Here is a 72,089-nt window from a genome sequence, read left to right on the forward strand (position 1 = left end):
CTGTACCTTTATTTGTAAATAGTTTCTCCTTTGCTGTGATTGTTTCATAAAAATTTATTATTTGTTTTCTGTTTTTTTTCCATTCAAAAAAATATTTAGGCAATAATATTGTAATAACTATGTAAGGTGCCAGGTAGGTACTGAAAATGAGATTAGGTATCTTAGGCTGCCTGCCCAAGGTCACAGTTATACCAACAAGGAAATGGTAGAGCTGAGATTTGAACACAGTTCTATTAGCTGGGGCCATCAAGCTCTGCTTAATCACTGCATTAGTGTGTACTATCTCAAGTTTAAATTCCTGCTTCTCTTCACAGGGTTTCCAGGATATGGCCCACCAATCTTACTTAACTTTCTATTATTACTGAACCTGCATCTTCTCCATATTTCAAATAATTTTCTAGTTATCTCCTGTGCATTGACCTTTTTACTTCAATTAAATTGTAAACTCCCTAAAACTACTCTTGCCTTGAATTTCTGTGAAGGTTTACTACTCTGGAGGGCACAATAAATTCTCATTGAATACAGCAGGCCCTCTGTATTTGCAGGTTCTGCACCCATAGATTCAACTGACCCCGGATGGAAAATATTTTTAAAAAATGTTATATTGTTGCTGACATGTACTATGTAGTTAGGCCTATGACAGTTGTATCTGTACTGAGTACATACCACCTTTTTTTTCTTATTATTCCCTAAATGATACAGTAGAACAACTATTTACATGGCATTTACATTGTATTAGGTATTATAAGTACTCTATAGATGATTTTTAGAATACAGGAGGATGTGTGTAGGTTATATGCAAATACTAAGCCATTTCATATAAGGGCCTTGAGCACTCCTGGATTTGGTATCTGAGGGGCGGGGCTGGGGAAGGGGTGGGGGGGGCAGGCTCCTGGAACCAATCCCTCTCCAGAGGGCTCTCATTGATAAAACCTTTAGCACAGTCCTTGACACATATGCATGTTTAATAAATGGTAACAATGATTATTACTACTGGACTATCTGATGTATCAAGTTGAAGTTCCAATAGGGAACCATAACATTCTGAGCCCTGCCTTAACCCTAAGAACATTTTGCTTGTTTGCTTTATGATCTGGAGTAATGGTTTTCCAAGCTAAGTAGTTTAGTCTCTTCCCACCCTTTTTGCGAAGCAGTGTCAACAACAGGATAGACATCAGTGAAGCAGCAACATTTAGTCCACCATTACTGTTCTCTTTAATTCGAGGCTGCTTTGGAGAAGAAAAAAAAAATAGTAATTTTTTTGAGATGAATCAATGACCAATGTACTTGCTATCAATCAACCAATTTAACCGAATATTAGTGAAGTTTACTAAAAGTGTTCAAGATTTCCTGGCTCGAGTTTCTGAAGTACAGAGACTCGCACGATCACATCTTCGCTTGCAAAACAACTGCCCCAGGCACAGGACTGAGTGCAGCCACCTGACGGTGTGGTTGAGCCGCACACAGGTCCAAAGCTGCAAACGGGGAGCTCAGGGCCGCCCGAGGTCCCGCTCCTAAAGGTCCGGCGGCCGGCCCCGCCCCCGCCGAGCGCGCTCGCGTCCCGTTACGTCACGCGCTCTCCCGGAAGTGCCGCTGAGTACACGCCGGGGGCGTGTCTCCCGGTAACCCCGCGTGTAGTTACCGGAGAAGCGCGGAAAGTGGGGCCCAGGCGCGGTTCTAGCCACTGCGAAGGTGGTTGTAGTTCCAGAGCGAGCCGGCAGCCTGTCCAAGGCGAAGAACCTGAGCCTGCCCGGGCGTCTGCTGAGACGCCATGGAAGTGGTGGAGGCCGCCGCCGCTCAGCTGGAGACTCTGAAATTCTGCGGCACGAGCCTGGGGGCTGGCCAAGGTGAGGCGGGGCCGCCCCCGGACTCCGTTCCCGTCCCGGAGCCGCCGCCGCCACCACAGTCGGACGAGGGGTCCCCAGACACTGAGCAGGACGCGGAGGCTCCGCTGGCCAGGGAGCGGCCGCCCGAAGCCGTGCCGAGCGCAGCCGTCGGCGGGAACCCCGCGCCACAGTTGGGCCCGGAACCTGGAGGGAAATGCGTCACCGGCCCGGGCGCTGCGGAGCGGGTGCCGACCGCGGACTCCTTGGAGACCTCGGACTCGGATTCGGACTCGGAAAGGTCGGGTGCCTGCGGTCCCGAGGCTGCTGGGACGGGGCCTGTGTCACCTGCGGGAGGATCCGGTGCCCGGGGGCCGAGACGGGCCCGCGTGCGCCCGGGAGGGAGGGGCGGTCCCTGAAGCTCCCTGCGCACGTGTTGACAAGTAGCCGGGACCGCCCATTTCTGGGTGTTCCCTGCAGATCCCGCGGTGAATCTGAGCCCGATAATCAGATCTCTCGCCCCTGAATTTGATAGTGTGAAAGGTGCTATGTATAGATCGTGGCATTTTCATTTAAAATATAGAAAACCTGAGGGTTTTGGATGATTTCCATAATACTTAGTTCGACGTGTCCCTTTGTGGAGATAACTTTTGAGTTTTGTGTCAGATCTTTTATTCTTCCACCAACTTTAGCGTGTGGTCGTGTTTTTGAACCACATGAGTTGAGGATTAGTTAAAGGATTTTATGTGTTTACAAATCGGCTCCTGGCAATTTTGTTAATTATTATAATCCTTGTGGGGAGCATGTGTTCGTGAAATTAACAGGACGTTGCTATTTAGTAGTGTCCTGTGCTCTGATTCCGTTTTGTAAGGCCTCCCTCCCCTGCCCCGCCTCCCTGTATCTTTTAAATGTCACACTTCTGTGGTGGGAGGGAACTTAAGTAGGTCGGATGTTCCTTACCCACACTAATCATTGTTTACAAATTTACAAGTATTTGAGTGTTTTGTGGGAAACAGCACACATGAAAAATATGAGTAAACATATCAATAAGTAGAGTTGGTGAAAATTACGGTGAAGGGACAAGCACAGCACCAAGAAAGTCTTAGTAGAGCCCAGGCCTGTAGGACACTGTTGCCATGTCAAGGTTTTAATTCTAAGTGCTAGAGAAGCTGTTGAAGGATTTTAAGCAGAGCAATGGCGTGCACAGGTTAACATTCTAATAAGCTTTGCTTTGTAGAGGAAGAATTGAATTGGGTTCAAGAGTAAAAGCAGAGAAGCCAGAGTGGAAATAGTTGAAAGACTTTGCATGAGTCCATGATGTGACCATGGTTGTGTCTGGATTAACATTTTGAAGTCACACTGATCAGGCTTGCTAATAGATGCGGCAGTGGGCTAGACAAGAGCCATCAACTGGGTGGATTGTGGTGCTATTTACTAAGATAGGGTTGGAGACCAGTGGGGATGTTTAATTTGGCCAGTTACTATAAGATTTCTCTGACAGCCAATTGGAGATGTCAGTCAAGCAGTGGTAGTATACTGAGTTTAGAGTTTGAAGGACAGTTCTGGGCTGGAGATGTACATTTCAGCATCATTAGATTTCAGATAAAACTTTAACTTTTTATTAGGGACATTTTCAAACTTGGAAAAAGTAGAGAGTAATATAATGAATGGACATATACTCATCACTGAACTTGTTTCCAGTATTTTGCTAATCTTGTTTTATCTCACATTTCCAACTTTTTCTTTTAACCTGGTAGTTTTACAGCAAATCTCAGTCAGCACGCCACCTTACCTGTAAATTTTTTATTATGCATCTCTAATTGATAAAATACTTTTTACATAACTACCATGTCATTATCAACCTTAGTATAATTAATTCTAATTCCTCAATATCACCTGATGCTCTATTTGTATTTAGATTTTTCTGGTTGTCTGAAGGTTGTCTTTTAACAGTTGGTTATTTGAGGTAGAATTCAAACAAGGTTCAAACTGTGCATTTGAATGTTATGTCTTGTTAAAGTGAAGGGCATATTTAAAGTCATGAAGACAGAAGACTCTACGTGAGGGTGGAATACCACCGTAGCATAGTGCATGCCAAAAAGTGGGTTTTTGAGGAAATGAGTGGAGAACCATGTCAGATGTTGCTGAGATGTTAAGTAAGATGACAGAAAGATGTTTACTAGACTTGGCAACATGGAGATTATTGGTGACCTTCTAAAGGAATGGTGGTGATGGAAGCCAATTTAGGGGTAAAGACAGAGAAATAAAAGTTTTGAGACAGGATGTGTTAACAACCCTTTTAAGAAATTTTAAAGGGAGAAATGAGCCCATAGTTGGAGGGATTAAACAGAGGTACTACAGATTGTTAGTATGCTGATGAGATTTCTCTGGGATAGAGGGAAAGATTCATACTACAGTAATAGGAAGCAGTTCACTTGCAAATGACATGGGTTCCTGAGCCCAAGGGGTGAAATTGGCCTTTGCCCATCTCCCCCTGTAACAGGAGGAAAGACAATACTTGCCAGAGCTAATGTCTTGGTTTCAAGCCCTTCATAATCCAGCTGGGAAGACATATTTATCAATGAATTATGGTATAGTATGGGACAGGCAGTTTGATAAAAGTGCCCTAAGGGATAGGGAAGGAAGTAAATAATTCTACTTCGGGTGGGTAGGGGGTGGCTTTAGAGGAGGTAATATTTTAGTTGAACCTATAAGGAGAAATAGAACTTCTCTACATTCCAGTCAAAGGAAATAGCACAAACAAAGGGAAAGTTATATGAGCTTCTTTGCTAGATGTGTGTGAGAAGTGATATAAGATGGGATTATGAAGGTTACCAGGAACCTGATTGTAACAGTCTCTGAGATGTCATGCTAAGGAGCATGTCCTTTAACTTGTACACAGTGTAGATTTATGGGGGGAAAAGTTAAGGTTTTTCTGTGTGTTTTAATATTTTCTTAATAAAAAATAAGAAGAATAGTCCAAACCCATAAAGCCATCACCTTGATTTAACAATTATTAACATTTCAGAACTATTAGGTTCACATGTATACATTATTGAGCCATTTTCAAAGTCATTTACACATGATACTTTATTCCTAAATAGTTTAGCTCTCATTCTTTAAGAGGATATTTTCTTACATAATCATAATACTATTATCACATGTAACAAAATTAATAATTTCTCACATCTAATGTCCAGTCATGAATGGTTGTTTATTTTTTTTAAAATGATTGAGGTAACACTGGTTAATAAAATTATATAGGTTTCAGGTGTACATTTCTGTGGTACATGATCAGTATATTGCATTGTGTTCCCACCATCCAAAGTCAAGCCATCTTCTGTGACCATATATTTGACCTGCTTCCCTCCGGTAACCACCATACTGTCATCTCTATCAGTTTTGTTTGTTTGTTTTTCTTGTTTGTTCATTTGTTGCTTTGTTTTATATCACACATATGAGTGAAATCATATGGTTCTTAACTTTTTCTGACATTTCTCTTACCATGAAATTCTCAAGATCCACCCATGTAGTTGCAAATGGCAGTATTTCATCTTTTCTTGCGGCTGAGTAGTAGCCCATTGTATATTTGTACCATATCTTCTTAATCCAATTACCTATTGAAGGACACTCCAGTTGTTTCCATGTCTCGGCCACTATGAATAATGCTGCAGTGAACATAGGGATTGCTTGAATGGCTTTTTTTAAAGCAAAGAGTGTGGACTGATTAAGATGAAAGGTCATGAGAGGGTGAAGGTAATAGCAAGACATCAATAGGGTGAAGGGGTGATTGTTGTGGGGAGAGACTAGTATTTACATCACTTATACAATTATTACAGAAAAGCATGTGAGAAATAAGTATTTGAAATAGGAGTAGCGGTGGAAATGGGATGAAGTGGAATGGGAGTGATGTTTACTAATCTGAAGATAGGATTTTATCGTTGACTGTGAGAATGCAGTAACTCAAAGTGTTTCCAAGGTTTCTACCTATAGTAACTGGATTAAAGACTAAGTAATAAAATAGAAGCTCAAGGAGAGAAGTGATTCAGTAAGGAAAATACAGGGGTTTTTTTCCTTTTAACTTGTTCCTAGTGTGAGGTAAAGCGTAGGTCATTCATACTGAGGTGGCCTGGAGATTAGAGATTAGGGCTGGAATTTAGAGATATCAGTGCTGAAGATTTAGGAGTTATCTGCATGTGGATGGTGACTGAAAACATTGGAGTGCATGAGCTTATCCATGGGAAGAATACAGAGAGAAGAGAATAAGGATGGGACTTTCAGAAACAACTTACAAGGAGGTAGCCAGCAAACAAAACTTAAACTCAGAGGAGGGTTACTGGTAATAAGAATTGCTGTGGAAGTCACAGGCTAAAGGAGTTTTCAGAGAATAGAATGGTCAACAAGTTTGGTAACTTTTGAGTTTTCAAGTTGTCTAAAGACTCAGAAGAAACTATTGGCAATTAAGTGGGCTGGTCATTGGTGACCAATAAGAGATGTGTATCAACCAGAGCTCTCTTCTGTCAGGGATTTGTCACATACTTAATTATATGAAGACAGATGTGTGATGTATAAGGCTACTGTAATAGGTGGGTTGCAGTTATAGCAGGGGTTTTGAAAATGTTATTAGTGGGTTAAGGACTACTCTCCAAATACCACAGTCAACTTCAAATGCTAGCTTTTGAATTATATTAGCAACAGTGAACATGTATTCAAGTAGATATTTCCTAGTCGAATAAATATGTTAATACCATCATATTACTTACTAAGTTTTCAACTTTTTCTTTCCTACAGTGAGACAGATTCAGATAGTTCAAGCTCTTCATCTTCCTCATCATCTTCCTCATCTTCCTCTTCCTCTCAAATATTGCTTCCTCCAGTGCTGTCCGATGGAGAGGACGATTTACAAATTGAGAAGGAAAATAAGAATTTTCCTCTTATTAAAACAAAAGATGAATTACTTCTTAACGTAAGTACTTAGATTTGTTACTAAACCTAATTTGGATGTTCTAAAATATATTGTGGCACTAATAGTGATCTCATTTGCCCTGTATCTGATCCATAAATTTGAAGACTTCTAAATTTTATTGGGCATACTTTTGCCATGCCTTACCTTTCTTAAGTAAAAGGGAGGATTGTTTGGAGGATTCATCTGGATAATTTCTAAGGTTACTTCTAACTGTAATACTTGGTAATTGTTCTTCCTGGGGTATCAAAATTATTGGAAGTGCTGTTGAATTGTGTGAGTATATTATGCTTGGCTCATACTAGAAAATTACATTTTTGGTGGGAATATATGTTAGCTTTTCAAACTTGGAACAGTGGGCTTGTCCTTTCCTTTTTGTACCAGTACTGAGGGGGATCTCAGGGAAGGATGGAAGAGGCAATTTATAGTCTTTATTTTTCAATTTTGTATTCTTTTTCTTTTTTTTATATCAGAACATGCTTTTAAAGACACTTTGCATTGTGCACACATTCATTTAAATGTTCCCAAAGGTGCTCAGCCTCTAGCCCAATCAGAATCTTTGGGGAGAGGCAGACAGTTTGGCAAAAAGACACAGGTTGGGGGTGGGAGGCAGCAAACGGAGAAAGCAGCCTTCGACTTAAAGATCAGTCCTCAGTTTAAACGTCAGCTTCAGGCAGTTGGCCTCAAGTGGAGTCAGGGTCCAGCGGAGGAGCAATTTTGTATTCTTGACTAGCTGTTCACTTTATAGTCATACAATTAAGTAAACTTACTAAAAGTTCTTGGTTCTTTAGACCTCTCTGTTGCCAGAAATAGAGGAATGAGTTCTCTGGTCTGCCCTCATTATTTGACTTAGGGCTCTGAAGAGTGTATCGGGAACCCTCAGGCTCAATGGCAGAGAAAGACAGTCCTTGTCACCCCGGGTGGTTTGGCTGCAAGTAATCAGTCTCTTTAAGACTGTGTTCTCTGTCACTCAGTAGGTATGTTTCTGCATTGGGCTGGCAATTTGGCTACTGATTGTCCTGTATGAAAGTCATGGGGAGGACTTTTACTGGTTTACATGGGGCCTTGTACACAGCCCTGAACAAATTACCAAGGCTAGTGGAATGGGTATTTGTATTGCTTGGGCATGAGTCATATAGTCACTCCTATTTGTGTGGGAGAGTATGTAGGCAAGTGTGTGCTTGAGAGAAAGCACATGGGCTAGTGTGAGGGCGGGAGTGTATAGGAGCAGTTGCCAGAAAGGGAGTATGAGTGTGTGCATGTTTGAGAAGGGTAGGGGTTGAGTGGGTGGTATCAACCCCAGGCAGACCGCAGGAATGGGTTCTCTGTCACAGGAAAGGGAGGCTTATATGCTTTTCAGAGGGGGATGCTGTCAGTCAGTAATAGTAGTTACCCACTATAGAGGGAGAAAGGGGAACACTGGAAGAAGTTACCACATATAACTTAGGTTGCAGTTGTGTGGTTGTGAACAACGCAGATGCAAATTACTTCAAGAGAGTGGGGATTTGCTCTAAACTAGCATAGGAAAGCCATTAAGAATTAGGGCAGCTGTGGACGATGGCCTTGCTGTTTGTTTTATCTGCCTCTTGAACATTCTCATAGTTTTCTGAGTGTCATTTTTTCTTTCTTTACTGGCTGGCTTCCTCTGTTTACTTGTAAATTCATCTTTTTTATTCTAGCTTGTACATGGATTTCTGTGTCCTTGGGTCTAAATCTAGTATCTTCTACTTTCAGCCTCCCCGTGAACTGGCTAATTAGATTTCTATTTCTTTGATCACTTTTGGGATAATCCTATTTCTTAGCTCAGATTTGTTTTTTAAGAAAATGACAATTCACTCCTAGGAAGTGTTCCCTCTTTTGTTATAACTCTAGTTGGTGTTGTATGTATTGTTTTGTTCAGGAGACACCAGCTAGGGTTAGTGGTAACAAAATATGTTTTCTGAAGAAAATTAATGAGGTATACTATCCATGTTGTCTTTGCTTAAAGGTATATACATCAATTAAAATGGGCAAAGCAGTTAAAAAAGTTTGAGAGTTTGTGCTGGATCTTTAGCGATCTCTACAACATAGACATGCCCAATTTAACCAAGGTTTATGTCCTACCTCTTTATAAAGTGTCTCATTCTAGACAGGTGTCTATTGGTCTTCAGGTATGCTGAGCTTAATTTTTACCTCCATTTGGTCTGTTTCTCAAGCAGGAATATTGCCTCCTTGTATCTAGCCTATTCAATCTTTTCTGTTGTTGGAAAGTTAGATCCTGGTGACTTAAGTACTAAACTGTTGCAGATCTCTAAGTGGAAGTATATGGAAGTGTATGGGTGAAGTAACCTTGAGATTGTACATTTAGAATTAAACCTTCGATAATTGGAACAGTCTCTTCACAAAATTTGGTTATAACGTGAATGAAAAGCATAGGTGAGGGGAAGAGGAATAAAAGAGGGATTAATCACTTAAATAGGGATTAGTCAACTATAGAGGCAATGGAAAGGAAGAGTCTAATTGGCTCTTTTCATAATGCCATAATTACATAATATGTGACATTAAATACTACCAAGTGGAGCTATGCTTTTTATTTATTTATTTAAACATAAACCCTTCTTTAATACTGAGAAGGGTTTATATATAATCTGCACAGTGAATGTAAAGCAACATATATGGCCTTGGAACTACATTAAACCACATAGGGTTTATTTTGTGTTTCAGTGAATTGGAAAATTAGATTCTTTTTGAAAAATCTTCTCAGCAATTTATGCCCTGAACTCTTCATTCAGATAAATATCACTAAAAATTTAGAATCATAAAAGCATTTATGGAATTGTGACATTTCAAAGCCTTTTAATTAGAAATGAATTTTATAAATTAGTGCCCATTGTTTCTTTGGTTTTTTTTTCTGAAAAGCCGAAAGGTTTTATATAACATTTAAAAATTTTGATTACAGTGCTTAGGATTACAATACTGCAATAAGGATAATAATGTGTATTTGTATATAAAATACAGCATGACCAAGGAAAAAAATTAATGGTTGTAGGCAATTTTTGGTAAATTTACCTTCATAATTTGGAGACTGCCTATATTATATTTGAAAACAAATGTTCTTTGTAGTTAGATTGAATACACTGTATTCCGTTTCTGATTATGGCAGTGCAGACACATATCCTAAAACATTTTAGCATGAGGATATGGAAATATCTGGCAGATTACAGTGCATTATTTCATATCTTTTTGATCTCTCACTTTCTATGAAATTATATTGCACTTGGTTTACACTTAATAATTGTTTACTGGATATGTTGTTTTCAAGACCTAACTTGGTTTATAAGTTTTGTCCTAAATTCAGGCCTTTTTCAACATCAACTTTTTATGACTCTAGATATATTTGGGTTATTATATTGTATCTTAGAATACTGATGGCACTTAATAACATCCTTTTCAAAATGCCTGATATTTAAGAAATGATTTATATACTTGAAAGAAGGTGATCTTTATTAATATTTGGAGCTCTTTAAAAATGCATTTTTGAAAGATACTAATATTTCGTGTTTCATTGCACAAAATTATTTCAATAAAGCTTATATTAAGCATTAACGATCCCTTAAACTTCAAATAAAAACTGTTTTATTCACTAGAGTATCCATTTATGTCTTGTGTATATACACATATATGACTGTTACACAGAAAACATTGCATTTATTAGATTCCCCCACTCCCCAGTAGATTTTAATAAGTGAGTTCGTATTGCTTTAGAGAATAAAGACTAATGTCTGTTAAAGAGGAATTTAGCTAGAGAGTGAGCATACACACTTATGCCAAAAGCAAAATAACACTGGAGAGATAATGATTGCACGTCAAGTGAATGGTACAGGATAAAAGAAATCATAAGACTGAGTGAAAGGGGTCGAGGAAGGCTCATGGCTTGAACTGAGATTGAAAGATGGATAGATGACAGGTAAAGAGAATATTAATTTTCCCAGTGAAAGGATGAGGTCTGTTGCTTGGCATTTATTTTTTCCCAGTGTTGGTTACATAGTAGGGGCTCAGGGAAGGTTTCTTTGTTTATTCATTCATTATCATGCATACAGTACAGCTAATGTCAGTTCTGAAATGGACACTTTTTTACATTTTAACATTTTTGAAAAGTTGGGACTAATTGATGACATTTTTACAATTATTTGGTGGTGCTTTTGTCTTCATGGTGTATAAAATCAGTCTTAGATTTGATGAAATATGGCCTCTTTTTATCTAACATAAAAGACAATGCTAGAATTAAGTTTTTTCTTAGATGGATTATAATTGTATTTTACTTTTATGTGAGTCAACTTTTTTAAAAAATATATATTGTTATTGATTTCAGAGAGAGGAAGGGAGAGAGATAGAAACATCAGTCATGAGAGAGTCATTGATCGGCTGCCTCCTGCAGGCCCCACACTGAGGATGGAGCCCACAACTGGGATGTGTGCCCTGACCAGGAATTGAACTTCGATCTCCTGGATCATAGGTTGATGCTCAACTGCTGAGTGACGGCTGGCCAGGTGTGAGTCAACTTTTGAAGGAATTCTTATGAACTTTTTTCTGTGACAGTAGTTTTAGAGAAAAACAGGATGAGAACATTGTATTTATAAAAGTAATAATAATAAAAAAATAAAGACTATAAAGAAGTGTTGACTTTTACCTTTTAGGTGAAAATATTTAATGGGCTAGTCTGAATCTGAGTTTAGTGTTATATACAATAGGGTAATTAATGAGGGCAATTACTGCTTACTGATGTAGCTAAAAAATAGCTGAGTTCCACAGAACACTATAAAGGTACTTTTCCTGGAGATGTTGATGAGTTAGACTAAATGTTATATGTGATCATAGTTGACACATTTAGTGTACAGACCAAATCCATTATTTTTTCCAATATGTTTTACCAGCTCTAGGGGATAAAAAAGTTTCTAATAATGGCCCTTAGTACTCTAAGGACTGGTCCTACTTCCCAACCACATCTGAAAAGGGAAAGCTCACCTAATAGCATCAGGTAATTGGCAGCCACCTGCATGTCATCTATTCTTAAATGATATGAGAGGATAATTTCATTACACTTTCCTCAGTTTTAAAAATTCTCCCCAAACTAGGAACAAAAAGGATCAATTGCCATTTGGAATAATTGATTCCTTTCCCACTACCCCCTGCTGCCCTTTTTTATATTTGTGAGTGAAAACCGAAATCAAGGTTCTTTAATTTTGCTCAGAAGGTCATCAGATTACTGATTTTTTTTCTTGCCCAATAATAGCCTTCAAAGAGCTAGGGAAGTTAAGGCCATTGTTAAGTGTGCGTGGCATCTCAGAAAGCCATTTTGACCCATTAGCTCCTTCAATTTTTGTGCTGGAAGACATAGACACCCATTTTTTGATGGGTGTATCTACAATTTAATTTTTAATAGGGTTGAATTTTGATGTTCTGTTCATTTGACTATTTTGCCTAACTGAATGATCTTGTAGGCCATACAGCTGTTTGAGAATCAGAATAAAATAGTATTATAACAGACAAAAATTGCTCTTTTATGATATTTCAGAAGTGTAGTTAGGATCTTGCAATTCTTTAGTACTATAGTTAGGAGTATTATTACAGAATCATAGTCATTTTGTTGAAGTCTCATATATAATTGTTATATTTATGCACTGTCTTTTCTTTTTTAAAAAACAATATATCTTTATTGATTTCAGAGAGAGGAAAGGAGAGGGAGAGAGAGATAGAAACATCAATGATGAGAGAGTCATTGATCAAGCCCGAAACCCAGGCACGTGCTCTGACCGGGAATCGAACCCCGATCTCCTGGATCCTAGGTCAACTCTCAACTGCTGAGTCACGCCCGGCCAGGCTATGCACTGTCTTCTTGATGACATGCTGTTAAACATTTTTAATTGCACTGTTAGCCATTTGTATAAACTCTTCAGAATTTTTGCTTGGTTTCCTCACTATTTATATAGATAAGAAAACTGAGAAAGAGACTTGTCTGAGGTAGTATAAGTGGGGAGGAGCAGATTCAGAACTAGTAACAGGTAGGTTCCAGTCTGTTATATTTTTAGTACTTGAGGAATTTAACATTGGACTTTGATCATTTGGACTTCCTGATTATTTGGTTTCTGAATAATAATGTATATTTTGCATATTTTGTCATGTGAAGGATGATTGTATCATCTAATGTAAGATTCCTGAAATTGTATTTGCTTGGGCCACATTGCCTCTTAATAAAGCCTTTGACTTAGAGCTATAGAGCATCTAGGAAAAAAATGATTGAATTGCTTTAGTATGTTGAATTCCAGTAGCTCATTTGCAAGATTCTGTGATGTGTCTGGGTCTTTTTGTTTCCATGTGGTCTTTTCTTTTGCTGATGATATGAATGAAATATTTTGCTTTTAGTTGCCTACTCTTTGTTATTGCATATAGAAGTATTGAATAAGTATGTCCAGAAAATCTATTTTTACTCTTGATTTTTGAGTCTGTAAACATATTCATTTTATTTAAAATATAGTATAAATATTTATCTCTAGTTGCAGATACTGTACTTTGAAAAAAGATATTTAGTTTCATTTTATTTTTGGGAAATAACAGTTATGAAAGTAGATGTATATCACAAATCTTAGTTTCCCAAGTGGAATAATCAGGTTAGCATTAAGACTTCATAGTCATGGTACATGCTGTTAAAATGTGGTCTTAAAATTATACCTGTATTAGTCACCAAAAATAGACTGGTGCTATTCATTCCTGGTTATGCTTGTAACGGAGGGCTCTTGGATGTATAACAGTGTAAAGCAGTGCTGTCCTATAGGTCTTCCTTCAGTGATGGGAATGTTGTATATCCACTCTGACTTAATACGTTATTAAGCCTTTGAGCTTAAGCTATTGTTTTAAGCTGTTGAGCACTTGAAATGTGGCCAGTGTGATTTAAGTCTGCATTTAAAATTTTACTTAATTTTAATTAAATTAAAAAAAACCAAATATAGTGTCTAGTATTGGATAAGGAGAATAAAATTATTCTTTCCCACCTACTCATCCATCTTTCCATGAAGGTAGTAGATAACCCAGGCTCATATTTTAAACTTCCTCACTTGTAGTAAATAGGCATCTGTTATTTTCAGTATGTTTGATTTTTGCTTATTATATCATGAAGGAGCTTTTTCTATCCCAGGTTTCCTTCATTGCCTCTACCTTTAATTTTTTAGTTCATCAATATGCATTTTATTTCTGATTCTTTATGTTATATTCTCTGTGTACTGTCAAAATGGTAGTGTTCTTGCCGTATTTTTTTCCTTATTGGATGGGGAGTGTATCTGTGTTTTTCTTCTTTTCTGTTCTGTCACACATACACATCCTTTCCTCACTCAGAAAATCAAAGTGATTGATTTATTCTTTAAGGAGATTATGAGACCTATGAGACTAAGGAGATTTATTTATTATCTTACCTGGGGCAGCTGCTGTGTTATCAGGAAGCTAGGTGTTAATCTAATAATTATAATAATGTTTGCTGCTGCAAACCTGAAGTATCTGTTTATCAATAGTGGGCAGTGAAGCTTCCTTTGAAGCCTGCCTTTTTTACCAAGGTTGGGTTGAGTTTCTTTTATTCCTTGAGAGTTCTCTTTTGAATTCTACAAATTGTATTTCAATATCTGATTTTTGTTCTGAATGAAAAAGACCTCTTCTGAGATTTTTGTTTAGCATGGACTGATGGAGAAAAGTCAGTTCATTTAGTAAATATATACTAAGCACCTCTTATGTGCTAGTGATTGTCCTGGGTGCTGTAGCAAGGAGCAGGACTGGCCAGGTTCAAATTTTTGTTGGATTTATTGTCTAGTTAGGAAAATAGACTTTAAGAAGTAAACAAATAGTATGTTAGACAGTAATGTGTTTACAAAAAAGGAAAGCAGCAGGGTAATTCGATAGAGTGACGAGGCTTATTGGTGGTGTAGCACTTTAGATTTAGCCATTAGGGAAGTGAAGGTGATGTTTGACATCCAAACATCAATATACAACCTTTTATTGCCCCATTCGGATGTGGCAATCCAAGGAACTTTCCCTTTCAACCTTCTAAAGGTCTCCCTCTTTGAACATGCCAAAGTCTTACGGAAACCGCGTTGCTTGGGTGAATGCCTGTTAAGTTTGGGATATTGCTCCCCTTTGCCCTTTTCTACATGCTCATTTGAAAGGGACAGATGCGTCCTTTCTCCCTTGGTCAGTCCCAAAATGTCTGCCATTTTCAAAGCAAATATACTACTTGATTTAACTGGACTTTCAAGGGCAAACTGTAACAGGCTCTCAACCTGGAATTGTACAGGTTTGGTTTCACTTATTGATCCCATGTGTGTCTTACATGTTTTATGTACAGTATTTCGTTCTTTATATAGCTTTTGTGTTCTGCAGATATTTTGGATAGAGATTTTATGTACAAAATGTTTATAGGTAGATCTGTTACTATTAAGAGACAACTAATGCCTTAATTGGCTTCTCTTAGGAATGCTCAGGAAATGTTATATACATTACTGTGTTAAGGACTACTGGGATCACTGAACTGGAATTAGAGTATGGCGGTGATCACAGATAGCAATGTCTGTGTCTGTTCTTTCCCCTAAGTTTGGTCCTGCATGACATCAGAAGTATTCCCCATTTGTAGCAAAAGGAATTAAGGGGGGCTGCTGGATTGTTTTTGACCACAAGTATCAGTCCCTGCCTACTACAAATATTCTGGCTTTGTGTATCTTCCCCTGTCTTCCTCGTGCTGGATGTCTCATAAGATACCCTTAGAGCACAGCCTTCATCAGACTGATCTGCTCAACTTAGAGTAAATTATAATGATCTCAAAAGATGATAAAAAAGCATTTGATAAAGTTAAACAGTCCTTTCTGATTTAAAAAAACAAACTTGATGAGGTAGGAATAGATGGATACTTTCTTAATCTTATTAGAAAGAAATTCTAATCAAGATGCATCATTATGCTAAACATTTGAAAAGTTCCTAATAGAGTCAGACATCACAATTGCTTGACACTTGACATTCTGGAAATACCAACCAATGTTGAAAAATGAAAAGTATGATGTACTAATACTGAAAAGAAGGAGTACTTATATTTTTAAAATATGGTAATATGGTGAATACACAAGAAAATCACTAGACACAAATTTCAGCATGATGTTTTCTGGTTTTAAACAGTACTCTATAAAGAATCCATTTATAATAGCAGTAAAAAATATTAAGTAAATAGTAACTTATGATAGCAAATATGGTACAAAATGGCTTTGAATAAGCCTAAGGACTATATAGGACCTGTAAGAAGACAACTGTAATTAAATATAATTTTAATCAATACTGACAACACTAATATAACAAACTGGTTTTAAAGTTTATCCAGCGAAATAAATATGTGCAAATAGCTAGAAGAATCCCAAGGGGACAAATATTGATGTGGGGTGGATAGGGAAACTACCCCTTATTCCCAAATATTAAAACATAATAGGAAATGCACAGTTGTTAAAATAGTTTAGTATTGACTCTGAAATAGATCAAGTAGAACCAAATGGAGACTTTAGCAAAAACCCAAATGTATAAATACATTTAGTTAGGTTAAAATTTGTTTTCAAATCAGTAGGGTAAAAAGATGAATGAATTATTCTTCAACATGTGGGATAATTGGCTAGTAATTTGGTTAAAGATAAATCCAATCTCTGCCTCGCTTTTATACAAGAATAAAATCACAAATAGACCAAATATGCAAGTATTAAAAATGAAACTAGAAAAGCAATGAAAATATCAATGGATTTTAAAAATTAATTTGATCAAGGGAATGTCTTTCTAAATGTGATTTACATAAGTCTCAAAAGCTAAAAAAAGAAAAGATTGATATATTTGACTACATAAAAATTAAAATACCAAGTTCATTAAACAACAAATGCTAAAAAATATGCTGAGAAGTAAGGGAGTATTTGCTACAAGTTTGATAAAGGGCAGACATTCTTAAAAACCTGGAGTTCTCTTATGAATTAATAAAAAGATAAAGACAAATGTGTAAAAGACATAAACAATCCATAAAAACATAAAAATAGCCAGACAACATGCAAGGATGTTCAGTCTTCTTGATTAATGAAGAAATTAAATTAAAGCAAGATACTGTTTTGGACCTATCACACTGGAAAAAATTTGCTTATCGATGATGGCAAGGGTATAGGAAAATCTCCTATATGTCATTTGTGGAACTGTAAATTAATGTAACCTTTTTGGAAGGAAATTAAAAATGCTCATGTCTTTGGATCTAGCAATTACACTTAGAAAAATTTATCACAGGGCTTATTCAAAGATATATGTGAAAAAATATTTGTTGTTTCATTGTATGTAATGGTAAAAATTTGAAAAAGGCAAATGTTTTATCGGGTGACAGGTGCACTTAATTATGGTATATCTGTCTATACAGTGGAATACCATAAGAGAGTTTAAATAAAATTAGGTAGATATTTATGTTTTGGTGTAGAAGGATGTGCAAGATGTGATAGATGAAAAGGATAGCTTATATCACAATGTCTATATTTTATTTAAGTGAAACATTTTAAAATTAGTAATGTGAAGTTTATATCTGCGTAGTAAATATATTTGAAAAACTTTAACAGCAGCAATCTATGGAGAGGAATTGGGAAGTTGAAAGGAATAGGTTAGGGGAATTTTTGCTTTTTACTTTGCATTCTTCTGTACTACTTGAGTGTTTCCTTTTATTAAAAACAAACTTTTATTAATTTTTTGCTTTAAAGTTTCAAAAAACCAAAACAGTATCAGAGTTTAGATTCGTACGAAAACATAATTACATTGCATGGGACTTTACTCCTCCTAATAGAAAATATAAAATGAGGAGCCATTTTGTGGTTGAATAACATTTATTTAGTATTTGAGAATAACATTGATTTTGTGTCTGAAGTGTTAATGGCATGTGGTCTGCACTCATATCCAGTTCAGAGGTTTTATAAAAGCTCTAACAGCACTTCCTCTTTCAGAGACTTCCCTATCCTTCTACCAACATACTCCTGACTTGATTTAACCACTAGGCTCTATCACAGTCCAAAAGTAATGAACGTTTTTTCCTCTAGATCTTACCTTAATTTGGGTCATCAATAGGGCAGATTTCATCACTCTACTTTTGTATTAGAAATACCATTGGCCAGTTGTAAGAGGTGCTGCTCCCTGAACCAGAATCAGTGTGAGACCCGTATCACAATTGCCCTCTAAAATATCGTTGAAGAACATCCTGTCTGCAGTCTCTCAACATCATAGTTTTCCAGTCTTGTATTTAACAGAGTGTGGGGTTTCTTTAGCTAAGAAATTCTTAAACAAGGCTATTCCATACCACGTGTCCTTTACCAGTTCTAATAACTGAACTTCCTTCTCTATTCTGATACACACATGGACCACTTTCAAATCATGGTCTTGCCAAGAAAAGGCTCTCCATATTTAATATGATAAAATGACAAGTAGTTGTCCTCTTCCTAAATGTACAGAAAAATTCTGATACATAAAACACAGTCATTTCTTCGACAACCATACAGATTTAAGTCTTCTGCATTGAGTTGGTTGAGACCCTTAGTGTGGCTCTTTATAAGTAATCCTTGATCAAAAAATAGCATCTCCTAGAAGCAAGTTATAGTTTAACCCTGGTTAAGTGATTTCATTAAAAACTTTCTTTGAGTCCCTATAGAGGAAAATCATTACCTATGATGCATTCATCTGTAGTAACGCTGTATTATTTAGGTTTTCCCATCTTTTTTAACATTTCTCCAGAAGTTATCTTTCTCCTTCCAAACTAACCCCTAACATGCCATAATTGTGATCTTTTGGCAATGGTCAAGAATAGAAAGAAAGCCCTGTTTATTTAATTTAAAGCCTAGGGCCCAGTTTATTCTTAGATTTCTCTTCAACCTCATCTCTGCTTCATTGTTTAGTTTCTATAGCAACTGAGTTAGGTGCTGGGTGGGTCAGAAAGAGAAATCTTTTGATGTTAAAAATTTGGTTTTTAACCTGGAGAGGGAAGATAACAGGAAACACTCTCACAGCTTTTCCTGAGCTGATGCCTGCATTCTTTTTCCAGGAATTCTGTATATTTTCCTGAAGAGGCCAAACATTTGTCTCTTTTTTCACATAGCTCCAGAAAAGACTGCTGCATCTCTGTTCAACAACTTAATCACAGTCAATTTAATGGATTAATCAAATCAAGGCAGTTAAGAGAGAGAACTCTTCTTCTGTGGAGAAACTGTAGTGACCAGTGGAATTACTCTTTTTCAAGTGGAATGTCTCTGGGAATTATGTGAATTGTCTCTTTTCTTAACCTTGGATTCCTTAACAATAACTTTTTCTTGTCTATTTGTCTCTTGTGCAAATGTGATTGGAAAAAGTCTCATGGTACTTCTGTATTCTCAGTCTATCTGGCCTAGGGCGTGGACAACAGACCTATTGCATCACATAGGTAGGGAGATGCTGGAGGTGGGAGAAATGCTGTCAGACACTAAAAAGAGTAACATCAAGGAAATGGTATAAGTACTTACTGTTATACCTTCATGAATGTGTACAGTACTTTAAATGGAACCTCATTCCCTTATTTTAAAGTTGAAGTTAGAGAAAGAGTAATGCTTTTTTATATTATAGGAACTACCTTCAGTTGAAGAACTCACTATTATTTTGCCTGAAGATATTGAATTAAAGCCTCTTGGGATGGTTTCAAGTATTATTGAACAATTAGGTATGTAAATAATTTTATTAATAAAAATTATTATATCTAAGCAATGCATTAATAATCGAATCAGAGACTTTATAACTAATGAATTTTGAACAGATAAATTCAGTTTTACTTATATAAGTAATTCATAAATACATTTTCTTTTTAAAAATTTAAAGTCTGCTTTTACTGACACGTTTCTCCAGAATTTTCTTTGATGTGCAGTATTCTTTTTTCTAGTGCTATTTAATTACTACAAATTTAGTGGCTTTAAACAACACAAGCTTATAATTAGTTCTTTGGGCCAGAAGTCTGATATGGGTCTTACTGAGTTAAAATCAGGGCTAAATTTTTTCGTGGCAGCTCTAGGGGAGAATACATTTTCTTTCCCTGTTCAGCTTCTAGCGGCTACCTGCACTCCTTGGCTCATGACACCTTCCTTCATCCTCAAAACCAGTAATATAGCTTCTCTGTGACTCAGCCTGGAAAAGTTCTCTGCTTTTAAGGATTCCTTAGGTTGGGCTTTCATTCGTAATCTAGGCTAATCACTCCATCTCAAGGTTCTTAACAATCATATTTGCAAGAAAAAAACAACCCTTTTGAGGATATTTTTTCCATTGCTTTTCAGAGAGAGTGGAAGGGGGGGAGAGAGAGAGAGAGATCAATGTGAGAGAGACACATCGATTGGTTGCCTCCTGCATGGGCCCCTACCAGGGCCCGGGATCGAGCCTGCAACCTAGGCCAGAATCAAACCTGGGACCCTTCAGTCTGCGGGCTGGCGCTCTAACCACTGGGCCAAACCGGCTAGGGCAGAACGTTTTTTTAATGTTAGGTAACATATTCACAGGTTTAGGGATTAGGGTGTGGATATCTTTTTTTGTGGGGAGGGCATTATTCTGCTTACTGCCTTTGTTTTTATTTATAAACATGTAAATTAGAAAATATGAAGGTGTTGGATATAAGACAACTAGATATTACAGATTTCCTTCTAGCTCCAAGACGTAGGTGTCAAAAGGCCTTGAAATTAACGTAGCTATCATTAACTTTCATAGTGAGAGACACCTAAGAATAGAACTCAGCATTGACAGCCATAGGATTTTTGAACTGGGAAAAAGACTTAGATTATCCACCAGCTGCCTTAGTTTACTGGACTTAAGGGACATAGAAAAATTTGTCACTTGCTTTTATGATTGGTTGTATAGTGAGTCACTGGTAGAAATGAGACTATCTTTTCACCTTTTTTTAACAGTGTACATATCAGTATTTTTTAAAATTAATATAAATTTTAGATAAATTTGTACTTTTATAATTTGTCAAAATTTTGATTAAAGTGGAACATTTTTTATAAAAATTATAGTTATTAAAACTACATGATTCTCAAGTTATTACATTAGTTTTTGAGTCATCTTATGGTATTTAATTATATGTATAAATAAGTCAGGTAATTTTGATTATATAGTATGAATTGAGCATTTACTATATTTGATATATATAGGAAAAGTGTAAGTCATGTTTATCCTCAATGAACAAAATTTAAATATATAATACACATGAAATAATGCTTTTTAAAGATACTGCTGTTATTAACATCGTAAGTGGCTAACAAAATTCTTAAGCTGGTGGGAATAAAGATTGAATGAGTCAATGAATCAGCACATGCTACTCCATTTTGAAGGCCTAAAATATCTCACGCTATTTGGACCAAATTAAAACAAGACAATAAAGTAAGTGTTGTATACTAGGCAAAAAATGTCTATGAATTCAAATAAGAGCCCAGAGATGAAAAGAGAGGATTTGGTTTTGTACTTTGCAGTTCTTACAGAAGCTATGTTGGTTTGTCTTTTCCCTTCTCCCTCCCCTCCCCCCTCCCCCCTCCCCCCTCCCCCTCCCCCCTCCCCTCCCTTTTTTCTTTTTAATCTGGAAAATACAAGAGGGTACTTAGACATTATCCATCTAAGTAGAAATGGAGAGATTTCATGAAATTAAGGATGTATGTACTAGTACATACTTTCAGAGTATTGATAGCTTTTGAAAATTTTTATCCATGTATGGTATAAATTCTAAGTTTATTTGTACCCAACTACCTGAAACTGTCTGCCACCTAAAATTATAATAACTAGCTGTATTATAGGGAGAGTGTTGGAACTAAGGATCTAAATTCTAGTGATAACTGGGTATGGAATTGGCCACGTGATACTGTTACTCTATTGAGTCCTGTTTTCTCATCTTTCTTTAAAATGAGGGTGTTGGATTAGGTGATTTTTAATTTCCTTTGCGAAGGGGATTAGACAAGAGAGATGACTGAGAATGAATTCTTCTGGTGCTCATTCCTCATCTTTATTCCAGAGCAGATCTAACTCAAAGAATGTTGATTCATGATCTATTACTTATATGTATATTCAGAATTTAGAAGCACTAGCTACTGTCCACCATGCACCCATCCCCGTTTCCATCTTTTCCCTGGTCTGGGGGCTCCCAGATCTAGTCCCTCCCAGATCATCTCACCCCCACCCTTGTGATTAGGGTGGATGTGAGCTTGCAGATGGCAGAGGCTCTGCTCCCACCCCTCCATTCCACCTAGCAGTTGCCCCCTTCCCATCATGGGGGCCCAGGATATCGATACTGTACAAAGGTTTCTAAATCCCTTTTTTTGTTTGCATTTTTTTATTTAAGAAGGTGGGATTCCAGGTGGGAACCCTGCAAAATGAAGTCTGTCAGTGTTTGGAAAAAAAAATTAGTTGGGATATAGTTGAAGTTTTTTGAATGAATTTTAGTAATCTGAACTAATATATTTTTCCTAACTGGAGATGGCATAATCTATGCAATGTGACAAAGTATTCTTGCTTGTTGCGCTAATTTTCTAAGAACCTATCCTCCCCCCCCCCTTTGCTGTAGTAGATTGGTTGTTTAACATTTGTAGCACTTAAAAAGAATTGGAGTATGCTAGACTAGTGAAGTAATGCTTTTGCTTTTTGAGAAGAAAAGTGATAAAAATTACTGTGAGCTCTATCATTCTTCATCTCTTCAGAAAAAGATGCTTTTGTGAAGTTAACTTTTTCATATAGCAGTAAGTAATTGGTGCTTCATAGAAAAGAATTTCTAGAGTAAGAAAGAAAACTAATTTCTTCTAAAGTAGGAGTTTTGTGACTAAATTACACTTTTTGGGGGGTAAAAATTGCTTGAGAAAATGAACAGGGCTTGAATTTGTTGACTTTAATGGGTGAGTCAAATATTCTGTGAGATTTTATGCTTGAATTTTCTTTCTTAGAGTTTTAGCTTTTTGTATTAAGTGAAAATATATAGAATCTATTTCCGAGTGCTATATGGTAATACATTGACTTTATTTATCCACGAAGAGTAGTTACTGAGGTATATTATTTCACCTTAAGTTTCATATTAAATTACGTTGGAATTAAAGCCTAAACTCTCATTTAAATTCTGCATTATCTTCTGATTAAATCTTGAAATAATCTGTTTTGTTTCATTTTTCAGTAATAATTGAGTCTATGACTCAACTACCTCCAGTTAATGAGGAGACTGTAATTTTTAAAAGCGATCGGCAGGCAGCAGGAAAGGTTTGTAAAAAAAATTCAAATCCTACAAATTATTCTGTTTCCTTGTTGATTAGTGTTTTTGACTTTTTATCTGTCCTAAAAAGAGATTAATTTTATTAGATGAACAATCTGGAGCTCTCAGATTGTACATTCTCTTAGTACACCTTGATTTTCATCAGTACTTTGTATATTGGTTTAATACTGCTTATTACTTTTTGCTGCTTAAGTCATTAAATATACATGTATTGAATTTTCTTAATGCTTTGTCAGGTACTTTGCCAGGCAGTGGCTCTACATATTGAATAAGACACAGTTCTCTACTCTCCAGGGACTCAGAGTTAAGTACAGGAGACTATTTCCACTGTGTAGTAGTTGTGAAACTCTTTTGGTTTGTGATTCCCATTGAGTAGTGGCTCTCAAAACTCTTTAGACTTTGGTTTCCTTAAATAGAAAAAGATTTCAGTAATAGCAGTAAAGTTTCACTGTAAGCACATTCTGGGGAATTATGAATATGTGTAAATTTGTACTCATCATAAGGTGGGGTTTCTTTTAACATCTTAATAATGGAACAACCCTGCATTTCCATCCTTGATATGGAAGACCACACCTTTTACCCAGCAATTATGCAATCCTGTGCAGTCAGAGGACAAAAAAACTCAGGTCAAGACTGTACATACCCATCAAGTGTTTCTTCTGGGGCAGAGTTTTATTCCCTCCAGCATTCCTCCACTGTGTGAAATACGGCTCTTCATAAGTTACATGTTTTAAGTAAATGTATTGAGTTGAAATCAAACAAATAAGAAACCAGCTGCTAGTTTTTGGAGAAGCAGCTCTCTCGGTTTGGTTTTTCCCAAATAAGCAACACATGGCTTCTTTTTTTTCTGGGAGATACAACTAATTTACATTTAATCAGGAAAAAAAGCATATTTTGAACTATATTATTGGGTTATTCATATAACATTTCCTTTTCTCTGTCTTTTTCTTTCATTCCATTCTAGCACATAGGTTGACAGGCTGCTATACCAAAGAGAAATAAAACACTTAGGAATGCAAAGCAATCAGTGGCAGAATTAATTGAAATCTTAAGCTAATATATTTTGGCAATTCTTGAGAAAGTTTGTGAGGGGAACAAAGACTTTTTAATGTCTGAAGGATGATGCTGTACTCTTTTCCCTTTCAAATAACTAGGCTTCACACTTTTGCTTTGAGTATGGGTACTGCTGGTATCTTGTAAGGAGTTAAAGATACCTGAGGGGCCTAACCTCAGAGAAGGGTGAGAGAAAAGGAATGGGAAATGAGTAGATGACTGTGCTATGAGTAGCTCTCCATGCCAGTCGCATAGTACATTCTGCCCTGGTCCAAAAACAAAACATTTCTTTCTGTCCTCAAGAAAATAGTAGAAGAAGGAAGGGGACAAGAGGCAAGGGAAAACTTACTGATTTTTCTGATGGAACTGAAGCAGATTATTTCCATGATTCCTTTTATTTATGATTGTCATGACAGCTGCCTTTTTTTTCCTAAGTAGCTAACTTAGACAATTTTAATTTCAATATACCCAACACTTCACTAATTAAAAACCTCTAAATTTACATTTCTTATATCCTCCAGTACATTTTAATTCTCGTTCCTATATGGTGACTAATAATGTTAATATTTAGCTCTTTGTCATTGACTTTGAAAGGAGTCAGATACAAATATAATATTTACACCTCTAACTTTAGCTATGTGACATAGTCTAGAGGAAAAAGTTAAATCTATGTCTAAATTTTACATAAAAAGCTTTTTAAATTCAAGGAAGTTACAAGTCTTTTAAGAATATTTGATTATAGATCTAAGTACCTTGAAATGATTCTCCCAAGTAATGGTGGAGTGGGGGAGAGAGTTGATGAAAGTATTACTAGTTAAACCAGTGACCAGAAAATTAAATTTAATCTGTCTTAGATCTTTAGAATATCTTATCGAGACACTAAATTAGTTTACTTTCAATGTCAAACCTTTGCATATTTTTTCTTTTCTGTGTGTTCTTCAATAATGACAGTAATAATGAGCCACAGTGATAAATATTTTGTGTATTTTTTTTAAATTCACTGAAATTTGTAAGGAGGTGGAATTATCTCCATTAACTCAAAAGTCAAAAAGTTAAAAAGGAACAATTTATTTTTCAACCCAGTTGGTCTTTCTGATTCATTTCTCTTCTATCTCCCTTCCCATTCCTACTGCCTTAAGGAAAGCAATTTCAGATTTGTATTTATACCTTTTGCCTTTTAATGATGATTTAATAATAATAATGATTTAATAATGATTAATTTCTCTTGATAAATGATGACATTTCATTTTTAATGTTTAGTTCTTTAATATCAGGGGATTTTTGAAAAAATGGCCAACCTGTGCCACCCATTATCCCTATATAACATGAATTTGCTGGTGGTTTTGCATTTTGTTTTCAGTATTTGTTAGAGTAGGTTTTGTTTTTGTTATTGTTTTACTTTTTAATAGACCAAAACTGTGAAATCTATATCCCTGTCAAATATGGGATAAGAATTTTTACTGATCTTTTTTGAAAGAATATTTATATTACCAGCTTGATTGGTAGTATGTGATGATTTTCTGAAAGTCCCCATATTATACTGATACAGTGTTCTTTTCCTCCTCAGTAACTTGTGTAACTACTTGTGCAATATACACAGTGATTGAAATAAGTATTTGACTTAGTCAATGAATTAGAATATTCTTTCCTGCTCGGCCGGGCATGGCTCAGCAGTTGATCGTCGACCTAGGATCCAGGCGATCGGGGTTCAATTCCCGGTCAGGGCACATGCCCGGGTTGCAGGCTTGATCAATGACTCTCTCATCATTGATGTTTCTATCTCTCTCTCTCCCTCTCCTTTCCTCTCTCTGAAATCAATAAAGATATATTTAAAAAAAAAGAATATTCTTTCCTTATTTTTATTTTTTTTTATTTTTATACTTTCTTCATTTTTATTAATGAGAAGTCATAGTATACAGTGATTGATCAGAGACAAATCTGGTTGGCTGTGGGGGTTCATTCCTCCTTGCCCCTCTTGTTAGTTTAGTGAAAAGCTGGATCAACTGGAAAGACAGTAAGGCTTTTGGCTAATGGCATTTTTTGAAGGCTGTTCTCAGTGGCAACATTCAGATATTGGCCCTCTACATGCACAGCCCTCCATCATTGTTTCTAGGCCTGGCGACTCCTTGGTATGTTTCTTGTTACCCCAAGAAACTGGGAGTTAACTAGTACCTCTTAGGCTAACTCTTAAGTATCTAGCATGGTGTGTGTGGAGAGGGGAGGAGAGTGCGGCTCATTCTCCCTTGGAGAGCTCTCTGTGCATGTCCAGCCAGCTGACTCAGGCAGGCCCCCAACTGCAGGAACTTTTTTCATCTTTCATACAGTACATCTAAGCCCAGCCTATGCTGTGGAATGAGAATTTTAGGAACTGAACATACTTTTACTTCTCTGCTTGTCAGTTTTTCCCTCCACCAACCTCATGGTATGTCTCTACTCTGTGGTGGCGGTGTGTGTGTTTGTGACCCCTTTAGGGGACAGGAATCCTTTGAGGTCTTTTAGCAGAAAGGTACCACTTTTGAATACAAGATGGTAAGTATTAAAAGTTAGAGCCATGTGGAGGAAACTTAGAACACCACTTCTCAAATGACAGGACAAATATAAAACATTAGTTGGCTTACATTTTTATATGAGTATTTCTATAGATATATACTGTTATTTAAGGTATAAACAAAGCTAATTACTTACCTTAAAGTAAATATCTTATAATTGCTATCCTTAATTCTGTTTCTCAGACTATCCTTGCAGCCTATTTCTTCCTTTTATCTCTGGTCAGGTGGTGTGGAAGTTACAGAATAGCCAAAGTAAGGTGGAAAGACTGAGCAGGGAGTCAAGGTATAATGGATCTTTGAGATAAAGTAGGTTGGCCTGAGCCTTGCTTTGTCTAAAGTTGCTTTTCACAGTTGACCTTTTAGGTATTAGCCAGCTTTGAAGCTGATAGTTTTAAAAAATAATGTTAAATCCTTCTTTTCTATACTCTAAATTAGCTAAATTGCTTATGTGCACTCAGTCAAGTTTTCCCGTGACTATTTGGGATAGAATCATAAATATCCCTTGCAGTATTATGAGTGATTTTTAATTGAAACCTGAACAGATTATTGGTTGCCAGGAGTTGAGGAGGAGGTGGGAGGGAGGAAAGTGTGAGTGACTATAAAAAGGCAATGTGAAAGATCTTTTCCTGTCATGGAAATGTTCTGTATCTTGATTGTATCATTGTCAATATCCTGGTTGTGATATTTTAATGTATAGTTTTATTTTATTCCTCTGATATTGACAAAATTACCTTTCATAGTAGGTATCAATGCTTTCCATTTTAAATGTTACTAACTTTTTGAGTCCCTATGTACATGTAAAGGAGGCCTTCATGTTTTTTCTATTTTACAGATATTTGAGATATTTGGACCCGTTGCACATCCATTTTATGTGTTACGGTTTAATTCTTCAGAGCATATTGAGAGTAAAGGTATTAAAATAAAGGACACTATGTATTTTGCTCCATCAATGAAAGACTTCACCCAATATGTATTCACAGGAAGACAGTAAGTACTTTTCCCCTCCACTACCAGTAAGTACATTTTAGTTGTTTGCTTATCCAATATTTATATTTAGGAATAATTGTCAACAATGGTAGTTTTAAATGTTTTTTTAATTGAGTTCAGCGAGAGGAAGGGAGAGAGAGAGAGAGATAGAAACATCAGTGATGAGAGAGTCATTGATCGGCTGCCTCTTCATGCCCCCTACAGGGGATCAAGCCCAAAACCCAAGCATGTGCTCTGACCTAGAATTTAATCGTGACCTGGTTCATAGGTTGCTGCTCAACCACTGAGCCATGCTGGCTGGGCTCAGCAATGGTAGTTTTAAATGGTATCTTTCTTTCAAAGAGTTAATTTATCTTCCTAATAGCACCCCTGAAAGCTACAATTTGTTATCAGATTTTACAGCTAGAGAGATGTATTTATGTATTTTGCCTAAAATGATTTGATCAACTAGTAGGAATACATTTGGGCCATATAAACTTTCTGAATTCTAATTCATTGCGTTTTTCCATTATATACATTCTTATATATACATACTACTTCAGTATTAGTAATACCATTTAAAAAATTATTTTCCATTTTAAATAAAATTTTAATTGGATTAAATTCTAGGCTTTACTGTTTTGTAAAACTTGTAATTTTTAAAGAAAAAAAAAAAGAAAAGAAGGGGATTTCAGGTACTTGTAAGTTACAAACTTAGAGAAGAGACAACTAAAATGTGTCCCCAAAAATTTGTGTATCCAGCGGTGATAAACGGTTGGTATCACTACCAGGTCATTGCTCTCCATTTTATCTGTAACTATGCTAAATGATGCCTATAGCATGTGGGTAGTAATATTTTTGCATATTTATGCTCCCACTGGTTAATTGTGTATTTTCCTTGTGTTAATTGTGTTGCCAAGTGTTAGCTGTAAAGCTGTTTATATCAGTCAAACTTATTACAATTATGTAATTTACTTTTTATGTAAAGCAGTGGCATATAGTTCAAGTAGAATAGTTTTTTCTATAAAATTAATTGAATGCTTCGTAAAGATGTAATGAATATGAGCCACTAAAAATATTGTCAAATTAGGAGTGGAAGGAAAGGCCACAAAATATTGGGAGAGGGAAGGGGATCTTAAATCCAAAAAGACTGCACTCAGTTTGACACACAAATCTCTTTCAGGTATAACTCATAGGTGAAACATTAGGGATGTGGCTTTTTTTGGTAGGAAATACAAAGGGAACTTGGAGCAGTGAGTAGTATTAGTGCTATGTCAAAAGTACTAGGCATAAGAAGGTCTCTATACCACTTACCTATTAAACCAAGTGTCCGAATTTCATTTATTATTTCAGATATGAATATTTTGTTCCTGATAATTGATTCAGCTCATATTTAAGAATCCACATAATTATCTGAAGGAGCATTTTACCTAAGTTATTTTTCAGACTCTATAAGGTTAATTTTTCTAAATGACTGCTGACAAGAAATATGAATTAAATAGTAAAGTCATAAAGTGTTTTAATATCATGCCTCAAATAATTAGCATTTCATTCTGCTTTGAATATTAGGATGTTGCTGTGGATATGTCTTATATTTTGCTTTTGCCAAATAAAATGTTTTAACTTAAAACAGATAAACCTAAAATTTTTCTGAAATGTTTATTAAATAGATTTTAAATAATAGGAGCAATCTTTGTTTTTGATTTCTAAGAGCAAGAATTTTGTCCTGCCCCTATCCGGTTTGGCTCAGTGGTTAGAGCGTCGGATCTGAAGGGTCCCTGGTTTGATTCAGGCCAAGGGCATGCACCTGTTTCAAGCTTGATCCCCAGCCCAGTCAGGGCGTGTGTGGGAGGCAGCCAATCCATGTGTCTCTCTCACATGGATGTTTCTCTCTTTCTCTCTCCCACTCTCTCCCTCACCCCCCTGAAAAGCAAAGGAAAAAAATATCCTCAGGAATAAAAAAGAAAAGAAGAAAGAATTTTGTCCTGGAAAGAAATAGCAATAAACTAAAGAATTGGGAAATTAGGCCCACTTACAGAGGCCCCACCTGCCAAAGCCTTTTCTGTTCAAGACTGCATTTTGGTGTCTGTCATGGGAACTCTGTGGAATACTTTGCCTTTGAGGTAGAGAAGTTCAGCTCCTCTCCAGCTTACCACCTCTAGTAAGGCTATTTCAGTCTTAGCTACCCATGAAATAACTTTGTGAAAAGTGGTTTTTAAAATGTTGCTTGATCTTTTCTTTAGATTTTGATTTTCAGAACTAAATGCACTATTTGGGGCACTTTTCCTATTTATGTCTTTACACTCCTGGCTAAGGGCACCACAGGCCATGAGATGGTATAAATGGAAAAAAAGAATACTGAGACTATGTTAAATGTATAGTTGTAAGGTGATAACTAACAAGTAAAAGGTTTTTTGTTTTTTTTAAAGAGGTGGAAAAATTGTTGCTAATGCCTCATATATGGTGTCAAAGTTCCGAATCAAAATTTCAGAGCAAACAATGTTTTCCATATTGTGCCAGCCTCTGACATCTATAAATTGATTTTAATAGATTAACGATTTTAATGAATTCCTGAGAATCCCATTTATTTTTGAGATCTAGTTTAAAGCAGTGAGGGCTAATACTTTGTAATATTTAAATATAATCAAATAAACTATGTCAAACTACGAAATCAAGAAGATTAATAAGATTTAAAATGAGCTTTCATAAATTATACTCAAAATAGATATATACACTTTTGTTGGTCATAGAGTGTAAAACTTTCCACTCAAAGTAATTAATGCTTGTGATTATACTTGTGTCCTTCAGAATCTTCAAAACTCCTCCTCTTCCTCAAACTAGATAACCCCTTACCCTGTCTGTTTTGAGAGTTACTGTTGGAATAAGCCTTGGTTACTCATGGAATATTGCTGATATTCCTCAGGTAAACTGAGGGAAAAGAATTTCATGTTTTTATTTCTACCATTAAACCTGTAAAATCTTAGACAAGGAAATGCCTCATCTTCGTTTTTGTGTCCTTAGTACCAGGAACACTGTCTGACCTATAGTTTGTATGGAATAAGCATTTATTGAAGTGAGTTTTATGAACTGAGCTCAGGTATCGTTAAAGTATCAGTCAAAGTCATAGCATCTGGATATGCTTATGGACTGCAAAACCACTTCCCTCTGCACAACACAGCCTTGGCTGCTTATTCTGATTCCCCAATCCTAAAATGTCCAAATGTGTTTTTCTTATGAGCTTCCCACATCTTCTGAAACAAAATGAAGGACATAAAAAAAATGGTCCATTATTTTTTGTTCTTATTTTCATGTATGTTGCAAAATTAAGAGTTGAGCTCATGTCTTCTAGCAAGTACTTCTTTGACTTTCTGCTTTCTCTGCCTAGGGAGAAGGGATCGGATGCATCATGGGAGAATGATCAGGAACCACCGCCAGATGTAAGGAGAAGTCTTTTTACACAATATTTTAGAAAGTAAGGCAGGACTGAATGTTATAAAGTCATCAGTGTTGACCTTGTGGAGGTCCTTAATGCTTCCCATTCTGCCTTCTGTGAGCCAGTGCACTCTCCCTTCTCCCACATGACTGCTATGTACCTTTCAGTAAGAATTTTTGATTGATCATTTAAAAAATATTTTGGTCACATTTTACTTATTAGCTTATTCTACTTACAGTTTCCTATTTTTAAATCAAATTTTTGACACCTGGTAAAGGTAGAATTGTCATTATTTTAAAAAAATTTATTCTTCAATTTAGTGATTTTACCATGTGAGACATGAAGATAGTAATTAATGGTGATGCTTTTAATAAGCTGCCTTTCTTTTGGAGGCACAAAATTATTACCATCTACCTACCTCTCCATTTTTACAATATAACCACCTTCTTAAAAAGAGAGTTTTGATTTTCTTTTTTCAATCTGTTCCAGCAAGACTAGTTTTATGTCCTAAAGTACCTTGATATACAGTCTTTTTAGAGATGTAAAAGAGAGTCAGTGATAATCTGTAGAATTACTTGATTTAAATTTCCATGGAAGTGTTTAAGCATATTTTAAGTTGTTAAAATACAGAAATTGCAGCAATGATTGTATAAATTTCTTGAAAATAGTATGAATTTAGTTTTAACAGAAAAATATAATTATTGTGAGAGTTTTTATATGTGCTCAGTAGTTCTGATGAAGTTTCTCAGTATTATAACTTCTAGGTATTTGTAGGTTTAACTTTGTTCATTTTAGATGTTCTCAAGCAATGCTGAAGATTCATGCTCTATGTTAATTTCTAATTTTCCTGAGGTCATGAATCAGGCAGTGCTCACTTAGAGGGTCACTTAACCAATGAATAATCTTAGTTTAGTGTCCATATTACTATGGGATTTTATTTTCTAGTTTATGTTGTGTATACATGTGATTTCCATTAAGGCCCCGAAGATTTACTTAATGTTCTTATGTATAAGGCATTTTATTATTGAAATTACATATTTTTGAAATATTTGAGACTTCACAAAAGTCTTGAAAGATGTTTCTTGTGAAATGCAGACATTCTTATACATACTTGTTGTTTCAGACCTAAGCATCAAAGTGTGGTAATGCTAACTGTTCATAAAATTGGTTTGATTAGGTTAATTATAAAATTAAATTTGAGCATACTTCATGGAGTCTTTTTTCCCCCTAAGAAGTTGATTATCTGTTATTTTCATATGGAAAACTCTGAAATTCTAAAGTTTATTTTATTATGATGACATTTTATAGTTTAGAATTATGGCCTGGTGTTAAATATAGATTAGAATTTGGAATATGTGGGGTGTAAACTTTGATTAAAAAAAACATGTGGTGCAAATAGGCAATATTGGGCTTGCATAAAGGAGCTAAAACTTGCTTATAGGGAATGCATCTTACTCATCTTCACATTCATTTCTAACATGAATACTTAATTTGTAGTTGAATAAATGTGCTTAATGAATGCAAATTTAAGTTAATTTGTGTACAAGGAAAATGTGAAATTTTACCTGATTTTAGGAGACAATAGCAAAATATTGCCAAAATTGTCCCTCTAAAATAGCCTATTGCCAATTAAAGTCCTTTAATACCACCCTCCTGCTCTTTGGACAATGCCCAGTTATTTAAAATGGCACGAGAAGGTTTTTTATTCTCTGATTTCATTGTCTCTGGTTTTTCTCTTTAAGAAGCTTTCACTTTGTCTTATAGAACCATTGTTACTTCTCGAATATACTGAGCCTCTATGCATATTCTCACTCTTTGGAAATTTCCTTTCCCTTATTTTCACTGTTAACTCCTCATTAGAGAGAGATCTTGGGTTACCCATACCAAGAAATCTTCCTTGCCCTTTTTCTTCTTCTTCAGCCTCGTGCTGTCATAGCACTAAAGCAGACAAGTGCATGTATCTTTCTCATCTGACTGTATAGTTTCAGAGAAGTAAATGTTTTCTATCTGATCGCAATATTTTCTACTGCCTGGCAGTTACCAGATTTCACATGAGCTTAAAAATCTTAGCACATTAAGATCAGTAATAAAAATCGTGAAGGTACTAAAGGTATTTGAAGGTACCAAAATTAGTTGATGCTTCTGAATTTGATTATGGATTCTGAGGTTATGGACTCTTGGTTCATGGAAGATTTGATCTAGAATATATTTTAGCAAGACTGAACTGAAAATCTTACACATTATATTCCTTTTAAATGTGCACACATGCAGGCATAGTGAGCATGCTTTCATATATTTTTTTGAAACATAATGTCTGTTTTCTGAAATTAATAGAATGATAAAATGCCTGAATTCTAAGACAACGTAGAGGTAATAATATATAAAGCTTTTAAGTCTTGTGTTTTTGGTGGGCTATAGCAGTGAATCTCAATTCTTAGCTACATTTGACTCGCCCTCTTGTAGTTTAAAATGATTTCTCTTGGGAGTTGAGCCATGCATGTATCTGCTTATCAAAGCCTTTCCTGCAGTCTTATCTAAATAGCACCCCTAGTGACTTTCTCCTCCCTTACTTTGCCTTATTATTTATAACCCTTACTATCCCTGACATTATACTAATAAAAAAATTAATACCTTGATGTTTAGAACAGTGCCTGGCTTATGGGCCTGTGAAAATTTTTGAATGAGAGGTATAATATTCTTCTATTTTTATATTAGATCTGATACTTTGTTATTTGCTTATTCCTAACTAATCCTTTCTTTAGCATTTTTGGCAGCTGGCACTATGATGAATCTTGACTCTAAGCTGGAATTCAAACTTCTAACTAGGAAGTAGCCATATCTCACGGCTGTTAAAGATCAGCATTTTAAAATTACGTATCTGAAACTTCCTAGGAATTAAAAAACCAAAACACCCTGAGGACTCATCTCATTACTAGCTTGTGTCAATTAAGAGTCTTTAGGTGCTTATAAAAAAAAACACAACTTTCTTTTTCTATTATATCTAATTAATTCAAACATTACTGAAAACTACTAAGTATCAAAAGAGTATATTTCAGTGTCAGTGTTAAATAATAGTTATTCTCATCTCCAAGTAGGTACCATTCATAGAATTGGTCATTTCATGTGACATAAATTTATATATTTGTTTCTGTTAGGCCTTAGATTTCAGTGATGATGAAAAGGAAAAAGAAGCCAAACACAGGAAAAAGCATCGCATTCAGGGCCGGAAAAAATTCAGATCTCAATTTAATGAATCAGGTGAGTAAATGCAACGTATAGTAATTTTTTAAATCTTTACTTACATTTATGTAAGTTCATCACTAATAAAACTGAAGGAACATCTGCGTTTTCTTTTTATCTCCTGCCATGCAGCTAGCATTGGAGGCATTTTACAGCATGGGATGTGTTCGGAGAGAGTCGCAGAGAATATTCATTGGTAGTTTTTCAAGTTTAAGGATGTAAAAATGGCTTCTAGGGGGAGAAGGCAAATTAAGCCTGTTAGCCCTTTTTCTTAAGAAACCTCCTGGCTTCCATATTTAGAATTAAATGATAATGTACTTAATATCTAACTCAAGGTACTTTATTTTTTAACATTTATTTATTTTATTATACCTTTTCTGTTTTTTTCTTTTTTAAAACTAAACCTTTTATAGATTGACATGCAGTTGTAAGAAATAATACAGAGAGATCTTATATGCCCATTACCCAGTTTCCTGCAATAGTTAACACCTTGCAAAACTATACAATTAAATACCATAACCAGAATATTGATACTGATACAATCAAGATAAAGAACATTTCCATCACAGGAAAATATTCCTCATGGTGCCTTTTTATAGTCACTTACACATTCCTCCCTCCTACCTCCTCCTCAACTCCTGGCAACCAGTAATCTGTTCTCCATTTCTATAATACAATTTGTCATGTCAAGAATGCTTATTTAAATGGAGTCATACAGTATGTTGCCATTCAGAATTGGATTTTGACACTGAGCATAATATTCTGGAATTCATCTAGATTGTTGTATGTGGCAAATTTGTTTCTTTTCATTCCAGAGCTCTATGTGACTATACCATAGGTTGTTTAACCATTCATGCATTGAAGGACATCTGGGTTGTTAACAGCTTTTGGTTACAGGAATAAAGTTGCTTTATACATTTGTGTACAGGTTTTTGTGTGAACACAAGTTTTTATGTCTCTGGGATAAATGTCTTCAGAGTGCAGTTGTTGGATTTTATGATGGTTATATGTTTAGTTTCTTAAGAACCTGTCATACTGTTTTTCAGTGTGGCTGTACCACTTTACATCCCCATCACCAATGTGTGAGTGACTGTTTCTCTGCATTCTCACCAGCATTTGGTGTTGTCACTGTTTTTGATTTTAGCCGTTTTTATAGGTGTGTAGTAATATCTGTGATTTTAACTTGAATTTTCTTAACGGCTAATGATATTGAACATCTTTCCATGTACTCATTTGCTATCTGTATGTCCTCTGCAATGATATGTTTGTTCATGTCTTTTCCCATTATCTGATTGTATTTCTGTTTTTTAACTCTTGAATTAGGGGTTTATACATAATGATTTCAGTCTTTTAGCCTATGTTTTTGTCCTCTTGAAAGGAAAAAAGTTCTTAATTTTGTTGAACCCCAATTTATCAGCTTTTCTTTTATGGAGTCTGAGAATTTCTTGCCTAAACCTACATCCTAAAAATTTTCTCCTATTCTTTTTTCTAAAAGTTAGCTAATTCCTTTCTTAGGTTGCGGCATCTCATTACAGCCTGTCAAGGGGAGGAAGTCTAGGCTCCCCACTCAGCCTTTGAGAGTGTGGGTGATGATGGTGTCCAGTTTGCTCTATGCTGTTTGGCTGGAGTCAAGTGGTCATTGTCTAAAAGTTTTCTGTGTTGCTTGGCTTTTCCTCTCCCGATTGTCTGGCCTTTTGGATTCTTTAAAATTGATCATTTTAAGCCTTATGCATTTTTAACTACAATAAGATACACTGGAAATGAAAGAAAAGGCTTTATTGAAATTTTAAACAGTATTTTTTGTTGTATTAAAATCCATTTTAATTTTGTTTCTATACTTTTTTTACCCTGCTCACAGGTGAAGATTTTGCAGAAGTACATCAGAATTGGAATGCTCATAGCTCTGCTTCAGAGCATTCAAAAGGATATCGCAACAGAGAATTCACACGGGGATTTTCCCGGGGTAGATATCCTCGACCTTGCCATGGCAAGCCCCCTCCTCCACAGTTTTATAACTCGGAGCATATGGTATCTCAGGAGACTTCAGCATTTCCACCTCAGAGACAAGATAACCTTATGCCACAGTACCCCTTTCCTCCGCCAGTGTTTGACATGCATAATTTTTCACTCCCTCCTCCACTACCACCCCCACCCCCACCCCCACCACCTGCATTTGTAAACATGGGCTGGGCTGCACCTAACATGCCATCTCATCCATTACTTCCCATACCATACTCCATACCCCCACCTCCTCCCCCTCCCCCGCCACCCCTGCCTCCCTCCTCCTCTTCTGGAGATAGTAATTCTTCTCATTTTGGATCTTACTATTAGGTGAATACATGCATTTCCAGAGAAATGTAGACTTTTTATTTTATATGGGAAGGATTTTTTTTTTTTTTTTTTAAAAGAAAGTGATTATGGATCTAGATTTTTAAAACATTGTAAAATACTAAATGCTTCCTTTAGTTGTAAGTTGATATATATTTATAACCTTTGTGAAATTGTATCCATATGAAAATTTCATTTTAGATTTGTAGAGGGAAATTCCTATTATGTAATATTTAATTAAAACTTTGAACCAGTGCTTTCCCCATCTCTACCCAATCAAACAGTATATACACGTTTAACCATAGATCTGGAGCAACTTTCATCGTGAATTAAAATATACTGAACATACTGATCATCTTGTTGTTATATCTGAAAATATGATGTTGAAGTCCTATTGAGAATCTTGAAAATAAACTATTTTTAAGCTTATACTTTGGAAATTGATTTTGATTATAAGTGCAAATTACCAGTAAATTTAAATGTTCTAACTTTAAAAAAACCAAAAACCAAAACAAGTGAAGGGTGCAGAGAAGGAAAGCCTTATATATTGGTAGAAGCTATGATTATAATTAAAGCTTTCATTATCTGTGCAGATTTCCATTATTTGGGCACTATTTAGTATACTTTTACTATTTAACCATTTAAAGGAACACGAAGATTATTAATAAAGGATGTTATTTATTCACAATAAAATGTATTTGACCCCATACTAGGAGACTATCTTTCATATCTGTTTCCCAGATTCTCACATGCCTGGCACAGATTAGGTTCTTAATAAATATTTAATGAGCGACTGAATTTAGAGTTTTTAATCAAATGACCAGTGAGTATTATTTTACATTTAGAAAGGTGAGTGTAAGGGAAATTATGGAATTTTAGAAATAGCAGAGATCTTAGAAATCTGAACTAGTCCTCATTTAATAAATAAGAGAGAGCCAACCATGGGTTCTGGAGGGTTAAGTAACAACTCAGGGATGTGGCAGGGAGTTGAATCTGGTTTTCTTGATTCTCAGGTCAGCACTTTCCATGAAATTGGTGCTTCACAATCTCTTTGGCATTCTTAGAAAATAATATTTGTGTGCACATTGGAGTGATCTGGAGACCATTACAAGCCCATAGACGCTGGTTGCACCGGGGCCCCTTTCACCTCCCGGGGGCTCGGGGCTCTGCCGGGTTCCTTGGCACAGTTGAGAAGCTCTCACTTTGGTAACTCTGACCTTATCGTGTGTCATAGTTGATTATTCTTTCTGGAAATGCTTTTGTAGCTTCTCTTTAGGAGTTACCTTCACAGGTTATGTGTTGCACAGTCTGTTTTGGTTGATAGGATATTGTCAGAGTTAAATGAGATTACATCTGATAGCACTAAAAAACCCCAGACTTTTCTACAAGAATGGGAAGATTAAGATGTGACCAGCCAGTGATGGTAAATCAAGTTGTTTTAATCACCGTGGTATTTAAAAAATCTCTGAACCTCTGTACCTCAAGTACTGCATCTTACATATTTAATATCTGAAGAAACAGCTGAATGATAGCATTTGGTATCTGCTTTCAGTGAAGTTCCCACCTTAAGCACTTAGATTCAGTTTGCCTTCTTCCTTATTTTTAATTCAGGGTTTCAGAAACACCAGGGTGCCTGGAAATGACCTGTAATTATCACCCAAGTTTTGGGTAGCTTATTAAAAATGCACATTCTTGGATTTTATCCCAGATTCAAATCCAATAGATCTGAGACGAGACTTAGGAAACTATTTTTAACAGGTACCCCCCTGTTAACTTCAGGATTTATTCTTAGTCTGTATAGATTTCAGCGTAGTAAATATACTACTCCAGCTTCTTGGCATTCACTTTGGAACTTCAGGGAGTAGTGGCGAGGATGACAGAGCTGATAGGGACGAAGGGAGAAATAAAATCATAGCTACTTACATTTTATCTGTAGCGTCTCACTTTGTTCTCGGAGCTATATATTTTTTTAAATATGTTTTTATTGATTTCAGAGAGGAAGGGAGAGGGAGAGAGAGAGAAACATCAATGATGAGAGTCATTGATCGGCTGCCTCCTGCACGCCCCCTGCTGGAGATCGAGCCCACGTCGGGCTATGTGCCCTGACCGGGAACTAACCTTGATCTCCTGGATCATAATTTGATGCTCAACAGCTGAGCCACGCTGGCCGGGCTCTGAGCTATATTTTGTCAACTACACCTGTCTTTGGTGCTTAGGAGGAGTGACTGTTGTCTTTTATTGGAAAGAGAAATACTGTTTTCATCACCTCCGCCTTAATTTTACAGTGCTGCTTTCAAAAGTGTGTGGCCCCGATCTTTAACATGCTAGCTGGTGTAAAGGTAAACACTTACAACTTTCTACTCACAATTTCTCATCTCAAATAGCGAAGTATTTATATTAGCCCTTTCCTCTGATAAAGTAGATTAACATTCACATGGTTGAATGTGGACAATGCTTTGCAGATCTGCAGTTGTAAATGTGTGAAATTAAAATTATTGCCCACACTAATATATTTGTTTTAGAGAGATGAAGAACACTGTCTTCTCCCTTTCTTTCACAGAAAAGATAGTGAGGTCCATGGTAGTCAGATGACTTTTCCATTTATTAGGAATAGATATTGAAAGAACTGGATTGAGACTGTCTAGTGGAAACCTAGAAGAAAGAGAATGTGCAGTTTCAGAACTTATCAAAGAACATTTCTTGAAAGTCATGCACCTAAGTCATAACGGGAGATACCAAAATGTAACCATCTTCTCTGTGTGGTAGGCTCTAATTGTCAGTACTCACTGGACTCGGGAGAGGGCAGGGGACCTGTGAGCAGAGGTGTCCCTTGCGTGGGGGGTATAGAAGTTTTCTCTTTTTCCAGCCACATTCTGATTTGTTTTCCCTGCCCTCGACCCCTAATAGTACTCGTTTGCTACCTTTTTTGTTGCTTGCTTGGGGTTGGTGAGCACTATGTACATTAAAAAAATTCAGGACATTTGATGAATATGAAATGAGTAGAATCTGAGTTCTGGTCTACTATAATGTTAAACTAATAAATAAGCGATATTTTAAGTCCCTAAGTGCTAAGGACAAGGTTTCTTAAGATAACAGTCATAATGATTTGGGGAGAGAGAGAACCTCAGGCATAATGTGTTGTTTTTACATATTCTATTTCAACAGTAATGTTGCCATTTGCTTTCAATTTTATCAATTTGTGTAATTTTAAGATAATATGACTAACTGGTTTCATTGCTTTCTACTAGCTCTTTTACACAGTGTCCCATCCTTGACTTATTTCCTGTTGCAGAAAAGGCAGCCCACCTCTTTGGATGACATAGTTCAGGGAATTTAAACAGAGGAAGAGAAGCTATTCCTTATGTGTCTACTTGTCACCCTTTCCCAGTTGGTTTGGCTAAGGCTTGAGAAAACTTTTTTTACTTAGGATCTTTTCACATGCTCAGGGTATTTAGTATTTTTTCAAAATAGTTATGTATTTCTATAATAAGTGCTAGGGAAAACCCATTAGTATGTTGTTGAAACTAGATCCTTTTAAAACGAGATTTAACATTTCACAGAGTGAATTTGTGTGCTCACAAAATACGGGTTCATAAAATCTGTGTCCTGACATTTGCATATTTGATACCAACGATAATAAGCTTTGAGATGTAACTATAAAGAAGGATACTTTAATAGAATGCAAGCTGGAAAATAATAAACGAATTATTTATGAGAATTCATTTTCGGGTAATGTTGCCGCTACAGTATTTATGATTTAGAACATTTAGGGTTAAAAAGAACCCCACACATCTGTGTCCCTTTTCTGCAGATAAATTGCCAATATCTTAAAAGCTTTTCTCTACTTCTCATTGTGTGACCTAGCCTGATCCTAAATTTATGTATCAATTATGTTCCAGAAAACCCAGGAAACAATTATTATAGTATGCCTGAAATTAAAGTTGAGAAATATCTTAATACTGTCTATCAAACCAAAGTACTTGTTTTGAGCTACTAGCAGCAATGAAATTACATCTCATTTTGGCTCAGTTGTGCACGCTGTACCGAAATTGTGATCATTGGTGGATTAGACATGTACAATTAGTGTCTTGGAAATGAGGTGCAAATTTGTGTTTCAAATGGTAAAGTAATGAAAATAACCAATGAAGAAAAATATCAAAATTTCCTTCTGCACATTCAGTAAAAACGTATATATATTTTTATATATTATATATACTTACATATGTATATATACATACAGATATTTGAAGGCTAGTACAAAAAACCTGATATGTATATTTTAGTTGGTTAGTACCTTTAACGTCTACTCATACTGTTGGTGAAATGGGAATAAATATTACATTGGCTTATTTTGTAGTTGGTCATATTACACCATCTTCCAAGCAGAACAAACTGACCTTATGTGGTAAAAGCTTTTTATTTATGGAGGCTAGATGGGCTAAACATCGTTCCTATCAAGAGAGATGACCAAAATAATAGTAAGAATAATAATGACCACATACAACAAAAACAACAGAATAAACCTATCCGCACAGAATCCCTATTGAAAGGTGATAAACGGATGATGGCCTGTGATGTTTGGACGGTGAGGAGGAACTTCTAAACTGCTCTCAGTCTCAATAGCCGCTGCATCGTGCCAAGCCTATTACTACAGCTCTTAAAACCTTTATTGCGCGGCCCGTGGCTCTCGGGAGCGCTGGGAACACATTCATCTTCCTCACCCCCTGCTCTTGCGAATAAACCCCTGGCTGACTACACGCCATGCAGCGTTGCATCTTGGGTAGGGTTTGGGACTGCCGGGCTTGGTTATGCAAGCTGTCTTAGTAGCTGGCTGGTTTATTCAAAGCAAATGATTAATTCTCTTTAACATCAGTTTTTCTCCCCCAGTTTTATTATTTTTCAGTTACAGTTTACATTCAATATTAGTTTGTGTCTAGTTTCAGGTGTACAGCATAGTGGGTAGACAGTCATGTAGTTTACAAAGCGTTCCCCTGACATTTCAGTTACCCACCTGGCATCAGGCAGTTATTACAATATTCCTGGCTATATTCCCTGTGCTGTACTTCACATCCTCACGATTATTTTGTAACTACCAATTTGTACTTTGTAATCCTTCACCTTTTTCACCCAGCTCCCCACCCACCCCACCCCAGCCCCAATCTGGAAACTGTCAGTCTGTTCTTTCTGTTTGTGAGGCTGCTTCTATTTTGTTTGTCCTTCTATTCTCAGTTTGATTTTTGACCAAGTATAATTATTAGTATATTTATTGGCAAAAACATAAGCTAATGAATTCTGTTTAGCAAGATTATGGCAGAAAAATGTTTAAGGATAGAAGAAAACTGGAGGCTTTAACTTTTTTGATACATTCAAATATTGTTAGCTTGAACCATATGAAATTTTCTAGAAATGGCATTTTCATATGATTCAGTATAATATATGAACTACAGAATATATTCCTGTATTTATTTTTCTTCCTAGAACATCTCCCATGTACCATTACTCTCTAGAACACATTTTGGGAAATGCTGGCATAGATGATAGCCGGCAGGAATTCATGGTAGTACGCATTTCTAAGAGGTACCTCATCTTGCTAAGACAGTCTATTAGAAGATCATGGGGCCTGGAAATAATATTAAAATCTTTTGTATTAAGTTAGGAACAGTGTTTTCCTAACCTAGGCTCTCTGGTTCTTAACCTGGGTGGGTTTTTTTTATTTTTATTCCCCAATGTTGTAGAAGCCATAAAAAAATCTGTAAGGAGAGGGGTTCCATGGCTTTTATCCTTTTAAAAATGTAATACCTGGAGAGAGAGAGAGAGAAAAAGAGAGAGAGAGAGAGAGGAGAGAGAGGAAGCTGAAAAGAGTGTTAAGGTTTGGTTCTTTGGGATCAGGTATAAATATAAATGTTTCTGAAATTTGATAATGCACAAATCCTTTACAAAATTTTTATTATGGACACTGGGGCACATATCCACAGACCACCATTTGGGAGACGCTGAGTTAAGAAACAAAGTTTCGTTCTGTGACAATGTCCTTTCCATTTCTTACACAATTTTTATGCCTGTAAGAATATATTGTCCTATAGAAATACTGTCCTAAAGAATTTGGGTTTTAAATGGCTACATAGGAAAAACTTCTGAATGATTTAAGCCAGTAATAGAGGAAATATTTAATAGAGGCAATATTAAATATCTAGACATCTAGAAAATATCTAGTATGTATGTTTCTGCCCAATGGGGAATGTCTTTGTCATTTAGATTATAAACGGGAATTTATTTGTACACTAAAAGAGGCACTAGCTTCAGCTTAACAAATTCAGTTGTCTGTCTCCACTTTGCAGAGCTTATTCCAGGCATATTAGTAAGTTCACAAAGTCTAAGGACATCCTACAAATGCTAAAAATGCCAATACTCAAGGCCTTCAGGAAAGGGAGGACCCAATGGAACACAGAATGATCCAGAAGAGTTGGATCTGGAAGGAGAAATGGAGACTAGGCCAGAATGGGACCCTCCTTTTAGCATAACCAGTTTAAGCATCTCTTCATGTCCTCGGGGTGGGAGACTTGGAAGATTGTATATAACTCTCTCTTGTAATTGCTTAATTAATTTTTGTTATAGAAAGGCAAAATAAATGGATTGTTCTTAAAGTGGATTCAATCATGCTAGTTAATAGTTTTTTAGTTTCCATAAATTTTTAATCAAAGAATAATCTAGCTACTTTTACAGATAGCCATTGGAACTGGATGGACACCTAAAGATTGTTCCCAGTGGGGACAAGCAGCCTTACTCATCTAAAAAGTTTTATTTCTGTGACTGCACCATGAAATGTAAGATTTCAGTTCTCATAAAGTGCTGTATTTACATTGTCATAACACTCATGACATTTTATTGTAATGGATTGTATTGATCTTCCCTGTAGACATACACAATAATGCAGGTTGTATCATTTCCTTGAGGACTAGCACTGTTAGACCACGTGTTTCCTTACTGCTAGCACACAAAAGATATTTCAGAGAGAGTAATTGAAAACTCATTTCCTTGTGTTTTTTGCTGATTTATAACCTGTGGGATTCTCTTTTGTATTTCTATAATTTAGTGCCTTTATTTGCTGATTTCAGATTAATACCACAGACATTGGAGATAATTCTTTTACTTAGTAAGTTGCCAGCATTTCTCAGAGTATCAAATATTTATTGTGGCACAGATTTTCAGGTCAGTTGTGCCTCAAAAACGGGTCAGAGATCAATAGAAAATAGATTCACTTTTTTTGGGAACTGGTTTTACAACTACCCTATGAATGCTAATGGGGAAATTATAGCATTATAGAATAGCAAAATTAATAATCTTTCTCAAGATGATAATTGCTTAAAAACGCAGACTTTAGATATCAAAATAGGGTTATCAAGTTATTTAGAATGACAAAACTGCTGGGTTTTTGGGGTTGATCTCTATATTGGTCAACCAATAAGCTAGTATCCATCCTGCTGTCTCCATAAACATACCTTTTAGAGAGCTTACTTTATAGATAGCAAAGAATAATTGACAATATATGTATATATATAATAAGGTTTCCAAGGAATTAAAGAACGAGAAGAGAAGATGAGTATTCCAGGAGATACTTGCTTTTTTCTTCAGGTTTTCTTTGCTTTGTAAAATAGCGTCAGGGTAAGAAAGTGACTTGAGGCTATGCAGTAGATTTACCTGTAAGCCAGGGAAAAAATAATAAAAGCGTAAATCTGTAAATCTTTTGTAGCAACTGACAAGGAATTGCATATAATTTTCTGTTCTATTTCTTTTGATTAACCACCGTAGTGAAATTGAGGTTAGAGAGCCATGGAACTTTCATCTCGTTTATTCAATAATAAACATTTGTTTGTGCTTTTTATTGGACATGCATTTGATGCTGAGGATACAACCCTTAGAGTGCATTAGCAGGAAATACACAGAAACGAGGGCACCAAGTGCCAGCACACAATACATGTTTGTACAGAGTATAGTGGGAACACAGAGGTGAAAGAGGTCAGCTCTGCCTTAGCCGGGCGCGGGGAAAGGGAGGAGACGGAATAATTCACAGAGGGCGTGTCCTGGAGCTGGTTCTTCAAAAATAAGGGGTAAGAGAAAAAATGTGGAACTAAATAGCTATGCTATTTTTAGAAGCCAGCAGGCAGGTAGATTTGATGGGCGTAGAGAGGAGGAAACCAATGCTAGAGGCTAGAAACTGAAGGCCAGATGACAGCTTTGGGGGCCTAAATGGGGCGCCCTCACCCCGTGGTTTCACACTGGGTTAGTGACATCGTTAGGTTCCTATTTTGGAAATAATCACTCTCTGGAAGAATGAGTGGGAGGGAAAAATGGAAGGAGGCAAATTAGGAAATTATTGATGGAAGCAATGCAGGAGGAGTGATGAAGACTTACTAGTGGTTGAGAGGGGAGGTCACGATGATAGAAGTTTCAGGAATGGGGATTGGCAGGAGGTGGAGTGTTCAGGGGTTGGGTGGAGAAGGGAAGGCATCTGGAATGACTCAGGTTTAGGGTGTGAGTGACCAGGCAAGGTGTCAGTCCCTGGGTTTGTCTTTTAATTGCCACAACAATTTTGTGAAGTAGGAAATACTATTATTATGATTTTATAAAGAAGGAAACCGAGGCCTTGCGGCGGTGAAGGACTGGATCCAGTTTCTTACAGCTGGTAATAATGAAGTCAGGGTGCGTGTAGTCGTCTGATTCTAGGATCTGAGCTTGGAACCACTATTCTAGGCCACCTCACGAGCCCACGAGAGACCGCAGTATTTTCTGAAGTTGGAATTAGAGGAATAGAAAAAGAACCGTTAAAACAAGAACTATAAAAATAAACTTACATTTAAGGAGGCATTAGTGCTGAGAAATTCTGCTAGAAAATGATCAGTAATATTTAGTACCCACACATGCCCTGATATAAGGGTAGAGATATAAACACTTGAGCAAAAATAGTTCAAGGTTAATTCAATGATACAATTTTCTATTCATCTACTTATAATTTTTATTTTTATCAAGATTTCATAATAAGAATACCTGTTACAGCAGTTACATAATTAAGCTACAATATTTCCAACAGTTTTTCATTTATGTACACTCCATGGGTTAATACTTCATCACATTACTGTACCTATTAAAGTAATTACTTGGAAACGTGGATGGCTTTTTAAATTAGTTGTAAATCAGTTATTTTAAAAATTGATGTGAAGTAATGAGTAAGAAATTGTACATTATTTTTAAAATCAGTATACACTTTTCAGGTTATAAATATTCACTTAATAGCAATAAAAAACTGATGATGTTTTATCTGTTGCTGTATTATATCAATTTTAAGAATTTATTTTGGAAATTTTTAGCAACAAAGACTTCTAAGATCTGTTGAATGCATCTGTTGCATATTAATTTTATTAGTTTGTTTATTATAGAAACAATTTTGTTTCAAGAGCCAATTTGGTATTATAATGATAATATTAGCTTATAAGATAATTTGGAAAACATTTATATGCAGTCTTCTTTTACCTTGAAAATTATGCATAGAAATAGATCTCCACAAATAAAGTTGACAGAGAAGAGTTATGTAAAATAGCTAGCTGCAAAATTTTGTTGCACACATACACATAAAAAAGTACAACTTGTAGTATTTTAAATAAGAAACAATACCATCCTATTAGTACACTCTTTGGGCAGTAGCCATATTAAAAGAGTTTGACTATTTTTCCTGTTTGTAGATTTTGCCTGTTTAGTCTTAAATCAAAATGTAACTCATAGGATGTGAGCAATCAATTCACAAAGAAATATATAACAAATAAAAATTTGGAAAAAGAATGTTCAGCCTTCAAATAAATTTAAATAAATGCAAATAAAATTAAGTAGGAGAATACTATTTTTAGTATATCAAATTGACAAAAAAATAGATAAAATGGAACATGATTATTATAATAAGAATGTCCGAGGCTATAAAAATATGCATTTTTCTTTACTACTAGTAATATCAAACTTTATAAAGGTTAATTTAGTAAAATGTACAAAGAGCCTGTCACTAGCCTTTGGTCCTAGTGATTCTACTTTTTGAAATTTATTATGATGACATTATGAAGAAATCTGCTTGAACATTATATTCAGAATATTCAGACAGTTAAAATAATCATAATGCTAATACTGTATTAGGGAAACAAAAGAATATTATGAACAACTTTATGCCAATAAATTTAAAAATGTAGATGTAGAAATAGACAATTTCTAGAAAAATAAACATAAAAGTAGACAGGGAAAAAAAAATATTAGAATTGCTCTTTAGCTATTAAATAGGATCCATATTTAAAAAAATGAATCTAGATTTCTACAGCAAATACTCCAGGTCCAGGTAATTTTACTGATTAATTCCACAAAATAGTTTGTAAATATATATCTTATATCTATATCTATATCTATATCTATATCTATATCTATCTATCTATATATGTGTGTGTGTGTGTGTATGTAATTTTATATAAATTTTATCAGGAAATAGAAAAATAAGCATTGCAATGTCATTTTATGAGGCCAACATAAACTTAATGCCAAAATATGACAGATTACAAAAAATGGATAATTACAGGCAGATCTCATTTATAAATATACATACAAAATGCTATTCACAAAGTATTTTAGCAACATGAATTCAGCAAATATTTAAAAAAAATAAATAAAATATAACACTACCAAGTAGGGTTTCCAGGAATGCAAGGGTGATTAATACATGAAAAACAATCAATATTGTTCATAACAAACAGAATATGCAGAGCTGGTTAGCTTGGCACTACCATTTATATCTAAGCCTGGGGAATATATTTTCCAGGATCATTTCTGTTCTGTATGGTTCTAGATTAGAGCTGATCCAGGGGGGCACTCATGCAAGATTGCACAAGTCATTGTGAAGGAGAGGTAAGTGCTCTTGGAAGCTCCTGGTCTCAGACATACTGACAGACACAAGAGTAGGCCCCAGCTTCCAGCTCCTCCAGCTCCTGGCTGCTTTATTGCCATTTCCACAGAGGTAGCAGCTTCCACAGGCCTCTCCACAAATGCGCTTTTTGTGTTCCCATTTTTGTGGCCGGACGTATACGACTTGGATTTTCCTGCATGCTCCTACCTACCCACTCACTGTCATGTTAACGACTTGTTATTTCTCAACTCTTCTCCTCCTGTCTTCCCTTTTCCAGCTCTTCCTACATTTGTGTATGTTCTAATGCTTATAGTAAACTTTTTATTCACATAATACTTTTAATGTTTCTATTTTCCTGACTGAAACTTGACTGTGTCAGAGTAAAATCAATAGACTTTTAAAAACATGAGTCTGTAGTTGTTTTTCTACCTGATTAGATTAAAAGGTATCATTGACTCTATTGTCATGGGAAATAAAACACAAGTAGTCCATGGCCCACAGTAACTAAACAGCTAGTGTCTACAGAAGACAAAGTAAGCGATCAAGTAGTTGCTGCCATAAAACATTATTGTGGGAATGGAGAATAAGAACTTGACATTGGGTCAATGGCTTTAAATGTGCTGGAGAGTTTGGAGAGAGGAGAAGATGAGCCCAGGGCTTTAAATTCCAATCTCACAACCTGGGTCAGGACTCAGAAATCTTCTATATTATTCTGACATAAACACAAACAAAAACAACTCCCTCCACAAAACTATCTTCTATAGTTACAGGGTTGCAATTTTTGAAAACCAAACCCAGGTCTGATCCTGTGGTTGGCTGAACTTAGAAATGCAACAATATGAATGAATCTCAAAAACATCATGTAGAACAAAAGTGCCAGACATAAAAAGTGTATATTGTTTGATTGCATTTATGAAAAGATTTTTAAAAAGTAAAATCCTAATCTTTAGTTTTTAGGGATGCAAGCTTTGAGGGCATAAGTTTTGTTTGGTTTTGTTTTAAGAAGAAAGGAATTATGATAAATGTCAGCAACATAAATACCATTAATAGTGAGGAAGACAGTAACAATTGAGAGAGGGTCAGAAGGGAGCTTTCCCAAGTGCTGGCCATGCTCTATTCCTTGACCTGGGTAGAGTTATATGGGTGATCACTTTGTGAAAATTTATTGAGCTGCATGTTCATTTTCTTTGCAATTTCCTATATGTGTATTATTTTTCAAAATAAAAAGAGTTAAAGTAACCTGAAATGGCTTCCCATCTCATTCAGAGTAAAAAGACAAGGTCCTTAAAAATGTCCTGCAAGTCCCTCAATGATCTGGTGCCCTTTTAACTGTTTGATACCTCGGTTCTCCCTCTTCCTCTCTCTCTCTGTTCCTGAAACTAGACATATACAGGCGAATGTGACTGGAGAAAACCAAACCTCCACACTGTCTGATGTCACTTGGAATTTATAACTAATAAACCTAAAACAGACCCATAAAGCTGCACAGAGAGTGTATTTGTCTAGCGCACTCACTGATCACTTGCCTAGGTGGCCATCCCATACCTCTCCTCTATCTTCAAGCCCTCCGCGTCACCGCCCCCAATTCCACGGTCCTTCCTCACTCCCAAGTACTGACTGTGTTTGCCTCTTTGTACAGAGAAAGTGGACACAATTCTATTTGGTGGACACACACCCGCCTTCAAGGAAAGGGCCACTACCCCAGCTGCTGGGAGAGCGAGCTGGCCCGAGGTGTCTTCCTGTGACCTGCTCCTTTAAAGTCCACCCCCTGAACAAGAGCCCAAGAGGCCACCCTTCCAGAGGAAGCCCAAATCCAGTGTCTGTTTAGGAGGGACTTGGGTGGTGGTGGCATAAGGCACCGGAGCCCTCTTTGGGGTTGGGTTAGGCTTTGTCATGCACTCATCTCAGTTTGAATTTTTCTTCTTCTGAATCCTGTTTCTTCCCTCCCTTTCCCATAGGTATCAATCCCTAATAAATGTTCAATATTTCAAGCTCCATCTCAGTTTTGCTTCAAGAGACCCCAACCTGTGACACCTCAGAAAGCATTCAGTCTCCCCTCACGGTGTCCATCTGCCAACCTGCTGCTGTTCCAGTGTCCGGTGACTGTCTTCTTTAGATAGCACTTTTATTTAAAACCTGTCACATCATTTGCTCACTCAGAGACATCACTCTAGTGATTTTCCCCTCTCCCCATTTACATCACCAGCCTTCCCTTACTGGAAGAGTTGCTATTGTTTCTCCCATCCTATAATTAAAAAAAAAATCATTCTTTTGGTCCACTTTACCAGCTACTGCCCTATTTCTCTGCTCTTTTTTGCACAAACAAAAAAAACAAAAAATAAATTAAAAACCTACTTTACAGTGGATCTATAACCCCAGTCTCCATTCCTGTTCTCCCATTTCTCTTGAGCTTATTCTATTAGTCTTTTGCCCCCTACTGGCCAGTGAAAACGGCTCCTGTCAAAGTCGTCAGCGACCCTACGATGCCCACTGCGACAGTCCAGTCTCAGCCTTCCTCGTATTTCTTTCCGTGGTTGATCATTTTCTATCCCGGGCACTTTTTCCGCTTGGCTTCTAGGATATCAGACACTCTTGCATATTCTACCTCACGTCTCACATTCTCAGGTGGGCCGCAAATTGCACGATTCCAAGAGATGCCATTTACTCAAGACAAACATACGAACGGTGTCTCCCAGGATTGTGCGGGGAGGTGGCTCTGCTCCTCAGTCTCTTTTTCCAGTTTGTTCTCTGACTCTGACCCAACGTAGTGGCTGTGCGCTTGCTGCATTTCTGTTTTCTAAGGTCACTCATCTCTTTTCCAGACTTTGCTCAGACTCAGAAATCCACAGACTACCTGTCGTTTACTCAGATGACTGAAGTCTTCCCATGTTCAGACCTGAGCTTTACACTTTGACGCCAAGCTTGCCCCACAGGAGTTCCTGCCTTCCCAGTTGATGACAACGCCATGCTTCCAGTTGCTCAAGCCTCAGACGCCCGATTCACAGCAGAACAAAATAGAAAAACAGGGATTGCCTGTTACTTTTATTTTATGCTCACAGAGGAGAAGGGAACAGTGGTGGTTAAAGTAAAGACTCAACTGACTTTTCAGTTTTCTAGGGCTATCTTTCAGAATTTGAATATTTTAAATGCGTTGGCAGCTACCAGAGACATTTACCAAAGCTTCCTCCCTCTCCACTGATAGTCTTTCCTTCTTCCCTTGACTCTGATATTCATCAGTTTAGCATCAAATCAACCTTTCAGCTTTATATCTAGAAGAATATATTCAATACTTGTCACTTTGAAAAAACAGCCAAGGGTGGGTATGCATTAGCCAGAATTATACAAGAAAAAGGGAGATGTTTTTTGCAAGATACATTTAGATGAGCAATTTCCTGAGGAACCTTTGAAAAGTAATTTCCGTGGTTTAACTTATAATATGTGAAAAGAAACACAATTTCTAGTTGTTGTAGAAGGAAGAAACAAACTGGCAGCTCTATCAATTATAAGCCTTTTATCCATTTTCTGAATACAAACAAATTCCTAGAAATTGTGGTTTCTGATTCCTGGGACCACAAATATAAATATCTGTATTATAAAGTGGCTAGAGCCCATCAACAGTGGTTTCAAATAATACATACTAGAGCTAAGTCGATGGAAACAAAAGTAGAAAAACCAAAAGCAGAACTAAAAGTCACTTTAAAATCTGTAGAAATTCACTAAAACACATACGCATGACTCCTGCTTGACCTTCAATTTCCAGAGCAGTGAGAGGAGAGTAACTTGCCCATTTACCATGCAAGTTACTTTAAAGTTAGTTGGTTGGATTTGCAAACGTCACCATGGCTGGCGATGGCCACAGCAATCGGCCAGCCTCGCGGGCACTCTTTCATATAGGACAGTTTCCATGGAAACCCTGTGTACGCCCCACAGATCTGCTGCGCTGTTCGTTCCGGCTAAATACATAATGAAAAGCTGTCTTCTTTCTTCTTCGCTGACCTCCTGATTTGCATACTCAATAGATAGGATGCCACCTCACATATTTGCAATGAAGAAAGACAAAATGAGAGACTTGAAAAAGTAAAGATTCCATCTCTGGGTTTAAAAGCACAGTCCAGCCCTGGCCAGTTTGCTCAGTGGTTAGAGCGTCAGCCCGCAGACTGAAGGGCCTCGGGTTCGATTCCAGTCAAGGGCATGTACTTCGGGGGGGGGGGGGGGGGGGACTCGATCCCCGCCTGGTCGGGAGGCATGTGTCAGGCAACCAATCGATGTGTCCCTGTCACGTGGATGTTTCTCTCTCTTTTTCTCTCTCTCTGTCTTCTGTCTCTCTGAGAAGTAAGGGGAAAAAATCCTCCAGTGAGGATTAAGAAAAAAATAGAAGCACAGTCTGTGTTAAGAAATTATTTCACTTCGGATCAGAAGATCAGACATGTATCTGGGGCCTTTCCTTCCTCACCTGCACCCGACGTATAGGCCATTCTCACACTCACTGAGGGCGGCAGTAGCCTCTAAACATGCGCAAGAGTGTGATGCGATGCTGAGAAACACTTTTCTATGAAGCTGGTGTCAGGTTTTAGCTCCCCAGGGAGAAGCTCTCCTTCCTAGTAGCAGGTCCCACAGGGCAAGTTGGCATGTTTTTCTGGCTCTGAGAGGAAGGGGCATGTCATCATGACCTTCTTATCACTTGTGTTCTTTCTGCGTGTCCCTGTATGTTACTTTCTTTATTCGCTAACTCACAGGAAAATACTAACAAATATTAGCCTCACAGTAAGAGGATTTTTTTCTTCCTAGACAAATTGAAGGAGAAAATAAAGGAGTTTTAATGAGTGCAGGGTGAATACTTATAACTTTACCCTTCTTCCCCAAAATGAATAGCAGTTGTAGGGCAGCGTTTCAATATAGTCTAGCCAGGTAGTGTCAGCTTTTTAACCATGCAATTATTTGAAGTGCTTCTTTTAGAGGTAGCTTATGTAAAAATTATGATTTTTATATTGTGATAGGAAATTAAAAGGCAGGAGGTGATGGAGGGAAGAGGGAGAAGTAGTCTTGAATTGTATAGGAAAGGAGCAATTTCCTCTAGTTGTATTCTCTCAGCACTTGCAAGTTGAAGTTTTTACTTGGACAAAAAGAAGGTGGAAAGGAAAGCATCAGAACCTTGTATGGTTGGAGTAGTTTTAATGAAAAGCTTGTTTCTGCCCCCAAAAGAAATGTTCTGGAATGTGATTGGTACAGATGGAAAGTTCTAAGTAATTTATTGTGAACTTATAGAAAGATTTAAGGAGAGAAAGGAGGCAAAGCAGACCGACGTCTTCGTGAGCCTAATTTCATTAAGAAACTATAAACAAAGGAAAAGACAATAATCCCTTTTCTTGTGAGAATCTAAGCTGGAAAAGGAGGGACTGCATTGTTGAGCAAGAATGATCTCTCAGCACCAGTTTCTATAGGATAAATGTGCTTTCCTCTGGCACATAGTCTCCAAATTAAATATTTGTTGAGTGAATGAATGAACCATTGAATGGTAGAATAAATCAGAGTATAGTTTTGCTTATTACTTTAATTGAATACATCTTAAGAACAATATCTTGTTACACTTTAAAATCCCCATATTTCTTTTTTATTGCCATGTGAAGAGAAATGAAGGAAAAGCCTTATTTTTTGTTTTTGTTTTTTAAAAAAATCCTTACCTGAGGACATGCTTAGGGAGAGGAAGGGGGGTGGAGAGAGAGAGAGAAAGAGAAAGAGAGAGAAACATCCATGTGAGAAACATCGATCGGTTACCTTCTGTACATGCCCAGCTGGGGGTCAAGCCAGCAATCTTTCGGTACACAGGATGGTGCTCACCTGACTGAACCTCTCTTGCCAGACCCTTATTTATTGTCTTAATTATAAAGATTTGTTGATTTTTCAAATGATATTGAGGCAGGTTAATAAGAAGCTAGGAGAATTTCCTGGCAAGTGGGATGAAGAAAACTGAGGCAAATGGTTAGACAAATGGCCAAGCAGGTTATAGCCAGTTAGTAAATCCCATGATCTTCCCTTCCCTTACCAAGGACACTTAGGAGCAAATGTTTTACACATTCCAGACCATGCCCAGACCCACCTTGGTCCCTTAGCAATGACATTCTTTGAAGGTGAAACTGACCAGAGAATACCCTGATCCCTCTATACACTCATTCTGATGCATCAGCATATATAAAAAAACAAAAAAACCCTGTAAAACTGATGAATATTCTGATTGAGATCTCCCCTAAAATTCCTACATTTAGAAAACATAAAAACCCTCAAGACAAAGAATGATAGATGTGCACTCCCTTGAATACACTTGTACCTCCCCTTTTTTCCTTAGGTATGCAAATTTGCTCTTTCTCCTGAGCTCTAAAGGCTCCCAGGAGACTTGAAACCAGGGGAGCAGTGGGCAGCAGCAGCTTGTTCCAGGCTAACCCCTTGAACCTGTCACCAAGGGCTCGTTTTTGGTTTTTTTTTGCCTCTGTAACTTATTTCCTGAGTCCGTGCAGCCCAGTGTGGCTCACTTCTTCTGCCTCTTTGACTTTCCTTCTAAAGGGCCAAAGCAGTCTCATGTAGGCTCAATATTTTTCTTCATGTTTCCAAAGGGCCAAGGCTCACTCTTGTTGCTGTGATCTTGTCTTTTCTGTTCTAAGCTGTTCCTTTGTTTCACTACCCCAGCTTTAATAAACATACTCTCAAAATCACCTGGATTCATGTTGTGAAATCTTTCTTGCATGAAGTGAAGAACCCACACATTCCAGACCATGCTGAGGCAGACCCACCTCAGCCTGCTTCCTTTCTAGTGACAATATGAATGGGATATTTTGACTGAATGGAATATAGGTTGGTATAAATCTTTAGCTATTATTTCCTTAAAGTATGACAAACTTTCTCATATTGAGCTCAGTGCTCAACATTTGAACATTATTTTCTTAGGAATTGGTGGGGCATTTTAATAATTCAAGGTGAGGAATAAAAGTTGCTCTTCAAGTGCTAATCTATTATGTTAAGAGGTTTCAGAAAAAGAGTCATGGGTAAGCTCTTGGACAATGGGTTTGAGTTAATAGCTATTAGAAAATTTTAAAATGTGCTCCAAGTGATTATCTAGGTGTCTTCATCCATTTTCTCCCCTCCTCCCACGTCTTTGTCTCTTATTCTTTCACAATCCTCCCCTGCGTATAAACAGTGACATTGAAAATGATGGGGTAGAATGACATAAGATATCAAGGATCAAGGTCCTGTGACTTCAGATACTGTGACTTCTTAGAAAGCCCAAAGAAAGTATTTCTTTACTAAACTACTAATGTATGCAAATTATGATGTATGCAGGAGGAAAAGAAAATTCTTAATCTCCACACTCATGGAAGCTATAATCTTTGAAATATATATGGCAGTGCACTGTAGCATAGGTAAAGGATCTTGAAAATAGTATCTATTTCTGATATTTCAATTCCTGATTATCAGGCATTATCAAAGGTTGCAATATTGCCTCCAAAGGGGTAAACCTTGATTTTTGGAAAGTGAAAATTTCTTACTCTTTTTCTGCACAAAGCACGGGCACACATATAGTAATTAGATGTACAGTATATCTGACGTATTAAAATTTCATGATGAGGGGATTAGGAAAAATATTTTAAAAATATTCTTAGGGGGACAGTAGTAGAAAAAAAAACTGGTTAAGAAACACTATTGTATATTGTACTTTAAGTTTACTAAAGGCTTTTATCTCCTCCCAATTTCTGGCTAATGGAACAAATGGTGGAGACCTAATAGCCCTATGGGAACCAATTTTTGAAATAGTTGAACCAGTGCAGGACTTTCAGATAAAAGCTTATTTGTGGTATGTTCCTAGATCAAAGTGAGATCACTTTTCTCTGAATTGAAGTCAGTTCACTCTTGCAAGATAGTCTAAACTTGAAGGAGAAAGAGAAAAAGCCTTGTTCTGGAGAGAAAATGGCACAGGGAGAGCACGGTGTACCTGGGCTCACAGCCCAGAGGCAGGCAAAGGAACCCATTGTACTCGAGCACAGACTGGCCGTTAGAAGTGGGAGCAGAGTGTTCTGCTTTGGGGGCTCAGTGGTCTCTACTCCTAGCAAAATGGCCCAGAAGTATCAGGATTTGCCACTTTTCTTAAGAAAGATAAGTGTGAAAAAAATATCCTGAGGTGTAACTTTCTTTGAAAATATGGGAGCTCTGCCAGTGTGGCTCAGTTGGTTGAGCACAGTCCCATGCACCAGGAGGTTGCCGTGTTCAGTTCCCAACCAGGGCACATGCCAGGGGTTGCGGGTTCCATCCCCGTAGGGGGTGTGCAGGAGGCAGCCAATCGATGTTTCTCATTGTTTTTATCTCTCGCTCCCTTTCTCTCTGAAATCAATAAAAACATTTTAAAAAAAGAAAGAAAATATGGGAAAAGGGTGGAGAATTCTCTTAAACATGTAGTACTGAAAATGAATTTTGTCTTCTAATTTTGCCTAATTTACAGATGAATAGATTTTTAGTTTGGAGTTACACTTATAAATATTCATCTAACATGGAGTATTGAAAATATCATTTTTTATATCATTCTCTAAATTTCCTAGGAAGTGTGAGATTTACTTTGTTTTTCTAAATTAATTTTTAATTAAAATAAATTATTTTATCTCATTTTGACACTGAAATCATATTGGTTGATACTAAGACAAGGAACAAATAGAAGAAAGGAAAAAAACAAAGGAATGAGCAGGAGGGTAAAATGAGTATTTACTCTTTTTTTCAATAATTCTTTTTAGCTTTAGTTTTTATTACTACAGAAAATGGAAACTCTAGACCAGTGCTGCCCACTTAAACTTCCTGTTGCTATGGAAATGATTTGTCTTGGCATTTTCTAATATGTAGCCACTAGCTACATGGGGATATTGAGCACTTTAAGTGTGGCCAATGGGACTGAGGAATTGCATTTAAATTTTATTTAATTTCAATTTATTTAGCTGTTTGGAGCTAGTGCCTACCATACTGACCAAGGTAGCAGCTAGAGTATGAAGATGTTTGTATATTTAACTCGAATTAATACAATCAAACTACTTAGTCTGAAATACTGTAAGAACACTGGCAACTCATTGTGAGTTTTCCTCATTCTGTAGATTGAGGAGCCCAGGCTAATACCACGTCTTCTGCTAGGATAGCTGTCAATAGCAGCTCCTGGTTCACAGTCCAGAGAGGCTTCCTGCAGGGGTAGTTAATGAAAATGCACTGATCAATTGTGCATTTCTTAAGTAAAAACTGAAATCCTATAAATGGTTAAGTTTAATATTAGAGAATATTATTATTGATATATTTCAATGAAACATGCTATTTAGAACAAAACATTAACAAATAAGCATGTCAAGGTATAATTGACAAGTGGTTTATTATAACTTTTCTTATTCACAATCATTACATAAGCTTAATCCTCAACAGGAACTGAATCAAAGTTTGCATTCAGTGACAAAACCTATCAGCAGACCAATAACACTGAAAAAATATACATGTTTTCCACATCTACTTAAGGATTTAAGATAAATACAAACCAGATATGTGCATGTATTTTTCAATAAAATGAAATATCTTTGTTTGGTCAAAGACGTACATTTTCAGTTTTTATTTTAAATTTTTTTTTAAGATTTTCATCAATAGATAAATTGGTAAAAAATGTTGAAAGAGTTGAGTAGGTATTTTATTTTGTAAGGATGAAATTTAGCTTATAATAAGATAAAAATGCTGTCCAGCATGTGTATTGCCTTAAGAAATTGTCATTTCCAACAAAAAATTACAGACAATAGTTGGTCACGTTAATTGGTCAAATATTAAATAGCTAACGTTTTTTAAGAATTATAATCAGGCCCAGCTGGGCGTGGTTCAGCGATTGAGCATCAACCTAAGATCCAGGCGATCAGGGTTTGATTTCTGATCAGGGCGCATGCTGGGGTTGTGGGCTCGATCCCCAGTCGGGGGTGTGCAGGAGGCAGCCAATCAATGACTCTCCCATCATTGATGGTTCTATCTCTCTCTCTCCCTCTCCTTTCCTTTCTCTGAAATCAATAAAGATAAATAAATAAATAAAAAGAATTATAATCAGTTCAAAAGTATAAGTTTTAGCTTGTGATTATTTCCCTTGTTTTCCTTCAATTTTCACCTTATGATCTAGTTATAGGTAACATTTATTAAGCACTTAAAATTATATTCCAGGCACCATGTTAAGTCCTAATTTTATAGATGTTATTTCACTTAATGCTTATAACAGTACTATGGTATAAGACCTATCATTTTCTGAATTATGGAGTAAACCCACAGTGATTAATTACTAAGATAGCAAAATGCAGAGCTGAGATTTGCATCAGGCCCTCCCTCAGTCCAGAGCCTCTTAAGAATTTTAAGAATATAATAGCACAAGCAGGAACTATAGGGACTCCACAAACTATCGATTATAAAGGAGAGATTTGTTGGTGACTTGGTGTAACACATGAAAGTATGACTTCTGAAAAAATCAAGGATGAAGCAAGATTTGTACTGAGCTTAATAATTAAAATCTCAAGTGCCTGTTTTTGTTGTTGTTTATTTTTTTTTGAGACTTAAAACTTCCTAATGTATGAAAAGACACTGAAGCAATTATTGAGTTGTGTCTACAATTAAGTTGGATTTATCTAATGCACAAATAATAGCTTTCCTATTCACTTATACTAAATCTTCAGGAATTTCACAAGACTTAAGTGATCACTACTAGGTTGGAAAGACCACTCTACCACATCTCATGCACCCACTTATTCAGAAAGTGAAGCTTGTCATTTCCATTGCACTGTTAATTATTTCCTGGCGATCACTCATTATGACTCCGGTTAATAAATTAATGAGCTTAGAGAGTGGGATGGGTGGGTCTTCTCAGACAGAATGATCACCCATTTTTGCCATTTTAATACAGATAAGTAATTTCAAAACTAAAAATGTCACCATCTTTGTGTGCCCGTGTTTTGTTATATTTAGTAAAACCAGGAACAAAAAGAAGTTACATGTGTGAAATACAACAAAAAATAGTCCAATATTAACTACATTTTATGGGCATTTCTATAATAGTGTCTTTTTTCCACTAAGTAGATATATTCAATTTTATTAAAAAGTCCCTTATGACATGATAAGTATCTTAAATACGGCCTTAATAGAAACTACCGCCTTAACCACATGTTCATTTACACAGGTGTCTAGAGGCCACAGAAATCACCCAGTGTATACCCCTTACCGTTGTATACGCCGAGGGGTTTGACCCAAGCGAAGATGTATTCCCTATGCAGCAAGCTTACAATTTTGTTGTAAATAAATGTCTAAGAAACAATCAAAGAAAATTTTCAAGTCAATGCATTACCAACTCACGCTTTGACAATCACAACTTGTGTAGCTCAATCTATTAGAACCAAGCAGCACTGCTGTTATTGTTTTAATAATAGAAAATTCAACTAAGACTTAGGCGAACTGGAATATTGCATAAAAGAAAAAACCACTAAACTGCCTTAGAGCCTGTGGGTCATTGTAAATTGTGGGAGATTCGGTTTAGAGCCTTTGAACTCTCAGCGCTGACGCAGAACCGGGAGCTGGCTTTCTCCCTCCCCTTCATCTCTTCTCCCTCCCTGTGGGAGTCAGAACGAGGGGAGAAACAGTCAGAAAGGAGAAGGGCTATTTTCTTTCTTCCTCTGGTAGTTTGTCCTCTGAGAGATGAAAAGCGAAGAAACTGAGTGTGAAGTCCCAGCCTGCAGCAGGAAACAAGGCCCGGAGGAGCTGACTCCTAAGGAAGCCTCCGAGGACCAGTCTTGTTTTCTAAAGCCTTGATCTCCAGCTGAAGCCTGTGAAATGCAGTTCAGAGTGTGTCCCTGGGCTACGAAGGGAAGAAGTGGGAAACCAGGAGAGCCGCCAACAAAAGGGCCCTGAGAAGGGCACCCATTTTTCTTTAGGCTTTTAGTTAACTTAAAGGCTTTTCCTAGACAATGTTACATTTGACCGTCCAGTGTTAAGCCAGCTTGATGTAGTGAAGGGTTAGTTTGGAGCAATGGAGGAGCCCAGCCATCACAGCAACATGAACAGGCTTCCCCCTTCTCCGGGTGGGACCAATGGCTGCTGTCAGCTAATGGGCAGAGCAGCTCATTGTTCCAGAAGCTGCCGAAATTAGAAATTCTCTTCAAGCAAAATATTTTGAAAGTTAGTCCTAACTGGCTCAAGAAACTAAACTTCAGGCCCTCTGCATTCATCGGCTCAGGTTGCCATAACCAAATACCAGACGGGGTGGCTTAAACAAAAACATTAATTTTTTTCCTGGGGACTGGAAGTCCAAGATCAGAGTGCCGGCAAATTCGGCTTCTAGTGAGATCTCTCTTCCTGGCTTGTACACAGCTGCCTTCCCGCAGGGTCTTCAATACATGAATTTTGGGGGGGTGGGGGGCCGCAGGGAACGGTTCCGTTCAGAACATCCTCTATCTACCCAGTGGCCCGGTGCTGCCAGCCCTGGAGCACAGCAGCTTGTGGAGATGCCCTCCCCAGCGCCTTCCTTCTCATTGGTCTTATTTCGTAGAAAGTCTCTCTCTCTCTGAGTCTAGAGAACCTAAAATCTGACACACATAGAACTTCCTCCACATCATTTCTTCTGACTTCCTCTCTTCCTCCTCTTTCTGAGTCTAGCTAAACTTTAATGCTAGATAGCAGCTAATCCTCTACGCTATAAAAATGTCTATGAGCTAAGTTCTTTGAAATTGGCTGTTGATATTGCAGCGGGAAGAAAACAATTAACTTTTAATGTTTTCTCTCAAGTCTGTGAGTGTGGCTATTGCCTTGCTGCATAATCCTAATTTGGAATAATAAATTTAAGATTTCTTTGATAATATATTCAAGTGATTCATTTTGTATGTGTGGCTAAAAACAAGATTAACAATCAGGAGACAAAAATAAAACATTTTATGTGTGTACAAGGTAAAGTAGAACTTGCAATGATGAGAGTCACTCTATTTTACTATAACAAGAAGAGAAATGCTTTTCATTGAGGTTCTTGACTCTCTTGCGTTGGGAAGTGAGGGTGCTTGTCCGCACTCACCGCTTAACTGCAGGGAATAGTTAAACCAAAGAGAGCAAGCTGATTGGGCTGCAGACACAGTCTTCTGCAGAAATGCTGCTTTTCTTCTTGTATGAGCATCTTTGACGGCCGGGAAGGCTTAGAGCTGATTAAAAGGAAAAGGTAGCAAGGACTGTTAATCACTTCTATGCCTTGCTAGCAAATGATTGAAACTCATTAAAAGCACTGGACCTAGTGCTCAGGTGAATCCAGAAGATGGAAACCATTTCTTTCCTCCTAAGTCCTCACTAGGTGTCCAGAAGTCACTGATATTCCTGAAACTTTTATTTGGGCATTGGTTTTCACAATTTGTGAGCTCTCTGTGCTATTCTTCCTCCAGGTGACCCTTTAACAGAGAACCAATGTTTCCTTATTGTTTCTCATTCCAATTAATGAGCCGGAAATGTAAGAAGACTTACATTTTCCTTTATTTATTCAGTAAGTATTTATTGAGAACCCATGTTCCAGACATTGCACTTTAAGTTCTGGAAACGCACAATGACAACCACAAACTATACTTTTGAGCCTAGAGGGGGAGGTGACAGAGAAAAGAGTAATTTCCATTCAGTGAGAGGAGAGCCTCAGTGGAAGTGATTACAGGGCTGAGTGGGATAAGAAAGGAGTGAGCAGGAAAAAGACACCACAGAGGAGATGGCACTTGTGTGCTGGGTCTTGAAGGATGAATAGGAGTCTTCCAGGATGAAAAAGAGGAAATAGCGTGCAAAATAAACTGCAGCATGTGCTGATGCAGAGAGTAGTGAAGAAGCATGAGTCTAAGATGCCATCTTTATTTTAGCTATATTCTGCTTGACTCTAGGCAAAATCACAATCATTGTATCTTCCATAAATCTTGCCAATTATTCTTTAGAAAATTGAAACTGGTAGCATGTTTATACATTTCTGAACATTGGCCTTTAAGGGTGAAATTCATCCTTCAAATCAATGAAGTTCAGTTTCATCCAAATATTTTAAAATATATTTTCTTCTTCTGTAAAAAACCGAAGATAAACTGCAGCTAAATGACAGGCAGGAAAGGTTTGTGTAGGCAGGGATGCCTTTATTATGGCACTCACTTTAATCTGCCCAGAAAGAGGCCGTTTCAGGGACATGTATTCTAGGCTGATGTAGTGTGGCTGTGTTTCTAGGTCACAGTTTGACAGCTGTGGCAGGACATTTCTGCTCTGTTCTCCCCACTTGCCTTCCAGCACCCATCTGAGGCAGAGGAGCTGCTGCTCTGATCTGTAAATCCGAGACATCCCACTTCCTTCACCAGGGGTGAGATAGCTGCAAGTTAAAAATACATGTTAGTTCAGAAATAGCCTCCTCTCTCCTTCCTATATTTTATGTGACTGGATTCTAGAATTCTCTGACAAACTCAGCTGCTCTCTTCCCAAGTATTTTACCTGACAGCCTTATGTGACGCTTAGTTCCTCTCAAGATATAAATGTGAATGGAGCCTCGGGCAGTGTGGGAAAAGGTCAAGCTTGGCCAAAACCACAAAACCTTTGGCAAAAATCTGCCTTTGAGGTCAACAGTCACTGACTCCATGGTGACTAAAGTGGGGCTTTATTTTCCATTGAGCTTACGCTTCCTTTTATAGAGCTACCTTGGGAGACTCGTGAACAGAAAGAGGAGGGAGGAATGATTGATAGGTTTGGGGCATTTTTATTTTTGGATATAATACCACCAAATACTGTCAAAGTATGCTCTCCACTCCTAACTTTTGGGCGCATTCTCAGCAGGCTGGAAAGTGAACTAATGCAGTAAGTATTTGGGAACCAAAATTGCAGATAGAGAGGTCAGAGCAGAGTTGGGTCAGCTGGTGATGGGCCGTGTTTTAGGTAACTAAGAGAAGAAGTCCCTTTTGAGGTTAGGAAAAACGTATCTGGTATTTGCTGAGGTTTGGGGAAATATAAACTTATATCTTGTTGTGGGTATATTATTTCATGTTAATCTTTAAGTGAGTAATTATTAAAAACTGGATATACAAAATTATTAACCTAGGAATTTCAGTCTGAGAAACTTATCTCCTAAATTTATCTTTTTACTGTACTTGCATAAGCAGTTAAATATTCATGTATGAAGATCTTGCAGTCCTGTTTGTACAATTGAAAACAACCCAGATGACTCTAACACAGAAATGGTTAAAAATGGCACAAGAGTGTATGGTACGTTGTATGGTAAGGCATCAAACATACAATGAAAAGAATGATATTTATGTAGTCATATTTATTATGCAGAAATTTTATTCTAAAATGAAAATGCCAGGTACAAAACACTATGTACAATATAATGTTAATTTATGTAAAAACAAAAGTATGTGTATTGCATGTTCATAAAATTCCAGGAAAAATATTTCTTTCAAACACAGAATCCTACTAACAATAGTTACACTTGAGGAACTGATGGAGTGCGTGTGTATGTATCTTTAAAAATTATGTGCGTACATCATTTTTATAATAAAATAAATTTAGGAGCTAGATTAAGTAGGACACAAAAAAATAGTAAAAGCATAAGATATAACATGATACAGATTCGGTTAACGCCTCTTTTCTTGAAATACTTTATCTTCAGTGACATCACTCCCAAGTGATGCGCTTTTCTCCTAAGTCCTGGCCATTCTTGACTTTTCTCTGTTATTGCCTTGTCTTCCACTATCTCTAGAGATTTTTATTGGAACTATTCATTCTCCTCTCACTCACTGGAGATTTTCTCCAGATAAACTTATCTGCCCCATGCCTTCTGGTTTCACTTATCACCTCTGTGCTGATGATTCACAGATGGATTTCTCAGCACAGACTCTGAATCCCAGATCAGTAAATCTAATTATCCTCAGAAATTTGTACCTCACACTTCACATAACATGCACCAAAAAAAAAACCTACCTTATTATCTTCAAATAATCCTATCTTTTTTCAGTATTTCTCTTCTCAGTAAATGTCACCAGTTGAAAGTCACCGGGAGACAGCTGTAGTCAAACAAAGTTGGGTTTATCATTTGCTGCAGCAAAGGCGGCTGGCTGCTCACATGGGGCATCTCAGTGAGAGAGGGCCAGGAGGGGTGGATGTAGAAGATGGGCTTGTGTGAGGTGATTTTGAGGAGAGTTCACGGAATCGATTCTGGATTGGGTGTATTTATTAGGGACAATCCCGTAATTGGGTATCTTAATACTTTTTTTGTACTGGAATGGAATGAAGCAAGGTGAGTGCTGTGGTTGGTGGAGAAGCAGCAGCAGTGACTTCTGTTGGCTGGAAGAACATAATGTTTGGTCATTTTAGTGGTTTGCATTGTCAAATGACAAAACAGTTTAGTAATGAGTTTGACACCCTTCATTCATGGGAAAGCAGCCCACGGATTGGGGGAGCACAGTACAGTGCATTGCAGGCAGTGGAGCATCTTTCTGAGGGATTCTGGGCAAGACCGAGGGAGTTTTCTGGAGTGTTAGAAGAGGCAAGGCAGAAATATGGTGTGACTGGCTAGGAGGCTGGGGGTTTCCTTACAAGGCTAGCAGGTTCTATTTGTAGGATAAGGTAAGTGAGCTAAAGCTGAGTTGGGGGATTGTGATGGGTGTACGTTAGGTTTCCTCCACAAGAGTTTCCTAATAGTGCAGGCGGACAGGTTTAAATTTGTGACATGGGCTGGGCCACTGGGGCTGCCCACATTTTGTGGGTCCTGATATATGAATTAACTTTATCAGCATGGTGTCCTTATTTTATTTATGCTCCATCATAATTACAGGGTCTTGTTTCTCTCTTGCACCATCATGATCACAGAATGAACTGTCTGATGTGGAAATTGCTTATATTCAGCAGAACACCCTGGCCTGCTCCTTGGCCCCAGCAACAGGGCTGCTATAACTTTTCTCACAACCACAGATCTACTTGCCCAAGCCAGAAACTTGGTGTCATCCTTGAACACTTTATCCAACATCTTCAGGCAATTAGTAAGCTCTCTTGATTGTCCTAAATAACTCTAAAATTCATCATCATCTTTTCCCCACTGCCACCTCAATCATCTTTCACATTTTCTACTGTATTAAAATTCTAGCTGGTCTCAGTGCCTCTATTTTGTTCCTACCTTGTTGACTTTGTTGATTTGTTTCATAATGTCATTCTCCTCCCCTGCTTTTTTTTTTACAATGCAGAAAACACATAGTTTATTTTCTTTAATAAAATACTATATTCTTGTCTATACAAATAATTATTACAACCATTAAAATGTTACATTTACCAATAAAAATTTCAAAACTTGGAACAAGAACATGGTTCAGAATCTTCACACCCTAATACAATGCATTTGTAAAAAGATGTTGAAATAATCAGGACCTATTCTTATTTACAATTGTAGGACAATCCTGATTATATTACATATATCTGCTCTGGTTTCCATTCCATTCCATTAGAATTATAAACCAGGTGATTTATAGTAATAAGACACAGTGCATGGCAGACATTGCTTTTAAACATATTATTCCTTTAAACAGCACTTCTCAACCTTGGCTGCCAATTAGGATCACCATAGGAGGCTTTATCAAGATACTGACACCGCTCCCTGTCCTAAGAGGGAAAACCGTACTAATGTTAATCACATGCATTTTGTGTAGACATATCTTCTAAGTAAGCAGAAGCCTTATCACCTGCCTGGACTCTGAAGGGAATGGTGATGAGCCGGGAAGGGGCCAGTGTAATGGCAGAGGGATGCCTGTGAGAAGAGACGTGAGCAGGGAAGAAGGAGAGAAATCCTGCAAGCAGCTTGTGGGGAGCACAAGACCATGATTGCATCTTCCATGCAGTATCTGTATTACAACAGAAATAACGTAAATGTTTTTATGGAAGAGCACAGGAACATCTTTTCCACGGCTTCACTGCGTTCCTGTTTCTATTATTATGATAGAAGAAGGAAGGGTAGGAGAATTGTGACAGGAACCAGTGCCAAGTAAATTAATTGTCTCAAAACAGTGCTTTAAATTTCATTTTCAGGACGACAGCCACAGTCTTCCATTCTAGATTGATTTCTACCCCTAGCTCTGCTTTAAATGGAAAGAAAGAAATATGTGCTTTTCTGGTGGAATATGGCATTATCACTTATTATCAACCACGTGGAAAGGGAGACCAAAAAATTAAGACGAGATGAATCTTCATTGTGTTAGACATGAGGAAAACAGACTTCAAATGAGAACGAATGGAGTCTTGGCTCTCAAGTGTGAAGAATATCCAGTCATTTGGTTATTTATTTAACAAGAACTATGAAGAATTATTATGTGCTCAAAACTGCCTTGAGAGTTTAGCTCTGATGACGACTGGACAAGGTAGTTTCTTCTTGTAATTGTAGGGGAGGAAAAATTTGTTCTCAACCCTTCTAGGTCCTTTTGGTTGGCTTATTAATTAAATCAACATAAGACAGAATAACAGGAAAGCCAAATTTAATTTTGTAGTATGGGAGGCTCACGTAGACGTGAGAAGTTCAAAGACTCGGGCAAGTGAGGCTTAGATGCCATCTTGAGCTAAGGAGAAGGGCATAGGAGTGTGGGGCTCCAAGGCAAGGAAGACAGTTTGCAGGGAGGTGGAAGAACAGGTGTTTGGTGAATAGATGTTTGCCTTGCCATGTGCAGGCAGTGGGACACAAGGGGGACTTTGAACCAACAGACCCTGTCGAGCTCTCCGCAGTCCATGACACCTGGCCCATACTCTTTGTAGTTATTTCTGATGATACTTTTCTTCCTAATAATTTTAGGCAGTTAAGGGAGAGGTATAAAGGTATAAAGATCTTCCTGAGTCTTTGGGGCCTTAATTGTCTTCAGCTCAATAATTCACATGCCAAAGTGGCACATTCTGGGAGTACTTGTTCTGAGCCCCTTCATAATATGCCTTCTTAGAATTCATTGGTCTGTTTTTTTGCTTTATAACTTGTACAAGCCATCAAAGACAAATGAAAGTGCTTGATGTATGTTTGAAATATCAAAATAATTTCCTAAATGGATCCTATTATTTCTCTTTCCTGCTGGCAATGTCTTCTTTATGGCATAAACTAGTTTAAAAAGTGGGAACTACATTTTGTTTTTTTGATAGAAAGAGACAGTTAAAAATGATTTCAGGTAGAAATGTTACTTAAGGGCTTATGACTCTTCTCATTGGGAAATTAGCTACAAAGAGGTGTTCCCTTTCCCCCCTCCAAGAGTATGCAGAAAGAATAGTATACACACTTTAACAGCTGAGAGCTCAAATTTGAAAATGAAATGTATTCTAATAAACATTGCCTTTATAATTATTCAAAGTGTGTGTACACGTTTTTGGGGACACCCTATATTTGCATCACCAGGCAATTTAATAACAAAACTGTTGGGATATTATGTGTGTGCTTGTGTATTTGTGAAGTTGTCACATGACATCTCTCAGTCTCTCCCCAGCTGGCTGTCTTTATGTATTGATGTTTTTATGTGTTTATTTATTAATGAGTTCATTCACTTCTCCAGTGATTCTGTGATGATTTCTGAGAACAAATTTTTGGGAAATTCTTGCTGAGAGAGCTCAAGATTTTAAAATGGTTTTAAAAGATATCCATAGCTTACAAAATTTCAGATTATATGTAATTAACTGTTATCTCACTAAAAAGTTGATGGGAAAACACTTTTATTAAATAAAATGATAGAACCCCCAGTCTGGGATTTTAAATTTACTGGATTCTTCAGGATAAAGGGGAAAGTTGATTTCTTTGGATTAGTGAAAACACAAAACACTAAAAACAGTTGGAGGAAATTCTCCCCTCTGAACATAAAAAGGCTCTGTTTCTCTTTCCTCTTCATTCTGGAAGAAACGGAGATTGAAGCCTGTGGGGACTCCTTCAGCAGCAAACTGTGAAGTTGGGTGGTCAAAGGACTAACATCCCCCCCCCCCCCCCCAAACCCTTCTCTAAAGCAAAAACAGGATTTTAACCTCAGACTTTTCTGAAGCTCTGGGAATTCTCTCTCTCTCTCTCTCTCTCTCTGTCTGGCAAACACAAGGCTCTTGAGTTGCAAATGAACATCAATGTAATCTATGTAGAAGATTAGGGCTGGGATGAGTGGATATCTGTTAACAAGTAATGAGAGCAGCAATTTTACCCAAGCGCTTTTCTTGGCATAGTTTTCAAGTACGAGCTGCTTTATGATGTAATTACTAACATAATCACAGGGCTGACACCATATTCAAAGGCTCTGCCAGCACTGAAAGGGGAGGGGGTCATACAAGGGCCAAGGCCATCGGAGGTCATCTTAGAATTCTGCCGGCCACAATGTATACAATTTTAAGTGCCAATTTTTCATAGTTCCCCAAATTCCTAGTCTTTAAATTCCAATTCTTTTAATACCTCCCTTTTCCCCCCTTTAAGTGAATGTTAGTCATTAACTCCTCTTTAGTCATGAATTTCTAGAGTCAAATAGGACTCTCAATATATTCTATATGTGCTTTACTTTGAGTCTGCCTCAGGGTTGTGAAAGCAGTCTACACCTAGAAGAAACTTAGAAGAGAAATGGGGATTTTTTGTTTGTTTTTTTAGTTCCAGAAATATAACTAATAGGAGGCCCATGACGACATGATCCTTCTCTGAAACGAAAGGTCTATATTTTCTCGCTGCCTCTGCTTCTTGTGTCTGTGGTGAGAAAGGGGTCACATTTCTTCCGTTTCTTTTTCTTCATGAGATAAGCAGGTAGCTCAGCAATATTTACCTAACGGTCTCCTTTCCTCACTGATCTGCAATTCCTGCTCTGTCAGATACTAAATTTCTATATCTGCAAGGGCCCTTTTGCAGGCTGTCCATTCTCTTTCATTAACACTAAACTGTCTTAATTATTGTTAGTTTTATAAGAAATGTATCTACAAAGGTAACCCTCTCTCACCTCACTTGTTTTTCCTCTCCTTTAGTGTTTGAGCTACTGATTGGCCATTTGCACATTTACATGAATTTTTAGGATCAGCTTGTCGAAATCCACAAAAACCTTTTGCAATTGCATTGATTCTCAATATTCATCTGGGAGAATTGAAGCTTTCATAATTTGTCTTCCTAGCTCTGAACACAATTTATTTCTACATGTAATTTGATTTTCTTTCACTCAGTACTTCTAGAAACACCTTTAAAAGATTTGTTCTGAGTATTTAATAATTTAGTAGTAGATTCCTTTGAATTTATAGGAATATAATATTTAAATAGTGACAATTTTATTTTTTACTTTCCTATCCTTATATTCTATATCTATCTATCTATCTATCTATCTATCTATCTATCTATCTATCTATCATCTATCTATCTATCATCATCTATCATCATCTATCATCTATCTATCTACCTATCTATCTATCTATATCCATCATCTATATCATCTATCTATCATCTATCATCTATATCTATCTATCTATCTATCTATCTATCTATCTATCTATCTATCTATCTATCTATCTCTATCTATCTATCTATCTATCTATCTATCTATCTATCTATCTATCTATATCTATCTATCATCATCATCTATCATCTATCTATATCTATCTATCTATCTATCTATCTATCTATCTATCTATCTATCTATATCTATCTATCATCATCATCTATCTATCATCTATCTATCTATCTATCTATCTATCTATCTATCTATCTATCTATCATCTATCTATCATCTATCTATCTATCTATTATCTATCTATCATTTATCTATCTATCTATCTATCTATCTATCTATCTATCATCTATCTATCATCTATCTATATCATCTATCATCTATCTATCATCTATCTGGGGTCATTGTACTGTTTAGGACCTTTAATATCATGTAGAATAGATGTGGTGATAATAGGTGGATTAGTCTATAGTCTGCTGGGCTGCTATAATGAGCTATCACAGACTGGGTGGCTTAAACAGCAAGAAATTAATTTTCTCACACACAAAAAAATTGCAGAATCTGGAAGTCCAAGATCAAAGTGTTGGTGGGGTTGGCCTATATATACATACATTGTATATATATATGTGTGTGTGTGTGTGTGTGTGTGTGTGTGTATAATTTCAGAGAGAGGAAAAGAGAGGGAGAGAGAGATAGAAACATCAATGATGAAAGAGTCATCATTGATCAGCTACTTCCTGCATGCCTCCCACTGGAGACTGAGCCCACAACCTTGGCATGAGCCCTGAGTGGGAATCGAACTGCCATCTCCTGGATCCTAGGTACTCAACCACTGAGCCACGCCTGGCCAGGCATAGGGTTGGATTTTTTAATGACTTCTCTCCTTGACTTGCAGATGGACTTTTTCTAGTATCTTCATCATGGTTTGCCCTCTGGGTGTCTGTGACCTAATTTCCTCTTCTTATAAGTACACTAGTAATAGTAGACTAAGATGAATCCAATAACCTCATTTTAACTTAGTCACCTCTTAAAAGACCCTGTCTCCAAATGCAGTCACCTTCTGATGCTCTAGGGGTTAGGGCTTCAACATGGGAATTTTGTGGGGACAGAATTCAGCCTATAACAATAGGTATTCTTGTTTTGTTACTGATTTTAATGTTTTAAATTGCATATATGTTGATTTCAGTGACATTAGCTGAAGGGCAGTTGGCTCTGTACCCTCTTTTACCCACAAGCACACTGATTCAGCAACAACTCATGGACACATTTCCTTTGTGAGAAATCACAGACTAACTGAAGGACTTCTGTGCCCTGGGAGAATGGGAAATTAAACTCCCCAAAGCCTGTAGGAAGATTCAGAATATCCTCTTGTTGGAGACCGTCACCCAAACCAGTGTCATATGATCAGGAAGAGACACCCCCTCCCCCCCCGCCCGGCTTCTAGCTTCATTGAAGGGAGGGAAGGAGTTGGTTTGCATGTCTAGTGCACCAACTTTTCGGAAGGGGCTCCTCAGAATGGTTTCTGTCTTGCTGATCCTAGAGTGTTGATGAGTCGGGCACAGTCTAACTGACTGAGTGAGGACAGAGGCAGTGACATGGGCTGGTAGAAACTATTGATCTTCCCTCTGCTCAGTGTGGAGTGAGTAGACAAAAATCCCAGCACTCAGCTTCCCTCTGGGAAGGGAAAGCATTGACCCATGTGTCCATTGCCTTTACTTCCCCAAGGCTGCTCAAAGAACTAACATCTGTCTTGCCAGTCTTGAAACTCAGACAAACCCAGCACGGTCTAGCAGATAGGGGGGGAATGGAAACAGTGGCTTGGGCTGGTGGATGCCATAGCTTCCCAACCATTTCAGCAGAGAGTGAGCAGACCAAAACCACAGCTGCTTGTTTCTCCCTGGAGAAAGAAAGAGTTGGAAGAAGTCCCTAGAATCTCTGGCCAGGATTATTGGTGAGGGTCTTCTTCTGTACAAAATTTGTTCATGAAGACTGAAATAAGTGCCTGCTTTGTCTAATGCACAGACACCAACACAGAGAGTCCAGGAAAATGGAGAATCAGGTAAAGATGTTCCAAACAAATGAACTAGATAAATCTTCAGAAACCAACTTTAATAAAATGGAGTTATAGGATTTACTTCACAGATAATTAAAAAGAACTCTCATAAAGATGCTCACCAAGATTAAGAGAACAATGCATGAAAGAGACAGAAAATATTAAAAATGTGCCAAACAGAAATTATGGCAATGAAGAACACAATAATTGAACTGAAAAATTCACAGGGGTAAAGAATATAATGAACAGTTTAGTACCATAGCTATGATTCAAGGCAAGGTGTCAGCAGTTCTACTTGCAAATTTTTTGCAGCATTGATGTAAATGTCAAGACAGTAAAAAAATCATTATGACGTTCATTTTGATCCTGTAAGCCTCACACAAGTTTCATAGGGACCAGGTGTCGGTGAATTGTACTTTGAGAACAGCTGCTCTACAGTATACCAAGAAAGTTTGCATTTAACTTTATTTACTATAGACACCACTGGGTCCAGGGTTCTGTCAGTCAACGCAGTAAAATGTTAGAGCTACTCCCGGTGGAGTATTGATTCATTCAATCTGGGATCTCTCCGTTATGAGCCCATATTAATAATTTGAGCCTGGACCAACATTATATTTGTTCTCCCAGGGCTGAGAACCCTAGGGTTCATTCTTCTACATGCCTCCCATATTTCTGTTGACATAAAATGGCAAAACTCTATAATTCCTCTGCTATAATTTTGTAGCTCCTCAGTGGCCATGCTTTTAGTTTAACTTCTGGTACCTTCCAATACTTGTCTTGTTGTATAATGAAAGATGGTAGGGATAGGTTAAGGGAAGGGCTGGTCAGTAAGGCATCTGCCTCAGGGGAGGCTGTAATGGTTTCTTCTCAGATTAGAGTTTTTATTTTATTTTATTGGCAAAGCAGAGAGCAGAATTTACAGTTTCAAGGGTTCCTAGCTTCAGGAGACTCTTCCATGAACCTGCC

At 37.0% G+C, this 72,089-nt stretch overlaps 1 protein-coding gene across 1 annotated transcript; it reads left to right on the forward strand.

Moving 5' to 3' along the window:
* The first annotated feature begins 1,633 nt into the window (after window positions 1–1,633).
* Window positions 1,634–37,096, forward strand: NAF1 (nuclear assembly factor 1 ribonucleoprotein). Its single transcript, XM_016200258.2, has 8 exons — window positions 1,634–2,124; window positions 6,615–6,789; window positions 19,441–19,534; window positions 23,003–23,085; window positions 27,533–27,687; window positions 31,052–31,103; window positions 34,255–34,357; window positions 36,198–37,096. Exons 1-8 carry the CDS (start codon window positions 1,772–1,774, stop codon window positions 36,668–36,670), a joined length of 1,488 nt encoding a protein of 495 aa, XP_016055744.2. The 5' UTR covers window positions 1,634–1,771; the 3' UTR covers window positions 36,671–37,096.
* Window positions 37,097–72,089: the final 34,993 nt, after the last annotated feature.

This window comes from Miniopterus natalensis, chromosome 4 (genome assembly GCF_054644295.1).
Source record: "Miniopterus natalensis isolate mMinNat1 chromosome 4, mMinNat1.hap1, whole genome shotgun sequence".
Taxonomy (NCBI): domain Eukaryota; kingdom Metazoa; phylum Chordata; class Mammalia; order Chiroptera; family Miniopteridae; genus Miniopterus; species Miniopterus natalensis.

Excerpts from the sequence above, each read along its gene's own strand:
- NAF1 (XM_016200258.2), top strand. The coding sequence starts at position 1,772 with ATGGAAGTGGTGGAGGCCGCCGCCGCTCAGCTGGAGACTCTGAAATTC. Across the intron at positions 6,790-19,440 it reads AAGATGAATTACTTCTTAAC|GAACTACCTTCAGTTGAAGA; the intron begins GTAAGTACTTAG and ends TTTATATTATAG. Across the intron at positions 31,104-34,254 it reads ATCAGGAACCACCGCCAGAT|GCCTTAGATTTCAGTGATGA; the intron begins GTAAGGAGAAGT and ends TGTTTCTGTTAG.